Here is a 72,089-nt window from a genome sequence, read left to right on the forward strand (position 1 = left end):
AATTAATTTGCAAAGAAAGCTCTAGAGAAGGCACAGTGCCTTGAAAAGTGTGCTTCCTGTTGTGTTGTCAGCTAAAACTAATGTCCTGGAACTCCAGGACCTGTTTCCTAATCATACAGTTCATTGAGCATTAGTTGAAATAGGTCAAGTTTATTTTCTTGTTGTGGGATTGAGGTAGCATTGGGAATTCAGATTGCCAAAGAGCAATATCAGAGAAGCTGTTGATATTTTTCCTTTGTACGTGGGCCCTGCACTTAGGTTTCCTACCACAATGTCCAGGGTTATACAAAATCCCTTAATCTCAGCTTCTTTCATTGGGACCTGGTCTCTGCCTGGCCTTTAAGTCTTGGTAACTATTGGTTGGCATATTGAGACAGGGAAGAAACCAAGAAATTTCCCTGGTGTATTTCACCATGAATGGTAAGTTAACTATCTATGAGTAAAAAGCCTTTCCTTACCCTACTGTATGCTAATTCTCCTTCTGTACCCTTTCAGGAATGTTTGCTTGAATAATTGTTCTCTCAACCCATTCCATTTCCACTCAAATGCATAAGATTTACTCAAAACACTGTGATGGGGAAGCGGACTTGCCCAATAGATAGGGCACCTGCCTACCACATGGGAGGTCTGTGGTTCAAACCCAGGGCCTCCTTGACCTGTGTAGAGCTGGCCCATGCACAGTGCTGATGCGCGCAAGGAGTGCCATGCCACTCAGGGGTGTCCCTTGTGTAGGGGAGCCCCACACGCAAGGAGTGTGCCCTGTTAAGGAGTCACCCAGCGTGAAAGAAAGTGCAGCCTGCCCAGGAATGGCACCGCACACATAGAGAGCTGTCACAACAAGATGACGCAACAAAAAGACACAGCCTCCCGGTGCTGCTGTTAAGGATAGAAGCAGTGACAGAGGAAAACACAGCGAATGGACACAGAGAGCAGACAACTGGTGGGGAGAGGAAGAGGAGAGATAAATTTTTTTTTTTAATCTTAAAAAAAAAAACTACTGTGATGTACTAATATATTCCTAAAGCTCCATAATCACTGAACAATGGAAAAAACTTAGTGAACTTCTGAATATTTGCATAATGAGCATGGCCAGCTGCCCAGTCTGAAAATCCTCATTGTCTTAAAGCATAAAATATTGCTAGAGGCATAGTTTTGGTCATATCACTTACAATGCTTTGACTTTTTTCTTTATTACAGAAGTCGTGAGTTTACAGAACTATCATGCATAAAATACAGGATCCCATGTACTACCTCACCACCAACACCTTGCGTTGGTGTGGGTCATATGTTACATTTGATGATACTACATTTTTATAATTGCACTATTAATTAAAATCCGTGGTTTGTCTTAGGGTTCACTATTTTTGTAGTCCCGTGGATTTTCCAAAAATTTGTATTCAGTTCCTATATGTACACTCTAACATTTCCCCTCTTAGTCACATTGAGATATATATTTCAGTGCTGTTAATTTCATGGACAATGTTGTGTTACCATCGCCACCATTACCAAAACATTTTCATCATTCCAAATAGGAACCCTGTATATTTTAAGCATGAACTTTGCACTCCCTATCTCCACCACATCCCCTGGAAACCCAGAGTCTAGATTTGAATCAATGGGTTTGTTTTTCTAATTATTTGTAATCAGTGAGATCATACATTATTTCTTTTGTGTCCAGCTAATTTCACTCAATTGAAATCAATTGACATCACTCAGCTACAATTTTTGCAAGTGACTAAAACCTAATTCTGTCAGTCAGGGGAAAGAAAAGATTTTGCTGGCGCAGAGAAGCCTGTACGAGTTTCAACAAGCAAAACACAGGCTTCTGTGTCGAACAGCATCAGGTCAGATCGCTACCTCAGGTGTGAGTAACAAACCAAGGTGCAGGCAACAAGGGCATTTATTTCAGGTCTTAGAAATTTTCCCTATTTTTTAAATGTTACATTAAAATATATAAGAGGTCCCCATATACCCCTCACCCCCCTCACCCCACTCCTCCCACATCAACAACCTCTTTCATCATCATGGGACATTCAGTGCATTTGGTGAACACATTTTGGAGCACTGCTGCACTGCATGGATAATAGTTTACGTTGTAGTTTACACTGTCCCCTAGTGCACCTTTGAATTTTGATTCAGGGGGCAGAGTTTCAGGTTGCAACCCAAAGCATGTCCCATCTTGCTATTTCCAGGCAAATATTTTTAAAATAAAAGAAAATTAGACAAGTTGTGTGTGACTGTTAGATATTTGGGGTACTTTAATTGTCTTTCACCTTAAATAGTTAACTGAGTTCTTTATCTTGTGGTCTCTTTTATGGTGTCCAGATATCCTTGGGGTTTTGAGGAACATTTCTGCTTGAAGTTTTGGGTTCTTTGGCAGTTTGTGATATATTGTTGATATTTACTTAAGAGCAAACTCCATGATGAGCCTTTGTCTCCACTGTAAATCTCTTAACCAGAGAAACTCTATTTTATTTCCTATACACAGTCCCCTGCACTTCTCTGCTTGTTATTTCATGTATCTCTGTTTAAAATGTTTTCCATACAAAGGGAGGAATAGAGGCAGTGATGGATTTCATTAACTGCTTATTATTGCTTTCAACAAAGAGAAACTAACTTCACATCTTTGTTTTCCTAAGGAAAAGCACTAGGAAGAAATCTAAGAGGTCTGGCTTTGGTGATTTGAACATGAATGAGTAAAATGCCTGCAGTCAGTAAAGGTGCCCATCTAAAATTGCATCAATAAACAGCTTTAGAGGTAAGGTGAACACAGGCATTTAATGACATTGTAAAATAAAGGATGCACTATTAAAGTTTATCCTGGAATAGTAAGTGTAAAGAGTGAACTATGCTGACTGTGCTGGGTGATGGTCTAAGACTTTAGGACAAAATGGGGCATTCCAGTTCTTACCTTTAACCTTTATTCCACAATAGAAACAAACAATAAACCCTCATTCCTTGGTTATTAAGGAAATCCTCTTTTACTATCAATTTCTTCTAGTTAAATTGAATTCAGTAAGATTGCTTTTGTCTTTGAATGCTAATGAATGGAATTCTAGTGCCTAATTTTAAAAACTCAAATCTACTAAATTAACAAATGGAGTAAACTCTCTACGTTAACCCTTACTATTCCTCCATCTGTGTTGGTCATTTTGTTTTTAACCCCTCCCCATACTGTCTATGTCCTTCTCTGCCATGATTTATTTCCTGGAAAATGAGCTCTTTGGATTGCATAGTTTGAGGTCCCTTTACTCTGACTTCTTGTTTGGTTTGGATTAGCAGCTACTGGCTGAGTAAATTAGGTGAGAAGGGAGGGAAGTTAGAGCTTTAATCCCCCTTGTTCCATTCTTGCTTGGGTGAGCTATGCCATTTCTATGCAAACTCTTAACTAGCAGGCAGACAAAATGACCAAACCAGTGGATGTTATTCAACTTCCCTGCACAGAAGCACTAGTATTTTTTCAATGAGCTCACTGAATTGCAGCATGGGACAGTGATAAAAGCCATGCATGTAATTAACAATAGCTTATCTCCCTAATACCAACTGAATACTTAATTTGGTGGGACAATTAACCTCTATAATCTTTTGAAAATGAACAGGAAGTCATGATACACATTACTTTGGAAAAAGGAACTAATTTTATGGTAACGAGAACATGGCAATCATCTCACATCCACAGAATTCGCAAGTATTGTCATTATCTGTGTCCTCCATAGTTTTTATTTTTTACAATCTTCGAATTTGTAATATTTTATTCTTTCTCACTGTCACTGATTTTGAGTGTATGTGTGCTGTATGTAGTAAGTGAAATACTTAAAAGACAGTCTGAGATGTAGCCTTTTATTTGGGAGGATACAATTTTGCTTTTTTTTAAAAAGGCAGATAAAGTATTCTGAATAACCTAATTGGATTGAGAACACTCAAAACTGTGCCTAGGTCTTGGAAGGAGAGTTACATTTCTGTTTTATGCTTAAACCTAGAGTATAGGTCTATCATCTCAATTTAGCTAAAATGTGATGTGGGGGCAACTTTTGGAACTTGGATTTGTCCTAAATGATATTGCAGGGACAGATGCTGGACATTATATATCCTGCCATAACCCACTGAATGGACTGGGGGAGAGTATAAACTACAGTGTAAACTATAATCCATGTGGTGTAGTACTGCTCCAAAATGTATTCACCAAATGTAATGAATGTGCCACAATGACAAAAGAGGTTGTTTATGTGGGAGGAGTGCAGGGTGTGGGGAGTGGGATATATGAAAACCTCTTATATTTTTTAATGTAATTTTTTTGTGATCTATGTATCTTTTTTTTAAAAAAGGCAATTAAATAAAAAAAATTTAGCATTATGTATTTTAATGCCATCTTTGGTCCATATGCTTTTCATGTCAGGTCAAATACCATAGTGGTTTCTTATCAACTCCATTTCTTCTTCCAGATAGGTGGATTCTTCAAGGGCAAAGATCCCAATTCCACAGTCAATGTCCTGGGTTTCCTTATGAACACAGATTTGATCAAATCTCTTTCCAATATTATTTTTCTTCTCTGAAGACATCTAAAGCATGTTTCTGATATGTTGCCAAAATTTTGTCTTCGTTGGGGACATTTGACTGAATCATCTAAATCACCATTATTGGAGAACATATTTCCCCACCATCATATTTTATTTCTACTACCTTGGCTACTCCCTCTCAGAATCATTTTGATGAGTCCTCCTTCTCTTTCCCAGCTCTAAATATGGGAGTGCCCTATGCTTCAATGTCTTTTGACATTGGTCTTCATCTAGTTTCTTTTCCAATGGCTGTTTCAATAAATTGGATTAGAGGATTATATCTAATATGCTTACCATACTATCTCTCCTTATGTATAATTCATTCAATTATTGAAACCCTTCAAATTATTTCTCGACAACTTAGAAAATAATCTGAAAACCTAAGTCTATATGAGTGTGTTTGATTCAACTACCCTGCTTATTCCCAACCTGACCTATTTCTAATTTCCACTTTTTCATCTCACTTGTTAATTTCTTATTCAGGGACTTTGTGCATGATGATCTTTCTGCTTAAAAGAGTCTCCCTTACATATTTATATCCTAATTTTCTCTAGATCTCCACTAAACTATGTTAAATTCAAAAATACTTGGCTTGACAGTTTTATCAAAATTGTATTTTTGCTATTATTTATTTAAATCTGCCTTCTTTCATTTCATAGCATATATCACTATACTAACATAAGTATGATAAATTTATACATTTATGAGTTATTTCCCTTTAGAATGTAAGAATCATTAGAGGTTTTTTGGTAAATTATCATTTATTTCTTTCCATTTTCTATAGCTATAGCTGGAGCAAACTAGATACTTAAAAATACTGTTATAAAAGGCACTCATATTTTGCAGTTCATTGGGCTCACCCAGGACAACTAACAAGGAGATGAGGATAAACAAAGCCCATCCCAAGAAGCAGAGTGTTTGCAACTGTGAACAAGGTAAGTCCATCCATCTGCTCCATGGGACCTAAGCTCCCTCTCAATTAGAAACAGGGTGGTGGTCATCACCATCTGAAAATTCTCAAGATTGGGGAATGAAAACTGGAATAAAGTTGACTTATTATTATTCTATTATAAACTTATTATTCTTCTAGCAATGACAGAACTGTAATCTTTTATATATAGGCAATGGCCACCAGAGGTTCTAAAGGAAGGAAGAGGGGAAAATCAGAGTGATATGGGGTCATTTCAGGATGTTGGAATTCTGCTGCATGACTGTACAGTGATGGATACGGGCCATTACATATTTTGTCATAACCTAAAAATTGTGTAGGACAGAGTGTAAACAATGATGTGTGCTACAGTCCACAGGTAAAAGCAATACCTCAAAATGTGTTCATCAATTTTAACAAATGTACCACACTAATGAAACATGTTGTTCATGGGAAAGTGTGTAGGGGTGGGGCATAAGGGAATGCCCTATATTTTTTATGTAACTTTTATGTAATCTAAAGCTTTTTTAAAAACACAAAAGTGAAGGATAAAAAAGAAAACACATTTAGTGTCTTTATTTATAAATTGGAAAACAGTTCTTCCAAACAGCCATTCAATTTGTGTAAACAGTTAAACAATTGTTAATAGAAGCACAGCCTTAATCTCATTTCTAACAAATTATACAAGATCTGTGAAGGCCACTGTAGTCTTTGGGATACATAATATTGCAGACATATTAGTATGAAGACAAAAATGTTTATTGAGATCTATCTAATCATCTTAATTTTGGCATTAAGGTGGCGGACTTGGCCCAGTCATTAGGGCATCCATCTATCACATGGGAGGTCAGTGGTTCAAACCCCGAGCCTCCTTGACCCATGTGGAGCTGGCCCATGCGCAATGCTAATGCGCGCAAGGAGTGCTGTGCCACACAGGGGTGTCCCCTGCATAGAGAGCCCCATGCACAAGGAGTGCGCCCCATAAGGAGAGCCGCCCAGTGTGAAAGAAAGTGCAGCCTGCCCAGGAATGGTGCCGCACAAACAGAGATGGCACAACAAGATGGTGCAACAAAAAGAAACACAGATTCCCATGGTGCTGATAACAACAGAAGCGGACAAAGAAGATGCAGCAAATAGACACAGAGAACAGACAACTGGGGTTGGGGGACGGGGAGGGGAGAGAAATAAATAAATAAATCTTTGAAAAATATTTTTTGGCATTAATTTCTCAATGAACTTGAGTTTCAATACCATATATATTTGATAACAAAAGAATTATCCACACTTAGTCATGTATACTATCTTATTTCAGAGAAAACATACTGCTACTTAAGGAGAGAAAATCACAAAACAAGGCAGAGTGTGGTCTAGAATTTGACAGGAAAATCCATGAATGCCATCATTGGAAGTGTAGAACTGTGCTGTAGTGCTATTCCAAGAAGGGAAATGTGTGAAAAAGACAGGCTGAAAATCATTTTACAAGTGTGGCTTTTCTTTGTCTAAATAGTCATAATTTTTATGCACATAGGCACATTTTGTTAAAATTTACTTTTATATTATCAAAATGAAGAATGAATATTATCTCTTCTAATCAAGTGAAATGAAAGCAGGCAACTGTGCATTAAAAAGTTAACTTCACCTTGTTAGCTAACTAAATTTAAGTGAAGAAATTTGTAGTTATTAAAAATATGTTGCCACAAGTTCATTATCTTTAGAACTAGGGGAGCCACACACACAAGGAGTGAGCCCCGCAAGGAGAGCCACCCCGCATGAATAAAACCCAGCCTGTCCAGGAGTAGCACCACACACACAGAGAGCTGACACAGCAAGATGATGCAACAAAAAGACACACAGATTCCCAGTACTGCTGACAATGCAAGCAGACACAGAAGAATACACAGCAAATGGACACAAGAGAGCAGAAAATGGGGGGGAGGGAGGGGGGAGTGGGGGAAGGGGAGAGAAATAAATAAAAACCAATAAATAATTCTTTGAAAAAATATACTAGAAGCACATAACAGCAGATTTGACTAGGCAAAGAAAAGAATTAGTGACATCGAAAATAGGACATCTGGAATTGTATAGATAGAAAAGACCGACTAAAAAATGGAAAAAATTCAGCAGAGACTCAAGGAATTGAATGACAAAATGAAACCACAAACGTGCATTATGGGCAGTCCAGACGGTGAAGAGAAGGCAAAGTGGGGCAGTAGGACTGTTTGAGGAAACAGAAAGCACAATGTACTCCAAGCCCAATAAATCCTGGAAGACCTACTCTGAGACACATACATATCAGCTTGTCAAAAGTTCAAGACAAACAGAATCATAAAAGCACATGAGAAAAGAGATCCACCACGTATAAGGGTATCTCCATAAGATTAAGAGTTGATTTCTCACCCGAAACCAGGACTCAGATGACTTCACATCTGGAAGAAGGGAGGCAAGATGGTAGTGGTATGACAACTGATTTTGTAAGACTGTCAAGTCCATTCAACTGGGAAAAAAACAGATTCATCAACAGAGAGAAACAGGAGAATTGGCAATCCTTGTGAAAAGAATGAAAGAGGGCCCCAATCTCATACCATATAAAAAAGTAATATATAAATAACTCAGTGTAAAAACCAGGACTATAAAACTCCTAGAAGAAAATAGAGCAGAGCATCTTTGGGACCTTGATTTGAACAATGGTTTCTTGGGCTTTGAAGCCACAGCTCATGCAAGAAACGAAAAAAGAAAAAAAATGGGGCCTCCTGAAAATTAAAACTTTTGTGCATCAAAAGACCTTGTCATGAAATTGAAGAAAAAACAAACTCAATAGAGAGAATATTTGGAAACCACTTATCCATTAAGGTTTTAATATCAAGAATATATAAGGACATCCTATAACTCAACACTAAAAAGACAAAAAAAATAATTAAAAATGGGCAAAGTCTGGAATAGACATTTCTCTGAAGAGGATATATATTTCACTAGAAAGCACATGAAAAAATGCTCAACCTCACTAGCTATTAGGGAAATGAAATTAAAAGCCCTAGTGAGATATTATCTCACATCTCCTAGAATGGCTATTACTAAAATATAAAGGGAAACTACAAGTTTTAGAGAACTTGTGGAGAAATAGGAACACTCATTCGTTGTTGCTGGCAATGTAAAATGGTGTGGCTGCTGTCAAACAGGGTTGATAATTCCTCAGCATGGGAAATAGAGAATTACCATAGACCTGATAATCCCAATTCTAGGAATACACTCACAAGAATTGAAATTGGGAATTAAAACAGATATTTGCACACTAATGTTCATAGAGGCATTTTTCACAATTGCAGAATTTCCAAAGGATGGAAGCAAACTCAGTGTCCATCAACAGATGAATGGATAAACAAAGAATGGTGTTAAGTACATATAATGGATTATTTTTCAGCCAAATTAAGGAACGAAGTCCTAATGCATGCTAAACTTGCATGAATCTTGAGGACATTACACTAACTGAAACAAGCCAGAAAGAAAAGGGCAACTATTGTATTATCTCTCTTGTGATGAATGAATTATAATCAGCAAACTCATAGAGTTAGAATGCAGTATATAGGTTATAAGGGGATAGACTGTGGTTAGACAAAGGGGGGTTGATGCTTAATCTTTAAAAAAAATTTGTATTTATGTTTATTATAAGTGTTTGGAAATGGATGGTGGTATCGGTAGCCCATTATCTTGAGTGTAATTAACAGCACCAAATTATATAGGTGAATATTGTTAAAAGGGAAAACTTTAGATATATGTTACTAGAATATTACTTTAAAGATAAACCATAAGACTGTAACACCGTGAATCCTTTTGTAGAAATGGATTATAGTTAATAGCACAAGACTTGTTCATTCATGAATTATAGCAAAGATATTATGCTAATACAATATGTTAATAATAGATGGAATATGAAAAATTAATTGAATACAAATTATGGACCATAGCTAATAGTGCTATTTTAATAAGGTTTCATCCATTGTAACAGAGGTAACCACTGTTGAAAAGAGCATAATTACTAAAGAGTACTATCATCAATTCTAACAAATGTTCCACACCAGTATATAGTGGTGGTGGTGGGCTCGTGTGTGGGAATCCTGTATTGTATGTTCGATTGGTCTGTAAAATCACAACTTCTCTATTAAAAACCTGTGTGAAATTCTTCCCAAATAAAATATTTATATATTGCCACTAATTTATTACTTTTGCAACTTCCAATTCGAGATGTTTCTCCCAAAGCAGTAATGGAGTTAACAAACTGAATTCATAATTATGAAATCAGTTGTGTAGTCTCTGCTAAAAATCTTTTGGAAACTAACTTGATTCTGACTAAAATTTGCAACATAATCAGGTAAACATCAGATTAAAACATTCTAACTTTTAGTTTTACAACTGTTTACTTGGAATTCTCAAATAAATTTGGGCCTGGCTGTTTGACAATACACGGATTTATTAATAGTAATTTAAACAATTCTGCAAACAAATATATTACTACAGGCAAGAATGGAAATATCCATGGAAATGTAATTAGGGGGAGACAAAGTGGAGGGAAGTTAATTTCCCTAAGGATTAATTGTGAAAAACGTCCTGCTCATGCAATGACAGGATAGTCTTCCCAAATAAATGTAATGAGATCATCACCTTCTCACACTTACTAAGGACAAAATTTTTAGAGGTTTAAACATTAGACTTGGACTTTAAACACAGTTTGAATCTTTCAGTTGACTTAACTGGTTAAATACACTAAATAAGACAACAGGCCCACTATGTTGTTGCTCTTCAACTTAAAAAGAGGGCAGACTTGTGTGCTCTGTTTGTGACTTTGTGCATGTGTTTCTATGTATTGCTGTTGTTTGTGGGCAATTATGTTTGGAAGAGATATTAACTTAATCATGAACTCTTTATCGTGGGCTCTAATCAGGTATAAATTTAATACACTGATGAAAACCTGGAATCAAAATGAATATTTGTACCCTTCAATATTGCAGACCAAATTATGAAGGAAGATTCTGAGTGTCAGGAAGTAATGAAAATTCCTCACAACTCAATAATTCTTATATTAGTTCTTTTCTTTCTGAATGTATTCTAAATTCCTTTTTGTTTAATTTGAAAATATCTTTGCTACACTATTTCCTTCTACCTTTTTCTGGCAAATCTCTTCTCTTGAATGTTATCTCCTATTCAATGTTTCTCTTTTTAAATCTTAGTGACTATAAATAAAATATTATATAAATGTACTAGTATGTCTGTCCCTAAAGTGGGGTATATCTAAAATGCATAAGCACCATTTTGGCAAAAACTTTCAACTATGCCCTGTTAAAATTTCTGCACTATCATCAAAACATAAGAAAAAATACGCTATTTATATTTGAATTGATATATAGTTACCTTTTAATTCTTTATATAAGTGTTGTAAGGTTCACAGTGCTTAATATTATCTAATGGGTATCAATGAAAAAATAAATTAAGCAAAAAAGGATTTTGTATATCATACCATCTTTTAGTAAACATTAAGTCGTACTCAAAGAAAAGGCTGAGTTTTACCCTTGGCTACTGCAAGGCATTATCTAGGCCCTTGGAATGTCATAGCAAATAGAAGTATCCTTGCTGACCTGTGGACTTTGGTAAGAAAGGTGATAAAAATGTGATTTAGGTTAGTGGCTTGGCTTATACAGTATTAGCCTCCGGAGGGGTCGGTGAATATAAATTGAGATCAGTTATGCTTACGTGATGGAACCCCACAAACTATGACCCCAAGGCTCACATGAGCTTCCATTTGTTTGCAATATGTGTTCTCACACATTCATGCATGGAAATAACACTCTCTTGACTCCTTGGGGAGAGGATAACAGGAAGCTCTGTATCTGGTTCTTTTTCTCCACTCTGCCCTATGTGTGTCTTCCCTTGACTGACTTTAATCTGTGTCCTATTCCAGTTAATAGACTATAACTGTGAATATAACAGCTCTCAGTGAGTTCTCAGAGTCCTTCTAGCAAGTCATGAAACCTTGACGGTGGTCCTGGGGACTCTCGAATTTGCAGTTTATTTTTTAAAAATGAGGTATCATATGGACTGTTTACACTATGCAGTTGACTCACTTTCTCACAGTCCATCCCACTTCATATGTAAGTTATGCCAATAGAAGATACACGGCAATTTAGAATTAGATTTCTGACTTCTAGGAAAATATATTTTACTCTGTCAACTTCTTTGTTGAATCAATATTGTGAAAGTTACACTATTGAATCTTGAGCTGCAATTGGACTCAAATACCTATTGAGTGATGAAAATTCAGTAACTCAAAATAAGAGAAATTAAATAAAATGTTTACCTTACATTCCAGATGTTATGTTTCATACTAATCTGTTAATTAAAATCTTGCAAGAAAAGGGATGAGAAGGGATACTGATGCTTAATATATGTTGAACTTTTAACTAACTTGACTGTAAAAGTGTGGCAGTGGATAAAGTTGATGGTAACACATTATAGTGAGTAGGACTAATGCAGCTAGTTCATAAATGAGATTGTGGCTGAAAAGGGTAGTCTAGGGATGTAAATGTCAATTGAAAGAAAGCTAGAGAATAATCTAGGAAGTCAATAACATAGTGAACCCAGAGGTGGATGAGAATTGAGGTTAATAGTGCAAATACAAGAATGTCCTTCTATGAGCTAGAACAAATGTACATCCCAATTGCAAGGTGGTAAGAACGTGAGGAAGCATGGGAAGGTAACCTATGGCCCATAGTTAACAGCAATACTGTAATATGCTTGCATCAATGCCAAAGATGTACTGTGATAATAATAGGGGTGTGTGGAGAAATATACAGAATGCACGCTATAGAGCATAGTTAGTGGTAATAGTATGATGGTGCTATCTTATAATCTGTAACAAGTGCTTTGCAAAAATGTAGTGTTGGTGGAGGGGGGTTGTATGGGAATTCCACACATGTGCATGATAGTTCTGTAAATTCACATCTCTAACAAAAATATATTTTTTAAAAATTTGTGTAAACCTCCCCAACTCCCACAACTGTAAAGAAGGGATGGAGACTAAATTAGAGAAGTATATTTTCTGGTGAATAAGTAAACAATCCAAACTATTAAAATAGTCTTTGGATATATTGTCAGACTTCCTTGCCAAAACCTAGACAATGCCAATTCAGAGCCTGTATTATCCACCCACTCACTTCAATAGATCTCTACTAAGGATGAACTGACAGCATAATTATGCCATGAATGATTCTATTAAGAAACTATTTGTTATCAGACCTCCAGAATTAGAAAGCATTTTTATGCCCTGGCTCTGCCATATTTTAGCTGGGAAACTTTGTTTATTGTTTTCTGTGATTCTGGAAAGGGTGTATCTAGTATCCAACCAGGTAGAACCTGTTTTTGTGCACATTCTGTAAGGAAAAAATGACATTCAGCACATTTGGTTGACTCAGGTGGTGAAACTAGCTTCCACTGAAAGGATAATGGGAGAGACTTCCTGAAAAATTGTACACTGAAACTATTTGGGGACCGATTAAGTTCCTTTTATATGCCTCCTTCTCCTGCTCATAAGCTGTTTCTTTTCATAAGTGCTGCCAAACTGACCAAGTGTAAATTAATGTCTTTGATTTCAAGCTAATTTTCTTTTTAAAAAGCCATTTCCCAGCATCCTGTCCTGTAAGAGAGTGGTGAGAAGTAATGGAAAAGCTGGGATTAAGGAAAGAGAGTAAGGATCTTGTTTGGGCTGTGTTTTGCTGACCTCCACCCACCCATCCCACTTCTGTGTTTTGGGAGGTCTTCTCAGATGCTGTCAACAATTTCCTGCTAAAATGGCAGGGGAGAGATCAAATAGTTCATGCTTAATCCTCTCACTCTTATAACTGGACTTCTCTTTTGGAAATTACTGTCATAGTAGTAAAATTCTTCATGCCACTTGCATTCAGTTTATGAAAATGCTAGAATATGTTCTCATTAAAATGATAACTTCATGAATTTTTGCAAATCCAGAACACTTGTGTAACTGACACTCAGATTAAGAAATGTTCTAGAACCCCAGAGGTCCCCTCATGCCCACTCTAGTCAATACCATATCAAATGATAACCATTTTCCTGACGTCCATCAGAACATATTATTTTCACATTTTTGTAATTCATATAAATGAAATTGTCTGTATTAGTTCTTTTTGTCTCTCCTATTACAGAATATTGGTGCTATTTATCTCTTTTGTTTATCATAACTACATTTAGTTTAAGCTACTTCCTGTATTTTGTTTCACTGTGTGAACATTCTAAAATGCATTTGTCAATGTTAGGTTTGGTGATGCTCTGGTAGTTTCTTTTTTGTTTGTTTGCTTGTTTGTTTTAAATTGTGCACATATAAATGAATATGGATCTTTTGGTAATGCATATCTAAATTTGCAGAATATAAATTGTTGGTGTGGGGGGATTGCTGGGTTATAAACTGAAAATAAATTCAGCCTTTGTTGGAACTGCCCCCAAACTTCCAAGGAGCTTGCAAAAATGTCTCCAAACACTTTGCTTTGCAAGGTATTCTTTGGTTATGGTTTTACATCTTAACCAATAATTGATGGTATAGGTCATGTAAACATTAGCCAGTTTCGTAAGTGCTAATGTCTCATAATGGACTTGTTCACATTTCTCTGATGCTTGGATATGTAGAGCATCCTTTTGTATGTTTATTAGCCTCATGTACATGCTCTTTTGTGAATTATTTGTTCAAGCTTTTGAATAATTTTTATTTTGGTCACCTATCCTGTTCTCATTTTTTTGGTAGGAGACTTTTTACATTCTTCCACATTGTGGATTATGACTTTCCAATTTAGCTTTTTCTTTTTCTTCTGAAGAAAAAGAACTCTTAATTTTGATATAGTTTCATTTATTAATTTTTTTAACTGCAAATTCTGTTTAATTTTTAAAAGAATGAACTATACGAAAGAGAAAAATGGGATCCCTGGGTGTAAAGCCAATTATTACATATTCTCCCCACACCCCAATGCTTCAATGCTGAAGACCAAACAAAGCAATACAAAGCAACTCTTCAAGAACTCAGAGGGCTGGGCTCTAAGGGTTGAAAAGAAGGACAAGGAGTCTTCCTTAGCTCATGCCTACGTGTCCTTGTGATTTGGGAATTTATTTTGTAGTCAAAATAAGCCCTGAGACCTGCGTATCAAGCTCATACAATGACCAGGCCTAGTAGATGAATTGAGTGGAAACACCTGGGGGGGATAGTTTTTAAAAGAAGACCTCCAAATCCTGCCTGACCATCCTTAAACTTGCCCTGTCAAGGCAAATCCTGCTTGACAAATTAGGTTGTCAGGCTTCTGGGCAGGCTTCAATGGCTAATTGAGATGCACAACTGTACCTGATGGGCAGTTGTTTCCTACACCAAAAGCTCAAATCCTGGGTTTGGAACGTACATGCCAGGCACTCTTGTTTTAACCAACTTGACTTTCAGGCGGTGAGCATGCTAAAAAGCATTGCACAGCAAATGGAGCACAATGAAGCACACTGGCCAAGGCGGGTAGGCAAACATCAAGAAATGAAACAACTTGCTTAAAAATAATTTCTGACAATTGCCTTAAGAATAACACTGCAGGAAAAATACATAGTTTTGAGAATTCCAAATCCTTTCACATTTCTCCCTTTTCCATTTACTTTGTTACTCAGAACAACATCTTTAATGGAAAGTGTATATATACACAAGAACACAAGCTGTAAATGAACTAAAATGGTGAGATTAACCAGTAAATTAATTTGCAGTGGGTAATTATATAAGGAAATTGAAATGGTACTTAATGCAGTTTTGATATTTACCATGTTTAAGCCTTTTTAAAAACCAGTTAATATTGATGCTATAGGAATATTTGAAGACAAACATACTTAATTTAAGGACTAAAGCACCTGAGTAGTTTAAGTATAGTTTTGTGAAGTAACACAGTCCAAAAATGAAGTAGCTATTTAATTTTTAGGGAAACTAATCATTGAAATTTTGTGTGCTTGCTTTACATTATATCAACAAAACTCCTCAGTCTACTTTTGCTTAAATGCTTTCTTTCCTTAATATTATTGGTATTGGATTTTAGATGGATTTCCTCCAAACGGATAGTTTTTGTGATAAAAAGTACCTTCAAATTCTTACTAATGTCAGGAATAGTGCATAGAGATCTCTCTAAAGCAGGTTATTTTTTTCATCAAAATATTTTAGAATTTATGAATTCTGTTACCTTAATCCATAATTGTAAACGTTTTCCGATTTAGTTTTTTAGTAAAAGATCATGCTCACAGAAAAGAGAGTGAAAATTACACTACCCCATGCCAGTTTGATTTCAAAGTCTTTTGCAAACTCAAGTGATTAAACTGGAATAAAACGAGTGACGTATTTCTCAGGTTTAGAATTGCAATTTTTTCTTAGCAAGTTGGAAAATAGCTAATCTTTCAGTTAGGAAACTTTGTACCCGGCCCTTTCTCTTGAGAATGCCATTCTCGGCCTGAAGATTTGTCTCTGCCCTGTTGACACGGAGATTTAAGGGAAAATGCCTAGTTGTAAATGCCATCTACAGTTTTACTTCCCACTCGACTTCAACACACCAGAGCGTTAGGGTCTGAGGGGACGAAGGCAAATGGGCTTTGGAGGTCTCTTTGCCAGCTGCGTTACCCGGGGAAACCGCGGCCCCGGAGCCATAAATCCCCTGCGGTGAAGCTTCTCCAAAGTGGAAGACGTTTCCAGACTCGCCTGATCTCAATCCCCGCAGGAGAGACGGCCTCCACTCACCCCAACGAGAGGGGGCGTCCGCGCCCCTTCCCGGGAAGGTTTCCAGCGAGCGAGGAGCGGGCTGGGCCGCAGGTGCCGAAAGCGGGGCGGAGGGGAGCGCGGGGCTCCGGGGGTGCCCAGTGCCGGGGGTGCGCGGGCGCCCCGGGGACTGCGAACCCAGCCGTCGCTGGGGTCTTCCTGCCTCTCCCCAGCGTCCCGCTCGGCCTCCCCCTCTCTGTCCCCTCCCTCCCTCCCTCCCTCCCACTCTCTCTCTCTTTCCTTAGCTCCGACTCAGGGTGCCGAGCGACGCTAAGTCACAGAGACGCCCCGTAACTCCACTGCCCGTCGCGGGGGTCGTGGAACCGAGCGGGGCTGAGCTGCGCGGGGGCGAGCAGGGGGCAGCGCGGGGGGCGCCCGGGGACCACGAGGAGGGGGTCGGGAGGGAGGCCAAGGCCGGAGGGCGAAGAGTCGGAACCCGAGAAAGAGCCTGAGAGAGCAAAGGAGGAGCGGGAGCTGGGCAGGTCGCTGAGGCAGGAGCCGTCCCGCTGGAGGCGCAGGCCCGCCCCCTGGGGGAAGGAGGGCGAGAGGGAGGAGGGGTGGAGAAGACAAAAGCCTTACCTAAAACTTTTATACCTTCAATCTATTTGGAATTGATGTTGGTTTATTTTATGAGATCGGAATCCTGATTTTTTTTTCATCATGGGTAACGTCTTCACCAATTACCATTTATTAAAAAGGCCATCATTTGACCCACTGCACCACACTGTCTGCTTTTTTTATCAGGCAGATGGTTGCATAATTTGGGTATGCTTTCAAGCTCCTTAACCTGTTATGCTAATTATTTCATTTACCCTTGAGCTACTAACATACTCTCTAAAAAATAGATCCCATAAGAGTTCTTCATACTTGGTGACTTAAGTCCTCCCACTTGGTTCTTCTAATTGAACTTGACTTTCACCCTCCTTGGGTCATTGCTTATGAGCTTAGAATTTGTTTGTGAACTACTCACATTAATAAACCCTACAATCTTAAGAGGAATTATATTTCATTTAATACTTGGAAAAATTTGGAGTTAATGGAATTTTAACAATTATATGATATGTGCCACCATTTGTTAAGGTGTCTTTCACTTCTTTCAGTAATGCTTTGTAGTTGTCAATGTAAGGTTTTTAAACACATTTTATGGCTGTTATTTGATAGTTTCATTGTGTTATAAATTGTACCTTCTTCAAATTTTATCTTTTGTGTACAGAATATGGAGATACAAACTATTTGTTATTGACCTTCCAGCCAATTTGTAATGAGTTATTAAATCTAATAGATTAAAAATTACTTTGAAATTTCTAGATATAGGTTACGATATTTGGAAATAATGACAATTTTATGTCTTCCTTTTTATATGCCATTTATTACTTGTGTTAAGTTCTTGTGCAATTGAATCTCAACTGACCAAATTAAATAGCAATAATGGTAGCGGTCATTCCTATATAGAATATCAGGTGGAAAGTTTTCAAAATCCCAACATTGCTTATAATGTTGTTAACAAGTTCTATTATAGGCATTGAAGCAGGCTAGTAAGATAGGGAACTAATAAATTAATAGACTGACCCGGAACCTGGCAGAGAGTCCATGTGGACAATAATAACCCCCAAGATGGCTGCTGGAAGGCCCCCACCCCAGGATTCTGCTGTCCAGAACAAAGACTTCTCCTGGGTGCACAGAAAAGCCCAGGATGTTCCCTAGGGACTTTATCATTGGGTGCTCACTAAGGGATTGATGGGTGGGGTAATCAAGCAACACAGCCAACAGCTGGAACCCCTCCCCCAATTAGCAAAGGGGTGGAATAATTAATAGTTTATAAAGCAAACCACAGGCCTGAGCTCACTCTCCTGCTCTCTGTGCAATGCTCTCGCCATTTTTCCTCTGCCATGTGGCCACACAAGTAAACGTGGGGATTTATCATCTATAAAGGGGAATTACAGCTTGTAAATCAGCCCTGTTTATCCCTTTTCACCCCCTTCCTCTCTACTTGGGACCCCTGCTCTGTTATTTTCTCCCATTTCTCTTCCCTCCCTACCTGCATATATTACTGACCTAACTCATCTGTAGTGCTCTTGAAATTCGTTTCTGCAACATGGCCAATAACCTAGATAAAATCCATTAACAGTTTCTTTGTGAGAAACCTAGTCTATTTCTAGGTTTTTAAAATGTTTTTTTATTGATTGGGCTGGATTTCGTCAAGTGCTTTTCCACATCTATTGAGGTAATAGGTTTTTCTCCTTCATTCCTGTTAATGTAGTGAACTACATTGAATGCTTTTACAAAAGTAAAACATCATGTACATGACTGATTCTACTTTTTAGGAAGCATTATCCATTTAATATTTCTCTAAGTTCCAGTCACATTTTGTTGTGGATTTTGCTTCCATGTCCATTTCAAAGAAGGTTCCCTTAGTTTCCATTCAGGGAGTTAGTTTCCTCTTTTACAGAATTCTATAGGGAATTCTGTCCAAATTGATAGTGGATACTCATGAAGCTGGAGTTCTGTAACTATCACATGTTATAGACATCTAGCTTCCTCTCATTGTAGTTTATAGATACATTGGATTTTTGAATATTTTGAAATTTGTAGGTGCTTTCTTTAACCTCCAGCAAAAGTATTGTTGGAGAAAAACAGCATTCTTGGGAAACCTTTAACAAGTACACTTTTCATAAATCTTCCACGTCATTTTGAAAAAGTGACAAGTATAACATTATTAGGTGCAGTGTTATATTTAAGCCAAGTAGATAAAATGCATTATGCATACCTTTCACACCTTCCATATACTCAGTTTTTGTTTGTGTGTTCCACACGCTATGAATGAAAGTAGGTTTAAGGTTTCTTGTTAGTGTTGTGTATTTCTTGTCTTTTAGTTTTGACTTAATTTATGCTTTGTATATTTGGAGGCTATGATGCTGGTTATGAATGTATGTGCCTATATAAAATACATCCTGAAAGGGCCTAAAAGGACTGGCATTCCAACTGCAACAATATTCTTAAAAGCTAAATCTTGGTTTCTAAGGAACTTTACCCACAAAAAGGATCCGGGATTCTTTGGAGAATCAGCTGATTCAGGCCTGAAGTAGGGAAAATAGAAGATAAACTTGGAAATAAGCTAGCATTGACACTTTATTCCATGAACTGTACCTTTTCAAACGCATTAAGGTAGATTTTTTTAAAAATCTATAAATTTTGTTTAAAAAAAGATGCAATTTCATTTTTATATACAACAGAGAAAATATAGTGGTGGACAGGTCATTACAATTAAGGAAATACTGTTTACATTTTGAAAACATAAACTTTTGAAAGTTGAGGTTTTCACAAACTGGAATAAATTATAAATTTGTTTGAAAAATCAACAAATCTGGATCCGCATTTGTTCCCGGCGGCGGCGGAGGGGGGAGCCCGCACCCGCAGCCTCCGCCTCTTCAAGCCGCCTGGGGCTGCAGCGCCTCCGGGTTTAGTCCCAGCCCCGCAGCGCGACCGGCCGGAGGTGGGGGGCCCCTGGCTAGGCCCGGAGGCGCGGGGAGGGCGCCCGCACGCCTTCTCCTGCGCCGCGGGCGCCTCGCGGGAGGCGGGGACCCGGGAACAGCGCGCGGTGGGGAGGACGCGCGGCTGCGGCGAGTGCGGGTCTTGCCCCCGCGGAGCTCCTGCTCCTCCCGCGGCGGCCGCTCCGCCCGGCCCGGGCTGGGGGTGGGAGGCGGGAGAGCAGCGGGTGCGGCGCAGGCGAGGGCGCAGGGCCGGGCGCCCCCGCAGACTGGGCTCCCAGGAGTGAGGGGCTGGGCTGGAACCGGCCTCTGTCCCGATCCCGCCGCGCCCGCAGCTGAGGCCGGATCGCGGCTCTGGGTTTGGGGCTCTCCCCGCCCCCACCTCCTGCCCGGCCCGCGCCTCTCCAGCCCCCAGGGCGGGGCTGCCCTCCGCCCCCCAAAGGGGCTGCTCACTTTGCGGGGCTCTGTTGGAACTAGTACCCTTGACTCTCCGTTTCTGTTATTTCCTGGGGTTTTATTCTGCCAGGAGAGCGGGGAGGGAGCTTGGGTGCCCCCCTGGCAGGAAGCGGGGCGGGGTGCACCCGCGTGGCGTTGCAGGCGGTCCGGATGCCCCGGTTTCTGGCCCCGCGGGAGCGGCCTGCGCCCCTGCCCCCGCGCCCTGGCCCTTAGCCCCCTGCGGGCCTGCAGCTGCCCAGTGCAGGCACTTGAGGCCTCACCCTCCGGCTGGGCCTGGGGTGGGGGCTGCAGGGACTAAACCAGGGTGGCCTCACCCCGGCAGCCAGGTCTGTGCGCTGGCTGTGCCCCTGGGGGGCAGCCCTGGACAGGACAAAGAGCCTTCAGAACAGGAGACCAGGAGCTGATTAGCGCCAAGGGGCTTGAAAAAATAAATCAACAAATCTGGTTGACCATAGCTCCGAGATACTTTTTTAAAAACTGCAAAGGTACATCTTTACAGAAATATAATGCCGCATATACTGAACTTGATATGAATGTGTGTCATAAACAGACTTAAACGCTCTCAGCCAGATATCATAGACACACACATTAATGAATTCCATACTTATAAATTGGGTTATTTGTGAAATATGCACAGGAAAATAGAAAAGACTGGGGAATTTTAATTTTGAGGATTGGGTTTATATTTTCCTGATGACCACAATGATATTGTCCATATATACTCACAGTGTTGATTTGAAATAACACTATAACCAATATTAATAAGCACATTAAAATATATAATTAAATTAGTGAAATCTAGGTTTTCCTTGCATTTAAGCTGTGCTGGGCATAAAAGAAATATTTAAAAAGGGCAAAATATAAAATTCAGGAATAAGATACATAAAAGATAATACAAAATAAAATAATTTCACAATTCTCTTATTATCAAATATTTTTAATTCAAAATTTTATAGCAGTACATAACATTTAAATTTGATAAAAATCTCTTAAAATGATCATAATCACTGCAGATATTATCAGTAATTTGTCCTAATTTTTTTTTCTGACTTTCTGTAGTTATACTGACCAACACATTTTGAAAAGCAAGATTTTATTAAGCAATTCTCTGTTGAGGAATATATCATAATGATTGCTTCACATTTCTTCAGCACATAACTAATTTGGAATACATGAGCACCAGAATTTATCTACATGACAAAAAAAAAATTCAAATGAATAAGGAGGCATTATTTTGCAGTCATTAAAAGACAACTCTGACTATCAGCATATCTGCGTTCAAGTGTCACAATCACTCCACACTTGGTGATCCCAGAGAAGAGTTGTGAGAAAGTGAAAGGAGATAATAAATATGAAATCCTTATTTCTGTCCCAGGTTGTATAAATTTATTAGTAATACTCAGCTAATAACAATATGTAATATCTGTAAAATGTTATTGATGATATTGCTTTTGTTAATGTTCTGTGGTTCATAAAATAATACATTATGTGGAAAGATACTAAAGAAATGCCCCAGAAAAAAATGAGTCGATACTTCAGAAACAGTGTTGTTTAGGATATAATGCTTATGAAAAAGGAGTGTGTTGGAGTCACAGACCCAAAGGGTATCGGGAATGAAAGACAAAGAGAGATTGGGATCAGGGGATCTGAGAGTATTGAAGCCTCAAGCTCATCAGACAAGTTTATTAATATCAGGGGCTTCTTTATATACCCCAAGCAGTCGTGAGAACTAGCAACTATCCTAGCTAACTATTCTCATAATTTCATTAATAAAAACACAGGGCACAGTGGATAAGATAGTAACTGAAGCCCAAAATGTTCTATTATGTTATGAAAACAAGTGTACTCATAAATGTTGTTGCCCAGGTTACTTGAGATATCAAGTCTGGGTTCTGCTGGAATGTTATTTTTCCCAGAGAGATTAGCCATCTGCACGTACATCTCTAGGGACAGCATGACCCAGTGGTCAGAAAGGAACTTGCTACCATGGAAACAGCATGCCTTTGTTTCCCACATTTCCCCCTTTTTGTTTTAGTCAGGGTAGCTGTGCCTGTCTTAGGTTGCTCTCCTCTGAGAGTTTTACCCATCATTGACTACCAGCCAAGTGCTGTGACCATGGGGAACTATATCAGATTTTTTGCAAGTACCAAATTATTAGCTTGTCCCATCACATCAACATGGTGCAGTCTTTGACAAACTTCTCTCATCTCAGGCAAGCAACAACAATGAGCATCAAGATTAATACACAAAATCCTATTTCTAATGCTGATAAAAAATGTTGAGACTTCCACCAATCTACTGGATTAAACTTATTAAAATGAGAAATTAAATCATTAAAGATATCTTTATCATCAGCTACATCAATTTGATTATGAGACATTTCTAATATTCTTTTTTGTAATTCTTCTATTTCTAATGACATATTACCTTTATGACCTATCAAATGATTTTTAATCTTTTCCCAAACTTAGAATTTTTATAAGCAAGTGGAGTAATACAAAAGTTACTTTCATTCCAATCACATTTCAATCCCCTAAGTAGATTTAAGTTATATACTTGATCTCTAAGATGTAAAACTGCTGAGTCTAAATCATTATCTCTACTGTTTAATTCTCCATCAATATATTCTTGACTATGCCACAAGCCACTAGCATTCTTATGCCAATCATGCATGTATTGTTGAGTCTGCACCATCTCATGCAAGGCCACTGTAGCTGTAGTAGCAGCTGCAATGACACCAATCCGTCCTAGTATGCCAGCTATTATCAGTCCCACGAATCATTTTGAGTGCTTCAGGATTTTTTGAGCCATATGGAAGAGCAGTTAACTTTCAGGTGACGATTGCCAAATTCAGTTCAGTTGCACTGGAATCCACACTCCCCGCTGCCTTTGAGCCATTGTAATGAGATCTCCATTCTGCAAAATGTTCTCAGACAAACAGGTATGCAAAGGCCCACTTTTATAAAATAGAGCATTCTCGGTTATAGTTAACTTTCCAACCACAAACACATAAGGATCTCTTACACACACCTGAAGATGATGAATTTGATTTAAATGCAAATACTGACCATACTTACTATTATTCCCAATCCATTCTATAGTAGGAGCTATTCCTAGAAAAATTTTCCACAAGTTCCTTTGAATATGTATAGATGTAACATTATACCATGGAGTAGATATCCATTTTCCTATATATTTCCAATCGCTATTATATTTAGTAAAGATTATTTTTTCATCATGATTTAAGGATTCATGAAATGGATATTGCATATTACTAATTTGCTGTCCTTTACTATTTAAACCATACCAAATAAATCAGCCATTATATGGAGAGGGACTCCCCATGGGGGCACTCTCCCACACTATTCCATAGGAATCAGTAAAAACGACAGATCCTCTTCCCATACGGCACTCTTGTTATCCTTCTTTATCCCTACTGTCCTTTTGCGGACAATCATAAGTAGAATTTTTAGTCATGATTAAATTGTAAGAGGGAAATAAAGTCACAATAAACTGAGTATTATTATTTTTGAAGATAATTATGGTCCAATTTTTAACATACATACAGGAAGGGTGATTACCAATGCATAAGGGTCGATAATCAAATGGTAATATGAGATTATAGATTCTTTGTCCTTCCTCATAGGGTTTAATTGGCAATCGACCATCAATTGGTCTGGGGAATATATGGGTCTTATTTAGATATATAGGCAAGAATGGATCTTTCCAGGTTAACACTCTAAGTAATGGGGAGTTAGGTATATAGACCCAATAAGTATAATTACCGGCAGCTTCTCATTACTTACGATCACCATCATCAGAAGTTGTAGGAGGGAAACGGACTTTGGCCCAGTGGTTAGGGCATCCATCTACCATATGGGAGGTCCGCGGTTCAAACCCCGGGCCTCCTTGACCCGTGTGGAGCTGGCCATGCGCAGCGCTGATGCGCGCAAGGAGTGCCATGCCACGCAAGGGTGTCCCCCGCGTGGGGGAGCCCCCACGTGCAAGGAGTGCGCCCGTGAGGAAAGCTGCCCAGCGTGAAAAGAAAGAGCAGCCTGCCCAGGAATGGCGCCGCCCACACTTCCTGTGCCGCTGACGACAACAGAAGCGGACAAAGAAACAAAAGCAGACAAAGAAACAAGACGCAACAAATAGACACCAAGAACAGACAACCAGGGGAGGGGGGAAAATTAAATAAATAAATAAATCTTTAAAAAAAAAAAAAAGAAGTTGTAGGAGACTCCATCTCTTCATTCCAAGGTTTAATCCTCTTCTCAGGTAACTAAATTTGTTCTCCATTTTCTGAAATGATAAGAGCATAGCCTCGCCCCCACACTTTGATCCTGCCTTTTTCCCATTCATTACTTAAAATATCTTTCCAGAATATTGGTTGGTCTTTATTTCTAATGTCCACTGTAGATGTTTGACATTTTCTAAAGTGACATTCCGCAAGTGTCAATGAATTATAAACATTAAGAAAATTTAAAGTAAATAAAGCTTTTGCTAATTGATCTTTTGGTGTTATAATACCATCATCTCCCCCTTTTTGTTTTAAAAGCATAGTTTTTAGGGTATGATGGCTGCGTTCAACTATGACTTGACCTGAAGGATTATAAGGAATACCAGTAACATGCTCTATAGCATACATAGAACAAAAAGAAGCAAAAGACTTACTTATGTAAGAAGGACCATTATTAGTTTTAATTTTCAAGGAGCATTCCATCACAGCAAAAACAGACTGTAAGTGGGAGTGAACATGATGAAAACATTCACCACTTTGTGCAGTAGCCCACAAAAAATGAGAGTAAGTATCAATGCAAACATGGACATATCATAATGTACCAAATGATGGTATGTGAGTAACATCCATCTGCCACAGTTGATTAGGAGCCAGGCTTCTGAGATTAGTCCCATCCTGAAAAGGCACTGTAGTTAAGGGTCCACAGGTGGGACAGGTATGAATAATTTCTTGAGCTTGACGTTTTGTTAATTGTTAATTGCAATATCAGAAACAGTCTCCTAGAAAGTTGTCAGGGGAGGCTGGCTGCTGCCAAGTTTTCCTGTTATAAAATTACCTTTTATTATTATTTTTTAAAGATTTATTTTATTTATTTCTCTCCCCTTTCCCCCCCCCCACCCCAGTTGTCTGTTCTCTGTGTCTATTTGCTGCGTTGTCTTTGTCCGCTTCTGTTGTTATCAGCGGCATGGGAATCTTTTTCTTTTTGTTGCATCATCTTGCTGTGTCAGCTCTCCATGTGTGAGGCACCATTCCTGGGCAGGCTGCACTTTCTTTCATGCTGGGCAGCTCTCCCTATGGGGTGCACTCCTTGTGCATGGGGCACCCCTACATGGGGGCCACCCTTGCATGGCACTGCACTCCTTGTGTGCATCTGCACTGCACATGGGCCACCTCCACACGGGTCAAGGAGGCCCGGGGTTTGAACCGTGGACCTCCCATGTGGTAGACAGATGCCCTAACCACTGCACAAAGTCTGCCACCCTATTATTATTATTATTAATTCAGGTTTGTTTATTAAAGACCTTTTGGAATTAGCCATTTAGACACTTTAATTTAAAAAATGCTTTATAAAATTTCTTATAATTATTTATAACCATATAGACAATAATTATATTATTTTAAGACAAATTTTACCTTTACAGAACACATTTCCTTACTTAAAGTTACCACAATAATTTCTATAACTTGCCACATGCATTTAAGTTCCAAGAGTTTATGAAAATTAGCCATCCTACTTTAAGACAAAACACACTTTTTAGAAAAACCTTATTAAATTTCAATCAGCATTTCCACAAACTTTTAACCTTCTTTAATATTCATTTAAGTTTTACATCTTTCATTTTATCCTGTGAAGAAAAATAAACTATTCATTTCAATCTAGGCAAGAACATCTTTTTATAAAAAGACTGTCGTAATTTTGTTAATCAAGACTTACAATTTTTATCATTGTAGAGATCTTATTAACATTTAAACTTATGTATTAATATAAGCATTTATTTAATTTTTGGCCATTTGAATAGAGCTCTTTTTAAAAATTTTTTTATTAATTTATATTACCATCCAAAGGTATCAAAATATACACTCACACTGAACGAACAGACACAAAACAATTACAACACATTAACAGAAACATACAGTTTACAATTAACCCATAATTCTTACTTTTTAAGATTTCTTCTGGAATCCATGTTGCCTGTAACATGCAAACTTGTGCTTAGAAACATTTTTATTAGTTATCAGCAATCAGTTAAGATAATTTGAGCAGCATAAATGTAGTTAACCTCGTATTTAGCAGTTTAGACAGACCGTTAACACACATTTTTGGAATATTATTCTGTAAGACTATACTGAGACTTGAAGTTCAGGATTAAACTATTGATTTAAAACTGAAAATTCCTTTTTAAACCTTGATAAAAATTTTGTACTAATTTTATTATCTTGGTTAAATAAGCCCAATGAGAATAAGCATGGAAACAAAACAGAACACCAATGTTGCCATGTTTTTCTCTTTTTTTCAGTGGCTTAACTCTATTATCCCCCACTAGCCCACTGCTACATTGTCATGTAGGCAGCAGGGGGTTTGCAGAGTTGCTGCCAGAACAGTTTCCTTATCTTAGTTAACACTTCAACAGAGAGCTGTCTTACAAGCCTGATTTCACTAACAAGGACTTTATTTAGTATCTTTGCCCATTTTAAATCTTTCAATAGTTTAAAAGGTATTGGCTCAGGATGAAACTCGACATCCCCTTGCAGATTCTTTGTATCTGGTGGTATGGCATGTAATGTTATGGGGAAAGCAGATAATAATTGTTTAACATAAGGCAAAGCATCAGCAACATCTGAAAACATTTCTAAGTTAGGCTTAGTAACAAAAGGCAATTCAGTAGGTGCAGAGGGTTGTACTGGATACACAGAAGATATTTCATTAGGACACTTCACTGAGCTTTTATTGATGAAAGGATTAATATCATCATTAATATCAAGGATGAGGGAAGAAACCTGATGGTTCCCCATTTGCCTCAAGTTCCTCTTCTTGTTCCAATTTACTTTCTTTCATTTCAAATTTACTTATGGGCTTAGAAAATATAGTAATTTCATCTTTCTCTCCTTCTTTAGACTGTAAAGGGTCTAAGGCTTCTGCAATTTGTTGTCCTAAAGCCCACACCAACAGTGGTATAGTTTTTCTTTTTTGGTATGCTCTAAGTGGCACCTTCATTACTTGTTTTTGCCATTTAAGATTTAAAAGATTTTTTTCCTTGTGGCTGAAACCAATAACAGTGTTTTTGTACTAGAGCAAAAAGTTGAAATAAATTAGCAGTTTTTACTGAGACTCTGAGAGTATTTAAAAGAGTTTTCAGTACCTGTGAATATTCTTCCAGCTGTCCTGGTTGATTACCCATACCCTGATGCTAGCAGAAAACAGGATTAATTAAAATTCTTACCACTGTATGGTCAGACTCGAGTCACCCTTTGATGGATGCCTCAACCTTTCAGGAAGGTTTTCAGTTCCACATTTCCGATACTGTCATAGAAGAATCTCTGCTGCAGTCACTACTTTGGGCCCCACGTTGGGTGCCAGATGTCAGAGTCATGGACCCGAAGGGTATAGGGAATGAAAGACAAAGAGAGATTGGGATCGGGAGGTCTGAGAGCATTGAAGCCTCAAGCTCATCAGACAAGTTTATTATATCAGGGGCTTCTTTATATATCCCAAGCAACCATGAGAACCAGCATCTATCCTAGCTGTTTCCATAACTTCGTTAATGAAAAGACAGTGCACAGTGGATAAGAGAGTAACTAAAGCCTAAGATGTTCTACTATGTTATTGAAACAAGTATACTCATAAATCTTGTTGCCCAGGTTACTTGAGATATCAAGTCTGGGTTCTGCTGGAATGTTATGTTTCCCAGAGAGATTAGCCACCTGCATGTACATCTCTAGGGACAGCATGACCCAGTGGTCAGAAAGTAACTTGCTACCATGGAAACAGCATGCCTTTGTTTCCCACAGGAGTGTGTGAGACAACAGATAGTAGTGCTGGTTGATGCATTCAAAATAAGGAAGAGGGCAAATTCTCTCCCTGTCATTATGATGTATTTTTGCTTCATGGTACCACTGAGCAAGCACTGGATGTCACCATCATACACAATATAGTGAATCAGATTCTGAAGGATCACTGAGAGTGATACCTGGAGATAATGTCTTTTATTGAGCATTTACAAGTGACATACATATTGCTTTGAGGAAGTGGAAGTAGGTTAAATACTTTCATAGAGTTTCAAAATGATACTAAGAGTCAGGATGTCTGTTATTGTAGGATATTGAATATATTATTGTTAAAAGTAGGAAAAGAAAAAGGTAATTCTTTTAAAATTACTGTTAAAGGAAAAAAAGATCATACAATTTAGGATATTGCTGAAACTTGATCAAAACATTCCTATCACTACCAATGATTTCTTGTCAGATGGTTGAGTAAGTTTAGTCAGTTGTTTTGTTCCATTTTTCCTGTTCATGTTTCACATTTGTTTCCTTTCTTGGTTGCAGTGAGCATCATTGGCTGGCAGTTAAATTACAATTAATACACTTAGAGTGGGTTTCACAGCTGAGTAGTTTATGGGTATGATCCAAGTCAGAGTGGACATTATTTTTAGTTTTTACTTTTAGTCTTGATCCACTAGAGAGAGTTCCACTTCCATCTCGTTTTCATTTTTATTGATTATCTTAAGAGAAGATATCTGTCTTGAGGATGACAAGGAAATTGAACAAAATTATGAAACAGTTTATACAACAAGAAATAAACTTATATAGATCAATAATCACAAGTAAAAGCATAATCTGAATCAAACTAGTTTTCTTCATATTCCATGAAAACAAAAACCTAGTTCAGGAAGGTCTGGCCACTGAAATGTTTAAGCCTGACTGATATCATAAAACACCTTAACTTGATTCTTCAAAATATTTAGGTTATTTACATATGTTGTCAGAAATATTAACACAAATGCAACATTGTCCATGGACAGCCAGGGTAACTGGAGCCTGTCTGTGTAGCAAGGCCACTGGTGCTAGGCTGCTAACCTCAGCCTGAGGAGCCCAAAGTGCATTGACAATGGTGTTAAAGCTGTTTCATAACTGTAGCTGTATTTGTAACAGTTCACTCCAGGTCATATGTTCTAGGGGAAGGTATGAGGGTGCACATGAAAGAGTGGGACTCTGTAGTAAGGTAGTTCAAAGGTTTGGGGCTGTTATCCCTCTTTTTATCCTGATCAGCGGCTCCCAGAATCTGTGTTTCTTTTTGTTGCATCATCTCGTGTCAGCTCTCCATGTGTGCAGCACCATTCCTAGGGAGGCTGCACTTTCTTTCATGCTGGGCGGCTCTTCTTACAGGTCACACTCCTCACGCCTGGGGATCCCCTACATGGGGGACACCCCTGTGTGGCACGGCACTCCTTGTGCGCATCAGCACTGGGCATGGGCCAGCTCCACAAGGGTCAAGGAGGCCTGGGGTTTGAACTGCAGACCTTCCATATGGTAACAGGGCACCCTATCTATTGGGCCAAGTCTGCTTCCCTCAATTGGATTTTTGAAAAGCCTCTTGAGGCTAGGAAGCCAAGACAAAAATTCAACACCAGAGTTCACCTACAATTTGCCAATACATTTGGGTGAATTCATCTTGCTTAAAGTCAGAGATAATAGGCTAATATTTGCCAGAAAGCAACCTTCTTTACTGACCTATAAGGTTGGGAACCTAAGAGCAAGGTACCAGACCAGATTTCCCAAGAGAGTTTTCTAAGCATTGGCTCCAAAAAGTCTTCCTTTGTTCCTTAAAAGGCTCTGGTCATGTGTGAGTAATTGAGCATCATTCTCAAACATGACATTCCAGTCCAAGCCTTGGTAATATAACCAACGTCTTCAATTATGTCCTGTTAATAAGGACTACAGATTCTGATTAAACCTATGCAGATAATTATCGTGCTGTAAAAATAAAATTATTTAACAAGAGTTTCCAAATTCTAGAGAAGTCAGACCATGAGAAAAGAAATGTTTTATCAATTGGATATGTTAAGGTACGAGAGTAAGGGATTCCTTGAATCTAGAAAATAGAACATTAACATATAAGCAATAATTTAAACAAAACTATAATCATTCTTTATCATTTTATTCAGTCCTAATAATCCTTCTACTGAATTTTGTGTTTGCAATCTCATGAACACATCAATTCCTTCACTAGAGTTCTGGAATCTTGACCCAGTCCAATGTTTCGGTCTCAAAGTTATTTATCAATATTAGTAGTCTGATCCCAAAAGTACTTGGCAAAGTCTTTTCTTTGGGTCACTATAAGAGTGTTTTTGTTGAATATGAACGCCTTTAGCCTGTAGCTGATGGCAAATGTGTTCAGAGAAACATCAGAATAAAAACTAATTGCAGGTGACAAAACATTAAAATGGTTAAATTGTTGCTCTTTTGGAAAAGTAAATTTTATGCTGCATGTTCACTAAACAACATTTTAAGAATAAATGCACGTGGGGCTCCCCTATGTGGGGGACACCCCTGCATGGCAGGGCACTCCTTAAATGCATGAGCATTGCACATGGGCCAGCTCCAAACGGGTCAAGGAGGCCCAAGGTTTGAACAGCGGACCTCCCATGTGGTAGATGGATGCCCTAACCACTCAGCCAAGTCCACTGCCTCTCCTGATCATGTTTTTAAACTGGTCTGTTTCTATGGGAATGATAACCTTTGACTGACTTAAATTCGAAGGCTTTACATTTACTTGGTTAAATCAAGATTAGAAGTTTGATTCAAACACATCATTAGGGAATGCAGGATTGAGTCCTGGCCCCTAGTGGGCAGATAGAACAGACTCTCACACAGAAGTGGATACACAGGAGAAGACACACAGAGGAAGAGAGACACCTCCATAGACACTGCAGTGACCCTGGGAAGACAGACGAACCATTCACCTGAGAGGTTCAGATAAAAAGGATAGAGGAATCATGAGTAAGGAAATTATAAATGGTTCTAACTTTGTTATATTGTGGAAATAGATGATCCTATATCCCAAAATAGGGCCTGCCAAGGGTTGTTGACTTCATGAGGCTATATGCCTTACTATAGTGCCTGGACTCACCACTACTCCCACAATGTGAGACATGACTCCCAGGGATGAGCCTCCCTGGCACCAAGGGATTACCAGGACCCAACAGGATTATATTTGGAAAAAGACCTTGACCAAAAGTGGAAAACATTAACTACAAAAGAGTTTTATTGTTAAGAGATTTCAAAGTGCATTTCAAAGGTCACTGCAGAGGTCATGCTCATGCAGGTCTCAGGCAGATCTCACTAACTTCCACAGTAAACAAAGTTCAAAGACTTAGTTCTTTTAAAAATGAGAAGGTATATTTTCTAAAACAGTTAAGTTTTGTAATATAAAGAACAGAGCATTATCTGTTTAGATTCACAATATTTGCCTTCTAGGTAGATTACTCAGAAGGTTAAGGTAACCATTTTAAACCTCTTAGCAGTCTAACAAACCAAGAAAACTCTTCTTTTAACAAAGATAAAAACAAATTCTTGTTTTGTATTAGCATGCTTTCTGATAAGAACTCTCAAAAATCTCATAAACCTATCAAATCTTAATCAGCATTGATCATGACAAATAAAATTCCTTTTCCACAGACATTCTACAAGTTTCTATACTATGTTAACTTTGTCCTACACATTGCGGTTTCTTACTCTGCAACAACCAATCGTTTTATTTCAGGACAAAACTTCTCTTTCCCCTTAACAAAACACATCCTTCATAACTTACATATTTAAATTACCAAAAATATATTGGAAATTTCTTCAGACCAATAGCTTATGAAACACAATTACTCAAATAAAAGTTTGTTGGAATAATAACTGAGTTTGTATAAATACAGATTTACATTTTTCATCATATTAAAAAGCTCATACATAAAATGTTAGCTTATTTGTTCAGTAAACCTACATAAAATTGAGAAGAACATACCTCCCCAAATATTTATGCTTATATTGTACATACCATTACAGAAGACATAGCTAATCTTTTTTCACTGAGCTCATTAATCCCATTTGTGAAATGTTTATCTGAATTCTGTTGATTTTATTTTGTTCTTAAATTTTGGTATAATTTTGTACATACCCTTTTTTTCTTTGGAAATATTAGAAGTTTGGTTTACTGAATTTCTAAGACTATAAGATTAATTTATATATAAGCATTTATTTGTCTTCTAGCAAATTAACATTTTAGGGTGTTTTATAAGTCAATTTGGTATTACCATCCAGAGAAAGGAAAATCTCATCTCTCAAACATACAGACAAATGCAAATAGAGTTTAGAGCTTCAGTTTTAAATTTTCCAGCCATGAGTCGGAAAGAAAAACATAGAAACATAGAAAACAGAAATCTCATGAGCTTTTATTTATCCTTTACCTTTTTTTAGGAATCCTTTTATTTTAGTATGCCAAGGCCGCCTATACAAAATACCAAATTTTTTTTGGCATTTAAAATGAGGATTTACTGGGGTAAAAGCTTACAGTTCCAAAGCTGCTAAAATGTACAAATCAAGGTATCATTGATGTGGGCTATGGGTGGGATGCTGTTCGTCTCTTTGTAGATAACCTGAGCTGTCTGTATCCTGACCTGTGGGTATAGGACATTAAGAGGCTGCAGTCCTCCCCTTGGTGAACATGGCAAAGACTCCAGTTCTGGGAGGAAATTTAGCAATGTAAATTCTATATAATACCAGTCAGTCCAGACAGACTCTGATAATAGTGATGCTGAAGCATAAGGGGACTTAAACTTGGCCTCGAATGTGGAAATATAATATAGCTTGTGCATGAATTCAAAATTATTTAATTCTGTGTCCAAGTGTGCCTAGAAATTCAATTAAGTAATATAGACTCTTCAGACTTTGAATGTTCAGAAAGGATGTGTATTCAAGGTTGCATCCAGATGGAATGTGGGCACTATGTTGATTCAAAACATATTTGGTACTCACACAAACACTTAACCAACAAAGAATGTCATTTTCTTCAATAAAAACACCATTTGACTCCCAACCCTGTATAAAAGGAACTTGAAAATCTTGTTCTGGGCTCGTGTTGTGAACAGAAGTCTCCCGAGTCTAGCCAGCAGTAAATGAAGCTTTTTCCTTCCCCAAATTATTGCTGAGTCCTGGCCTTTCTAATATGCAAATAATTGAACCTCTCTTGACTTCTACAATATTGTCACAGATGCTTTCTCATCAAGGGTCATCTGCTGGTCAATCCTGGGTTCCTGCCACATGGGAAAGCAATATTGTAGCTTTCCCTCAGTTTAGGCCTGCTCCACTGAGTCCAGCCTCTGGCATTTCTCTCAGTCCCCAGGGGTTTCTCTTGGCCTCTCTGTCAGCTGTAGCTGGTCCTGGAGTCCTCTTTCACATGACAGTTCAAAAATGGCATCCAAAATTTTCTGTGTTCTGTTTCCAGTTCTCTATTTATGTAAGACCCCAGCAAGAGGGTGCAGACCCAACCTGGGTCACACCTCACTGAGTAGAGGAAGCAAAGGCCCTAAAGTGATCTAATCCAGTGACCTAATCAAAGGTTCCCATAATGCACTCAAATTCCCCCTGAGCTATTAGCACCATGGAGAAAGTGCCCTCTCAGGTTTTGCTCCCCATCTCCAGGCTGTAACATGGTAGGCCCCTGGAAGGAATAAAGAAATGAGGGAATGATGAATGAGTTATTTAGCCATAACTTCACTTACTGATATAAATCCTGCTCAAGCAACCAATAGACAGAGGGTCAGGAGCACTGGGTTCTAGTCTGATCCCTGCCACTAACTTGCATCTCAGTTTCCCTAAACATGAGCCAGGGCTACTACTGCCACCAATTCTCCTCAGTTGTACTCAGCAAGAGATGACTGAGCTCCTGCTCCATGCAGGCTCCTCTGCACCAATGCAGGATGGCCATGAAGGCCTGGTCCTGCCCCAGCATGTGGCAGAGACCTCATTCAGAACCCTTGCTGTAATCTTCCATCTGCATCTCTCCCCAAATGGCTTCTAAGTTCTTCAAAACAGGATCCAGTCCCATTTCAGGTCTGAATCCAAGAGCCCAGCTGGTGCCTGGTGCACGAAAGGGCTAGGAGGGGCTTAAATGGATAAAACTTGGGTACCCTTGGAAATCCACAGGAAGGATGGACAATAGGAAAACAACTATCTGTGACTCAAGTTCATGAGTGTTGAAAATGGGCCTGACAAGTTCTATGTGAACTTGGGGAACACCGGGGTAGACTTCCTAGAAGAGGTGACATGAGAGCTGTGCTCAGAAGGATGTTCTGAACAACATTCCTTACCCCCCATGGATGAAGGACAAGGCAAAATTCCAGTGCTGGCAATCAGTGATTCTGGGTGTGTGAGGATCATATTAGGGACAGAGGGCAAGTCGATCCTTCCAGCACTAGCATTCAGTGATTCTAGTTGTTTGAGGATCATATTAGGGTAGACACTCACCAAGGAGGAAGCTCATCTCATTGTCAACAGCCTCACTGTTTTCCAGGATCCAGAGAAGTGCAGACATGTAGTGGATAAGGACAAGCATGACGACATGTCAAACAACTGCCTAAATCCCAGGAACTGGAGAGCCAGGAGTACCTGTTCTTCTGTGCCCCAAGTTCATGCCTCTTGCATCCAGGTTCAGACATGGCACTAGGGCTGTTGTGCAGGCCCTGGGTTCCTCCAGGATGCAGGCCTCCCTTGGATCACTACTCCTGAACCTCAGAAGCCACTGTAGCCTTATTGTCAGCAATGGCTTTCAGGACACTCAGAGATAAGATCACCTGGAATGTCCATGCACCTATGAGCATAGGCTCTAACAGTCCCTGGGTCTCTGCTCTTGGGCAATTCTGTGTTTTTCCATAACTGGGTTGCAAGAAGCAGTGACTCAGGCAGACTAGTTCTCAGACAGTGGGACGAGGGGACTGGTGCCTGGCAGCTCTCTCTTTCACCTTCTCCCATGGTCCCCAGCTCACCTCTTCTCTCCTCACTCCCAGTCCCAACCTTTTCCTCCCTATCTGTCGCTGACCCCACCCCATACACCACTGAATCCATCTCCAACACACATACAGCTGCTTTTTCTTCCACCTGCTCATGGAAAGCTCCTCTCCTTTGTTACCTCTCCTCCCTTTCCTGGATACAGGGCCCTTCTCCTGGGGCCATTAAAAAAAACCACCCATCAACCCCAGGAGGCCTTGGTGGCTCCTAGACAAGGAGCAGGAAAAGGCCGGTCTGCTTTGGCCAGCAGAGGGGGCTCAAGGGCCATGTGGTCAGGCTTTTCCTGGACAGCCAAGGGGTTGTGATGAGGCCATCTGGAGTTCTGGAAGGCTGGAGGGGAGGAAGAGGCAGAGAAGGAACTCCCTGGTGAGGGGCCTCTAAGCCCCAGGGCAGGCAAAGGCTTGAGTGAGGGGGAGCTGGGAGGGGAAAGTTGGGAGTGAGTGTGAGATTTAGGATTGTTAGGGTCTGAGAGTGTCATTTTTCCATTGTTTTCCTGCATTCTGAGAGGCTTTTCTCTGCAGTCCCACAGCTATAAGATTAGTTTTGAGGTAGTCGGGATGGGGGAGTGAGTGGGAGGGCACCTGAGAAGTGAGGCTGGCAGTTTGGTCAAGAGAAAGAAAACCAGTCTTGGTTGGGGTTCTGAGGTATCTGCCATGAGACATGGACCCTTTAGGTGCCAGATCATGGGGAGGTCCTGGGGCCCAAAGAAAGGGCCAGGGAGTCTAGGGTAGAGCCCTAGGGACTAAAGGCCATGGCAGGTTATCAGCAGCACAGCAGTGCTTGAGCAGTGTAGCACCAGCACATGCTGTTTTACAAGTTCCCACAGAGACTTTTTCTTACCTGTGGCAGACTCAGGACATCAAACAGGTTGCATAGAAGCTCAGGGTAATGAGAAGACACTCTCTGAGCTCCCCCAAAAATACATGAAGGGAGATGCCAATCCCAGGGGCCAAGGCAGGGTGGGGTGGGGGATAGGGACAGATTTGGACAAAGGGAAAGGCCAGAGCCAGGGACACAGCAACCCACCTGACCACCCCCAAATTCCTCTAATCTCTGAAAACCACTGAGCCTTCTAAGGCCATCAGTGAATGTGCAGGTGTTTGTCTATTTCACAAGCTGTCCCAGCCCCACTAAAGGCAAACAATACTATGGACTTCCAGCATCAACAACTTATTTTTGATTGAGCTATAATTAACATGGCATAACTTCAGCCTGTGAAAGTGCCATATTCAGTGCTTTTTAGTATATTCACAAGGCTGTAAAACAATAACCACTATCTAATCCCAGAATATTTTCATTAATTCCAAATGAAATCCTGGACCCAGTAGCAGTCACATTCCCCCAAAGACCCTCAACACATCACTTAACAACCACTAATCTATCTTCTGTCTGGATTTGCCGAGTGTGGACCCTTTGTATGAATGGAGTTCTGTAAGTGGCCTCTAGTGTCCAGCTTCTTTCACGCAGCATCATGTTCTTCAGGTCCCTCACCTTCTAGCATATATCTGTACTTCATCATATCTTATGGCTGCTAACATCTCATTTTCTTTTTCCCTTCATCATTTGATGGGCATTTGTGTTGAGTTGTACTTTTTGGCTATTATGATAATAAACTTGCCCCAGATGTGGCCAGAAGGCCTTCCAGTTGGCTCCTGTCATGTGTTGACTCCACCCTGTGGACTTTGGTGCCTTCCATGCTCTCCACTAGGCCATGATCATTAGGTTCCTCTCATACATTTCCTGGCCAAGACCTGGACTCACACATACCTCCTAGGTGCCCTATTTGCTTTTCATGGAAAATAGGATTTTGGGACCACAATCTGGGCATCAGCTACCAGATTTTCCTTACTTATAGGTCTGCTCAATAAAGAGAGCTAGAAACTCTGTTATTTACAGAGAACATGGATTAGTTCAGACATATATTTGCTAATTAAAATATAAGATTATAGTGTTTTCATTCCCTGATAAACCTTCTGAAGTGGCTCCAATGCCCACAGCTGGGGCAGGCAGGAGGCTGGGGCAGGGTCCTGGGGCTTTGTGTTGTCAGGGTTAGACCTTTAGCTCCTGAACATTGGGGAAACCAGGGGAGGGCTCAGGACAGGGCCTGTCCCACCCGGAGAGGAAGCCATTCAGTACTTTACTTTGTGAGGAGGTGTGCCTCTGTAGGACAGTGGTTCTCAATCCTGGTGGCCTTCCCTTCCCCCTCAGGCCCTCTCAACCCCTCCCCCTAGGAATTGTCCACACTCCAATGACCAAAGCAAAGCACACATTTTGGAAAATGGATGCAGCCATCCCAGGGGACGTGAGCAGTGTCAGCACCTGCACCTGCTGTTTTACAAGTTCTAAGGGCTCCGAGCCGACTCCTCTTGAGGACCATCAGTAGCAACACAACAGAGTGTTAACTGGAGATCCCCAAGATGGTGGACCTCCAACCACACCATCCAAGCCCTCACCTGGACCCACAGAAAAGACTGTGGAGTTTTTTCTAGCTTACAATGGGTAAGTATTCTTCTCTTGGCATTCAGAGCCCACGGCTGATGCCTCAGGCCTCAGCCAGGCAGCAGAGGCCAGCAGGTACCGATCACAGAGGCCAGGGTCTGGTAGGGATTTTCTGGGTTAAGAAATTGCACAATGAATGGCAAGGCAGTAGGAAGCACTAGTTCTTAGGAAGCAGTAGTGCTTATGAAAAAAGGCCCAGCTGGGGGCTGAAAAGCTGCATTTCAATCCCCTCAGTCCCCTCAAAAGGAGAGAATTCTTGTATATCATGAATAGGGATCCCAAAGCATGAAATCTAATGTACAGATTTGACCATTGGGCATAGAAGGAAACTGAGGATGCAAAGTTCTGCCTGCCCTTGGACCATGTGCTAATAATCTTCCTTTGTCCTTTTCTTTTCCACATTGTTAGAATTGTTCTATTTTTTTCTGTATCTAGTGCTCACATAAATCTAGAATTTGCTCTTGAAAATGACAAGTTCTTATCTGGTGCTCAAACAAAGCCTCAGTCAAAAAGGAGAAAATGTTCTTCCTCCAAAGTGGTAGAAAGGCAGCCACTTCCCTACCCAGGGTCAGGAAATGGTCCTGGCAAATGGAAGTACCTTCAACTTCTAAATCCAGTAGTCCCCATGGGTGGGCTCTGCTCCTTCTAGGTGTATTGATACTGAAGTGCACTTTGCTCTGTGAAAGGGGATTTCTGTGTTTGCTTCAATAAGCCGGGGAAGGGTGGCTGGCTCTTTTTGCTTTTCCCTTCTAAAATAAACTGATGACTGCATGATTTCTTATTTGAATGAACAATGTGAGAGGCTGCATCTCGTTTCAATTAACACTGTAAATGAAAGAACCAGTCGCCAACTCCAAGGCTGTAGTTGAAACAAGATTTTAATAATAAAATATTCACATCTAACATTTACTATTTACAATAATAAATAGCCCAGACTGTCTGGTGGGGAGGGAGGTGCCTGCCTGGCCAGGACCACTGTAGTTGGGGGTCAGCAGAACTGCTTGGCCAGGCAGACCTGGGCAGGGGGACCCTGAGGCTGGCAGGTAGCAGGACCCAATTTGATTTTCCCCTTTCAGAATTTGGGTCCCTTCAGCTTCTTCCCCAGAAAGGCTGAGATAGCTCTCTTCTTGAGCTTGGTGTCCATGGGTGAGGTCTGCTTCATAAGCATTAATTGATACTTGGGCAAGGGAGGCATCACGTAATACACTTTGGTGCTATCTGGGATCTGCAGCACTGGAGAGTGGGGCAGAGGGGTGGTCAGCTGTGCTCTGAGGGACCACAGGACACCCCAATCCTTTGTTCCCCATGAGAGCAGGCCTCTGCCAGGGATCTGAATCCCCCAACCCAACTCAAGGACCAAAAAGGAGCCTCTGAATGATGCCTGCCTGTGGAAAGACTCTGCAGAGGCACAGCTGAAAATGAGGAACTCTTGTTTTTAAAGTGACTCTGACTCATCCCTGCAACCTCAGAATGGAGCTGATAAGATTTCATCTATTTCCCCCTTCATTGCACCCCCTGATGCCTTCACTACTCAGGACCTCAGAGCTGAAATTGGATTTCTGGAGCACAGTGCAGGACTCCCAAATCCAGCACTACCCAGGACAAGACACTAGGGCCCAGGGAAGGGCAGCCCTGGCTCAGGCCTCCCGAGCAGGGTCCCTGAAGGCCTCCAGGACCACGCAGTGCCTGCCACCCAGCAAGGATTTACACTGATCCCATCTTCTCCTGTCTTCCTGGATAGAGCCAGCTTGACAGAAACTCTGGGCTGAACTCCTGCTCCAGCCTCAGTGGTGTGGCTGCTCATCTCCTTTCTTAACCTCTCCAGGCCTTGGTCTTCCTGTTCTGTAGGACAAGTCGTTCTGCCTATTTCACACCCCACAGCTCCCATTTCCCATTCAAAAGACAAGGGAGGATTTAGAACCAACTTCTAGGAGTGGTGGGAGTCATTTTTTTTTTTTTTTTTAAGATTTATTTATTTTATTTAATTTCCCCCCTCCCCTGGTTGTCTGTTCTTGGTGTCTGTTTGCTGCGTCTTGTTTCTTTGTCCGCTTCTGTTGTCGTCAGCGGCACGGGAAGTGTGGGCGGCGCCTTTCCTGGGCAGGCTGCACTTTCTTTTCATGCTGGGCGGCTCCTCACGGGCGCACTCCTTGCGTGTGGGGCTCCCCCACGCGGGGGACACCCTTGCGTGGCAAGGCACTCCTTGCGCGCATCAGCGCTGCGCATGGCCAGCTCCACACCGGTCAAGGAGGCCCGGGGTTTGAACCGCGGACCTCCCATATGGTAGACGGACGCCCTAACCACTGGGCCAAAGTCCGTTTCCCGGTGGGAGTCATTTTAATATGGCTAGGTTAGTGGCTGGGAGAGGGGATCAGCTTACTGACAAGAATCCAGTTAACTTTATTGTGCACAGACATACCATGTGTGCAGACATTGGTTGATTTTTTCTCCCCTTCAGGAATGAGAAGCCAGCCCAGGGGCTTAGGAAACCTATCTAAGGGTTCAGTGTCCAGGACACCTGGCTCTGGGTTTATGTTGTGAAGATCTTTCAGTTTTCCACTTTCTAGAATAATGAGTCAGTTCCCAAGAACCTCCAAAGGGGATCAAGGAGATTTGGTCCAGTTTGCCCTATCATAAAGGCATGGCCTGTAGCATGTTTGGTGCTTGTGTCCACCAGTCATGGTGCAGTCACCCCCTGCTGTCCAGAAGGCTTCCTTCAAGTTGAGCCCCTCTCCTTGGCCATCTTTCTCTTGATTCAAGGTGAAAAGCATTTTCTCTTGTTACCTCAATGTTGTTAGCTTTGAACTGGGTTTCCCAATTCCTGGGTCATGTTGAGGAAAAGGGACACAAGGGAGAAGGAGCAGGTAGGGAGAAGAGGCTGTGGGCCCTGAGGGCTGCTCTGGGAAGTCTGGTTTGTGGGCAGGGTGCTACCCGCACTGCTGTCAGGTACACTGGGGTGAGAGGGCCTTGGAACTTCAGGCTTGGGACATAGTGCTTCTTCCAACCACTGCCCCCTCCTTCTTGCTCCCTGACTTACTTTGATCCTCTGAAATGATTTGCACCAGCATGTAATCCTCTGGCTTTTCCCCATCCACATTGAGTTCTTCCATGGCCTTGTGGATCACAGCTGGAGCTATTTCCTGGTTGGACACCTGTGGCAGATCACAGGACAGGCCCTCAGGGCATGGGTCCTGGAGACAGCTCCCCCACAGTGCAGCTGCCAGAGACCCTATGGAGCCACCTCTGGTCAGGACTGGGTCTAAGGGGCCTCACCATCTTCTCTTGCTCTTCTGGGGAGACCTCCATGGAATGAAGGGGTTCTTTCCATTCATTTCTAACCCCAACTCCTACAAGAACCTTCACCTTTGTCTTGTGGCTGTTTCTCAGGGTGTCCAAATCCCTGCCCTGTAGGCTGAACCCTGTCCCCTGGGTCCTCAGTCTGCACAACTGCTATGGACTTCCAGGGCCCTGGGTACAAAGTATGACTGTGCAGCAGAGGGTGGGAAATGAGAAGTAAAATCTGGGCCTCACTCTATTTCCTCATGCCTCCTAATCACAGGAGGTGGCTTGCCCTCAGGGAGTGCCACTGCTCCAGCCCTGGCCCTCCAGGACACTCCCAGGGCAGAGCGTACAACATCTAGTCCAAGCTCTGATATCAGAGAGGAGGAGGGGCTGGATGACAACCTACAGCACACGAGAACTGCCCCAGGCTCCAGGATGCAGCTGTGATCAGCAAGTCCAGGCACAGTTACCTTGACCATGAGGGCCCAGCAACAGGCAGGTTTAGGACAAGGATCAATCAAATGACAGCTTAGTAAAACCACACCTGCTCCTTGCCAAAAGAGAAGTGCAGCCTGGGGCAGGTGTGCAACATGGTAATTCAGCCAGCCTCTGTGCATTGCGGGCTGGGATGGCTCCAACTGCATGTGCCATCCAGGATCTGACTCCTGCTCACATCTTTTTGGCCACCATCCTGGGACAGACTCCATAATCCCTCCAGGGTCATAGCATCAGACCCTCATTGGCCTGTGTCTCCACACATAGGTCCAACCTCCATTCTGAAGCCAAATGCCACCTGCTGTCCCTGTTCTGCTCTAATCCTCCAGTGTCTCCCATCTCCCCCATGAGAAAGTCAAGCTCCATTCAGTAGCTCACAGGGCCTGATGTGACCCAGCTCCACAAACTCTCTGACCTCAACTCTTCCCCTTGACCCCTGCTCCTTCACCCTGGCCCCAGGCTGTTCCTCAGACTGGCCAAGCACATGTCCCCCCATGGGTCTGGCAGGCTGTACCCTCCATCCTCCTCTTTGGGGCTGCCTTAGAGGGCTTTTGCTATGGCTTCCTCAGCATGTCAGACTCAGCCACTATGTCCACTATCTGAGGCCTGACTGCCATCAAACTCACACTCTTCCTGTCTCTGGAGGTAGCTGTCTATCCACTAACACCAACTGGGAAGTCTACTCCAGCATGGCAAAGAGGGAACATGCCATTTCTTATGTGTCTACTGCCTGAACCAGTGATGGGCTCCAGGGGAGAGTTACACATCTGGCTCACCATGATGCTTTTGTAATGCTGGCCATTGTCCTCCTCCAGGCTGACACGGACAATGCAGTAGTCAATCACATGCCACTTATAGCATGGTTGTGGGTTGCAGCACCTGGGGATGAACCATCTGACCCAGCGTTTGATGGAGGAGGAGGAAGAGAATGTTTCTCTGGATGCCGATGTGACAACAGAGTTCTGTGTTGATTCAGAGGTTGACTGCCCCAACTGTGGGTGACAGCAAGATTAGCAGAAGGCCTGGAGCCTTGGAACTCCCTAGGACTGCTCTAGAATCTCTAGGAGGGTCTAGAAATTCTGTAGGAGTCAACAATTCTTGGCCTCTTTCTGGACCCAGACAAGGCCAAGCAGGCAAAGGAGAAGAGTGAGGACAAGGGCTGACATGGGAAGAGGTGGTCATTCACCTTCATTTCATGGTCATCTTGGGGCTCTAGGTCATGGTCGAGGTGGATATTCACCTTCGCACTAGAGGAGCCGGCCTCGTGTGTGGTGGGTGAATCAGCTGCATCCCCACTGCTGAAGACAGGGCCACACTGGAGCTGGAAACTCGAGTAGGGGTTGCTGCTGCCACTGGATTCAGTGTCTGGGGCCTGGCAGCTAGAAGGATAGGTCGGCTTACCTTGGGGTCCTCCCCTGGAATGCAACCAAGCTTGTCCCCTGCTACCACTGCACCTTGCTAAGGGGTCATTCCATTAATAGTAGACAGGGTCTCTGATTCACTTGGAGATCATGCAGCATCACCCCATTTCACAGAAGAGGAAACTGGCCCAGGAATGGGGCAACTCACCCAACTCACAGGCTTGGTTGGGAGTGGAGCTGGGATCCCCAGGCTAAACTGTCAGGCTCCCCAAACCCACACTTAGCCTGAAGCTTCCATGAGTCCTGAGCCAGCCCATACTTGCCCACCCTTGATGGGGAACTCACTCTTCACTCCAAGGCTTGATGCCTTCCAGGTGGTGTTTGTCCTTAAAGTTCTTACTAGCCAACTGGGATGGGGGCTCCAGCTCACAAGACAGGTGGTAGCTGCAGGGCAGAATGGTGGCTGTAAGGTCCCAGGAGCCACACCTCAGGTCTCCCTCCCAGGGTCTGGACAGCAGTTGGCATTTGAGTACCCAGCTGTCCTCAGGCAACAGGTCCTATGCTGACCCAGGATCCTCCGTGGTGATCTCACAGCTATAGTGGCCTGATGCTGTCTTGGCCTCACCTCTCTTTCTTGCTGAGTTGCTTCATGTCTCCAAACCAGGCCCCAAATTTCTCACTGGGCATAAGGGAATCATAGCAGCAACCTGCCTGGAGCTGCTGGAGCTCAGCAATCATCTAGTATTCCTATGGCCAGAGGGAAGGAATAGTCACTGCTGAGGCCTGGGTGGTCTTCCTGGGTGGGATAGGGACCAGTGGCTGTTTTGCTCCTGTGGCTTCCCCAATCCCTCCACTCCCTTCCAGTCTCTAACTGCCCTCAGAGCTGAGTTCACACAAGTGATCCTCCATGAAGTTGTCCTTCATCCAACTATATCCTTCACCCTTGAGAAGGAGGCCTTGGTCCTCTCTTTTCTCCTCTATATCTCCCCATCACACTAAGAGGAAGCTGCATGCAGTTTGGGGGTGTCTTGCCCAGGAGGGTCTCTGTGTTCCATCCCATACCCCACCCCAGCCCACCCCAGCAGTGATGGCCACAGCTACTCACCTTCCTCCTTTTTTCAAAATTGACCATCCTTCCCTGGAAGACAGAGTTGTATCCACCATGAAGGGGCCCACATTCATTGCCATGCTCATCACCACACCTGAGCCCCTGTCTCTCTGCATTACTGCAGGGTTCAACATGAACAGGGCAGTCCAGACAAGGGATGGAACCAGGAAGACTCTGGGCACCAGGAGTGGAGACAGAGAGAACTTCTAGTCCCAGGCTCTGATGACAGTGGAGAGATGGGCTCTTGGACCAGCCTCCTTTTACTTGTCTGCAAGAAGGCCATGGCACTCCAGCCCCAGGGAGGCTGTGAGGGTTCAGGAAACCCTGTATGCCCACTGGTGAGAACTCAGGGCTCAGGGAATGGCCTCTCCTTCCAAACCTCAGTGTCCCTTTCCCACCCTGCCCCTGTCCCCAGGCTCACTTACTTCTAAATACTCCTGTATTACATTGTCCACCATCAAAAATTGGGTGAAATGTCCCCAGGCATGGGACAATGCCCTCGATGACACCCTGTGGCATTGGGTAGGGTGGGGATGAACACAGGCTCTGAGGTGTGCCCCAGACCATGCCCCAAATGCTACTTAGTCTCAGACTTCTAGGACCACACAACCTTCCCTGGACAGTGTCGGACACTTAACTCACACCCCCTAATTTCACTTCCAGACTCCAAGGACCCCAAACTCCCTTGTAATCCCTTCCCAGCACAGGCTTTTCTTAAGTCACCAAGTTTAATCCCCACCACCACCCAATCAACTCTGTGTCAGGTCTTACAGGTCCTTATCCTGACTGGCTGCAACTAGTCCCCCAGGATTCCCACTGCTCACACTCCTAAAGGTTCCAGGGACATTGAAGGGAGGCTTTCCAGGTGTAGGGGTCCAGAGGGAAGGACTCGAGGAGAGAACCCATGCTGACTTTGAGGCCACCCCTCCCTGACCGTCCCAGACTCATGCACACTCACCATCTCTCCCTGCTGCTCCTTCTTCTGGGTTCTTTTGGGTTTCATCTCCAGGGTTGAAAACTTGGAGATCTCCTCCTGCCGGGGTTGAGGATTAGGTCAGTGAGGCCCGCCATCCCTCAACTATTGTCCCTGGGGTCTTGGACACCCGAATCAAGTGGGAAGGTGGACATCTGCTGCTATCATATGCCTGATATCCCCTGCATGACCTTGTGTAAGAGGACTGGCCTCCCTGGGCCTCTATCTCTGTTGTAAAGACAGAGACCTGAACGCCCTCAGCAGGAGTCCAGAGGGCTTAGAGTTGCATGCTAGCAGCAATGATGCTCTGGTCGTCATGCTTTACCCCTCAGAGTCATGAGAATGCTCAACCATGTTCCTTTTCTCCCTTGAGCTTCACCACCTCACTGTGAGGGTGGCAACACTAAATGGTCATGCCTCATTTCCACATGAGGACACAGAGCCCCATGCGGTTGTCAACTTGGAATGATTCACTCAGGGCATCAGAGGACACCATCTGTTCCCGAGATGGAGGCCACGTCTGAACTGACCTCTCCCCACCACCAACCACCACTAACTGGTGTCTGGTTCTCCCAGCCTCTGAGTTTGGGTTTTAGTATCATAACATCCCAGCCTTGGAGCTTGAGGATGGAATGTCTCCAGAGGCTGAGTTGAGCAGCACCTACCTGCTCCAGACAAGAGAAGTGGAGACCCCAAAGTCTACCTGAAGCCATACCAAAGGCATCCCCTCTCCAGAGGTCCACTCAGGACATTCTGTGTGCAGACAAGTCTAGCATCCACTCAGGAATGGGTCTCCATGGTTCCAGGTCTGATTACCCAGGTAGGGTGAATGCTGCCAGAAGTACTTAGCATTGAAATTTTGCTTCCTCTTTAATGTGGAAGCTTCTAGTTATGCTCAGGAAGGACGGCCATGGTTTCCAGTCTCCTAAATATTTCTCTTAGCTCTCTGGCACACATGTCATTCATCACAAGGCAGTTATGAAACCCTCCCACTGAGATGGAGTCTTCTCATCCTGCCAGTTCATCATCTCCTCCTGGAATGTCCGAGCCACCTCCACTGAATGACAGCCTACTGCACTACAATGGCCCCTCACCAGCCCACAAAGCAGGCATATGCCTCTACATCTTCAGAATAGGCCAGACTGGATTTGTTCAAAGAAACTTTTAGTGAAAAACTAACAGCCCCACCACCTGAGCCCTGACCCTCCAGCCTCCTCTTTACCTTGGTGATGAACTCACAGCTCTGTGGGAGGTTGTTCTCATTGGAGACAGTCTCAGATAGCATCTGAAAGAGGTGGAAGCTGTCCCTGGGGGAGGGAAAGAAGGAAGGAGAAAGGTAGGAGTGGGTAGGAGGCTGTAAAGGCTAATCCATTTTAGTTTAGCCAGCTGGGACTCAGACTGCTTGGGTGGGTGGTGCTGAACCTGGGCAGCTCTGAGTGTTACAGGACATCATGGGATTTGGGAGCTAGGCTCTGAGGTGGGCACAATGGGGCCCCCCATCCCATTTCTTTTTTTTTTTTTTTTTTTTTTGAGGTTTGAGTCAACCAGTGAACTTGTTTATTTCATTTTAGCATTTGAAAATTAATAGTTACAGCATTCTGTTTTTCCATTTCAGGAGAGTATCTTTCTATTATGCAGAAAGATTCTTTCATAGAACCTGACACAGAATATAGATACATGGGGTCCCAGTTCAATCAATGTGAAGAATCTTTAAAATGAATTTCACAAACATACAGTTTATAAGGCCCAGGGGAGGAATTTAAAACACGACTGCTCACAAATAAGCAATCTTGATTTACACCTTCCATCTCTAAAATTTCCTATGGAGTTGAAATCTTTTTGAAATAAAGGGATTTGAGTTTTCAAACTGCTCCTCTTGAAAGGACCACACCTGTTTGAAATAGGATGGATTTGATGAATGCTGGGGGTAAATACCCAAGGTGATAATGTCGACTTCTGACTGCAGAAGGTTTGATGGCTGAATTACCACCTGGATTTGCTTATCACAAGTTGATACAGTATTGCACATACTGCAGGCTATGACTTTGTGCTTCCAAGCCATGCCACATGGGAAATACAGGTAATGGAGGCCATGCATACCTGGTAAGGTGAAGAGTTGCTGCCTGGTAGGCCTTACTGCTTAGGGATCAGCTACAAAAACTGGGGACAAATACTACATGACCTCAATGATATGAAATAAACAAGCTGCCCTAGATAGCAAGAGACTGAATGATAGGCTTACAGGAAATCGGAGGGTGGAGGAAGGATATGAGCCGATGTCTGCAGGGGTGGAATTTAAGACGAGATGGTGTAAGCTCCATAAAACCAAGCTGTCTGCATTGTTCGTCATTACAAGCCCAGAGCCTGACAAGAGCCTTGCATATTGTAGGAGCATAATTCCTGTGGCCCGACCTTTTCAAGCATTTTTGTTGACTGCAGCGCCACCTACTGCTACGTCGGAGGAAAAGCCATCTTTTCACTTGCTGATGCAGGAGGTACCAGGAACCAAACCCAGGACCTTGTATGAGAGAAACAGATGCTCGACCACTTGAGCTACATCCACTCACCTATAAGTTATCTTTTGACAAGTATGAATTATCCCTCAAAATTAAACCAACCTAAGAGTCCAGAGTGAAGATGAAGATCAAGGAAGAAGAAAAGGTTGCAAGATTCCACTGAAAACAAACTTCCTGACTTTATGATTTTTTTCCATGGTTTGCTCCCACCTTCTTATTAGTAAATTAAATTAATAAGTTGTCTTTAGATCTCCCATCCCATTTCATGATCATCTGGTTCTGATATGTGTAAATGTCAATGGATAGAGGGTGGTGCTGACAAGCAAGCATTTAACATGCTTCCATTTGGTTCAACTCTGTAACCGGCAGAGGAAGCAACCAGTGATGAGGTAGAACAGTTGATCTCATCAACCTAGAGCCTCAGCCCACCTGGCCAATGCCCAGGAGCCACTGCCTCCCCAGCCCCCTGAAGGGCAGTGTGCAGCCCCCAAAATGTCCCTGGCCCAACCTGGTGTCCCACAAGTGGCCTGCCCACCTGGAAACTTCCTCCCATGTCTTCTTAAGATGGTGAATTGATTGGCTTTCAAGAGCAGAGAGGATAGCATAGAGTGAGGAGAAGGTCTTGAGGGTTTGGCACTCCTGGGAAGGGAGAAAGAATGAGCAGTGAGATGGGGTAAGGGCACCCCCTGGCTCTAGTTTCAGACCCTCAGCTGACATCTCCCCTCTAGAATGAGACAGACACACAGAGTGACCCTGAGGGCATGCTGTGGACCCAGACAGGCACACCCACACTCAACCTGAGGGAGTGGCATGGGTGGGATGTGAGGATATCGTAGGGCTCTGCTACAGGCCAGGGAGGGCCTCAAAGACTGAGAGTCGATAAGAGCATAGAGGGGGCTCCAGAACTACAGAGAGGGTCCCCTGAGCAAACCCTGGCCACCTCGATCCAGTGCTCCACCACCCTGGCCCTGTCCTGAGCCTTCATGCTCTGGTCCCCAAGGCAGGTTGTGATGACGCAGTTGGTCACATGGTTGAACTGGGTGATGATAGCACAGACGGTGGGGGCTACATGCTCCTGGCCCTTTTCATTGTGCTGGGACCAGGTGGTGCCCAGACAATGATAGGGCACTACTTTCTTGAACAGCTCCTGGGGAGAGATGTCAGCCAGCCCCACACCCATCCACCTTAAATCCTGAAGGTCCTCAGGACCCAGGCCAGGATCCAGTGGTCTCAGCTGGATTTCATCAGGATAAGGACAGAGTGTGTTCTCTGTCCCTGAGGGGACCTAGCACTCAAGTGACCCAGGGCCCAAGCCTAGAGGGGAAAAGAGAGCTGCACTTTCAAGTCCCTCTCAAAAATTCCAGCATGGGAGGTGCCTCAAGCCTCCTCAGGCCCAGGTGGCACCATGTCTCCTCCCGGTAATGCCTCCTGGGCCAGCTAGCAGTCATGAGCATGGTCCCTATGAGGGCCATAGGCTTTGGGTGCCTGCCAAAGAATCCAGTGCACATCTGGGTCTTTTTTTTTTTTTTTTTAAGATTTATTTATTTATTTATTTCCCCCACCTCCCCTGGTTGTCTGTTCTTGGTGTCTATTTGCTGAGTCTTGTTTCTTTGTCCGCTTCTGTTGTCGTCAGCGGCACAGGAAGTGTGGGTGGCGCCATTCCTGGGCAGGCTGCACTTTCTTTTCATGCTGGGCGGCTTTCCTTGCGCGTGGGGCTCCCCCACGCGGGGGACACCCTTGCGTGGCAAGGCACTCCTTGCGCGCATCAGCGCTGCACATGCGCCAGCTCCACATGGGTCAGGGAGGCCTGGGGTTTGAACTGCGGACCTCCCATGTGGTAGACGGACGCCCTAACCACTGGGCCAAAGTCCGTTTCCCGCACATCTGGGTCTTAGTATCAATGCTGTGGAGACCCCCCACACAGAGAGGCCACCCATGGAGCTGGTTACACCTCTATGAGCTCCCTTCAATGCCCAATGGCCAAGCCCCCCTCCCCCAGGCTTTCTATTTCTTTGCTCTCATGTAATCTTCACAGTCCATGTGTATGGCAGGTATGTTTAGTGTCCTATATCTACTCTCTAGAGAGGAGAAGTGCGGGTTTGGGATTAATAAATTTGCTCAGGTTACAATGTTGGGAGTGGAACCAGGCTTTGGAACAAGATCATAAGATTCTGGGTCAGGGTATCCTAAGGCTGGGGCAGCAGATCCTGGGAGGAAGATCCACCCAGATCCACCCTGCCATTCCCAGGTGCTCACCGCATCCATCATTGTCAATTGCTGTGCCACCAGTTCAGGAGGGAAAGCCAGGAGATTAGCCTTCTCACTCAGCAGGTTCTCTGAGGTCTCAGGCCAGGGGCTGCAAGGTTCTGATGGTGTAACCTAACTTGTTGCTGACTTTAGCTCTGGCACTGGTTCTGGTGATTCTGCCAGACATGCCTTCCCCTTGAGAGCTGGTACTGGTGAAGGTGAAGAAATAGGCTGTGCCTCCAGAATGGACACTGGTGCAGGCTGTGTAGGTGGCACTGATGGCAGTGGTGAGATTGCCTCCAGCTCAGGAAGTTGTGCTGCAGATGGTGATGTGACTTCCTCCAGTCTGGCAGCAGGGGCTCCATCTGGGGATGGAGCTGGCTCTGCCTGCAGAGTGGTTATATGTGCTACTTCCATAGGTAGTGGTGGATGCAGTCACCCCTCGGGCTGAAGTGTGGCCCGGCGGGGGAGTGGCCGCGGCAGGCCAAGCTGCTGCCCCCATAATAGGGTGGCTGGTCGGACTCACCGCCACCCCTGAAGGAAGCTCGGCATGGGCGCAGAGTGCCCTCGGGTCTCCCCTTCTCGGCAGCCATGCTTCCACGGCCGCCCCTCCTCCCGGGTGGCGCCACACAATGCCTGTGGGGCAGTACCCTTCTTCTTCTTTCTCCCTGCACAGGCGCAGGGCGGAAAAATCCAGTCTGCCCTTTTCCCTCCCCCGACAGCAGCAACAGCCAGGCGTGGGCGGGAAAATCAAGTCTGCCCTCCACCCCAGCAACAGCAGCCACCAATCCCTAAGCCCTGCCCCTTCCCCCAGCAACAGCGACAGCCAATCCCTAATCACCACCCCTCCCCCGTCCAGTACCGCCCACTGACCTTTCACCGGCAACCAATCAGAACAGGGCATGGCTTCGACCAATCAGCCTTCCCCAGCCCCTATAAAACTGTTGCCTCTCCCTCAATAAAGTGGACCTGCGTGTTTACCTCGTCTCCGCGGTAGTTCTTCTGCCGTGCGCCCTCCAGTCCTGAGAGCCCCTGACAAGGGCCTGGCCTCCCTTGTCCCCAGTTCGTCGCCTGCTTCTCCGGGCGACCCCTTCGTCGCCGGCTTCTCCGGGCGACCCCTTCGTCGCCGGCTTCTCCGGGCGACCCCTTCGTCGCCGGCTTCGCCGGGCGACCCCGTCAGCCGAACCGTGCAACCCCTTGTGAGACCGATCCCTCATCTGCTGCCGGACTGACCCCTCGTCCCAAGCGGGGCCGACCCCTCGTCCCAAGCAGGACCGACCCCTCGTTCAGAGCTGGACCGACCCCTCATCTGCAGCCAGACCCCACCTCTACCGACCGAGCAAGCCGCCGCAGCTGGCGCCCAACGTGGGGCAAGGCAACTCCACCACAGCCTCACTCCATAACCTAGCAGCCCCCCCCTCTCTTCTCACCGTGGGGCTTCTCTCGTGCAACATTGCTGCTACCTGAGCCTTGGCTACCTCATATGATCCACGGCAGTCTGGGAGAATCGCTGGATGGCTTTCTCCTTCCATGTCGGGGGCTTATACCGACCCGCTATGATTAAGAGGAGCCTTGGATTTCTCGGGAGCACGTGCTTGCACGTCTGAAGTAATCCTACCACAGCCCTACGCCCTCCTCTCTTCTCACCTTGGGACTTCTCTCATGCAACATTGCTGCTACCTGAGCCTTGGCTACTTCATACGATCCACGGCGGTCTGGGAGAATCGCTGGATGGCTTTCTCCTTCCATGTCGGGGGCTTATACCGACCCGCTATGATTAAGAGGAGCCTTGGATTTCTCGGGAGCGCGCGCTTGCACGTCTGAAGTAATCCTACCACAGCCCTACGCCCTCCTCTCTTCTCACCTTGGGACTTCTCTCATGCAACATTGCTGCTACCTGAGCCTTGGCTACCTCATACGATCCACGGCGGTCTGGGAGAATTGCTGGATGGCTTTCTCCTTCCATGTCGGGGGCTTATACCGACCTGCTATGATTAAAAGGAGCCTTGGATTTCTCGGGAGCACGCGCTTGCACGTCTGAAGTAACCCTACCATAGCCCTACGCTCTCCTCTCTTCTCACCCCTATCTTTTCACTCTGCATTGCTGCTCCTGAACCTTGGTGACCTCATACGATCCACGGCGGTCTGGGAGAATCGCTGGATGGCTTTCTCCTTCCACGTCGGGGGCTTATACCGACCCGCTATGATTAAGAGGCACCAATAAAACTCTCAGGAGTGCGTGCCTGAGCACCTCCACCCCTGCCTTCACCTCTGCCTCCTCCCCTCCGTGCTTGCTCCCCTTTGCCTTGCTCCACTGCTCATCGTCCCGCCCTCCCCTCGTCGGGGCCTTCTCTTGGCCCACGACCACCGTCGGAGCCCCACCAGCTCTGACCCCTCGTCTCACCACGCACCTCGGCTCCCATCACCGCACTCTCAAGGTAAGGGCCCCTTTTCTTATCGGCTCCAAAAGGCCATTAGCAATGGGTAACATCCTATCTGCTAAGCAAGCCCCACAAGTTCGGGCCCTCGCCGGTCTCCTAGACACTCAACCGGTGTAAGATCTCTTTCAAACAGCTTCAAGTATATTGGGACCTTCTTCTCCCCTTTAATCCGTGGCTTACCACGTGTCAGCTTTGGGACCCGGACACCTATACTCGCCTTATAGATAGGGTCACTTCTGCTGTGGAGCAGGAAGGTAAAAGATTCCCTCCTGGCTTATTACAGGCAACATGAAGTCCAGAAGAAATCTTGAAGGGTATAATCTATGATATGCTATATAAAAAAGGATTTAAAAGCAGCTATACCAAGAAAGTAAGAGTTATGAGTCAACTGTAAATAAATTATATATTTCTGTTAATGTGTTGTAATTGTTCTGTGTTTGTCTGTCTGTTCGTTCAATGTCAACGTATATTGTGATACCTCCAGATGGTAAATATAAATTACTAGAAATCTTTAAAAGAGCTCTATTCAAATGGCCAAAAATTAAATAAGCGCTTATATTAATACTTAAGTTTATTATATTAATACATAAGTTTAAATGTTAATAAGATATCTACAATTTAAAAAATTGTAAGTCTTAATTAACAAAATTAACTGTACGTCTTCATAAAAAGTTGTTCTTGCCTAGATTAAAATGAATAACTTATTTTTCTTCACAGGGTAATATAAAGAATGTAAAACTTATATGAATATTAAAAAGGTTAAAAGTTTGTAAAAATGCTAACGGAAATGTAATAAGTTTTGCAAAAAGACGTATTTTGTCCTAAAGTAGGATGGCTAATTTTTCATAAACTCTTGAAACTTAATTTGCATGCGGCAAGTGTAAAAGGTATTGTGATAACTTTACGTAAGGGGAATGTGTTCTGTAGAGATAAAATTTATCTTCAATAGTTTACATTAAGGTATTAAATGGCTAATTCCAAAAGGTCATTCTTAAATATATATATATATAACTGAATTGATGATAATAATAATAAAAGGTAATTTTATAACAGGAAAGATTAACAGCAACCAAGCTCCCCTACCAACTTGCTTTTAGGAAACGGTTTCTAATATTGCATGCTACTAAGTATTTAAAGAAAAGTTATTCTTAAGGAAACAGAAGATGATTTTGTCTTTGCAGCCATTGTCTATTTAGCAACACCCCTCGCTATCGGCCTAGCCACTGTTGCGCCGGACGATTGGAACCTTAAACAAAGACTCCTCCTCACTGTCATCTTCCTATCTATCGTTACTATATTTACTTCCCTCATTCTCCTTCGTTTATAAAGCAGTCTCCTACAAACCACAAAGCTTCTGTCTTAAACATACCATTCTCAACCCTATCCTCTAAATGATCTTCTCACTTCCCCCACGGTCTTTAATACTTTATTTCTTCCTCATAACCTTTGCTTTCTTGATAATATTTTCCGCCATCTGTCTAGCCGCTACCGCCCCAGAAGATTGGAACCTCGGCCAACGAATTCTACTCTCCATCGCCTTTCTGTTTATTATCCTCTTTTATGCTTTACTCCTTATCTTCCTCCCATAATGACTTCACCAAGCCTCGTCTTGTCCAAAACCATCACCCTTCTTTTCCTCACATCCCCATTGCACTCACCAACCCCAGCCATCAGCCTTTTAATTGGACAGTAAGCCTCTGGCAGGAAAAAGTAATCCTCTCCTACAATGTCTTCGCTGCCAAGGAGAGATCAACTACCTGCAACGCGCTGTCATCCTGGACTTTTAACAACAGATGGATCTTATAGCCGCCAAGATCAACAAGAATTGGACATTGGCCACCCTTGCTTGCAACGGCAAGATACCCCCCCCTAAATTGTACATTTATATCCCCATCATACTCACCTCCCTCTTCAGCCCCGCTTCCCTCATTGCTTACTGCCTCTTGGGCCTCAGCTACTTGTTGCTGCTGCCATCCTGGTCCTTATTTGAAAAGAATGGGGAAATGCGGTCACCCCTCGGGCTGAAGTGTGGCCCGGCGGGGGAGCGGCCGCGGCAGGCCAAGCCGCTGCCCCCATAATAGGGTGGCTGGTCAGACTCACCGCCACCCCTGAAGGAAGCTCGGCATGGGCGCAGAGTGCCCTCGGGTCTCCCCTTCTCGGCAGCCATGCTTCCGCAGCCGCCCCTCCTCCCGGGTGGCGCCACACGATGCCTGTGGGGCAGTACCCTTCTTCTTCTTTCTCCCTGCGCAGGCGCAGGGCGGAAAATTCCAGTCTGCCCTTTTCCCCTCCCCCGACAGCAGCAACAGCCAGGCGTGGGTGGAAAAATCCAGTCTGCCCTTTTCCCTCCCCGGACAGCAGCAACAGCCAGGCGTGGGCGGGAAAATCAAGTCTGCCCTCCACCCCAGCAACAGCAGCCACCAATCCCTAAACCCTGCCCCTTCCCCCAGCAACAGCGACAGCCAATCCCTAACCACCACCCCTCCCCCATCCAGTACCGCCCACTGACCTTTCGCTGGCAACCAATCAGAACAGGGCATGGCTTCGACCAATCAGCCTTCCCCAGCCCCTATAAAACTGTTGCCTCTCCCTCAATAAAGTGGACCTGCGTGTTTACCTCGTCTCCGCGGTAGTTCTTCTGCCATGCGCCCTCCAGTCCTGAGAGCCCCTGACAAGGGCCTGGCCTCCCTTGTCCCCAGTTCGTCGCCTGCTTCTCCAGGCGACCCCTTCGTCGCCTGCTTCTCCGGGCGGCCCTTCGTCGCTGGCTTCGCCGGGCGACCCCATCAGCCGAACCGCGCAACCCCTTGTGAGACCGATCCCTCGTCTGCTGCCGGACCAACCCCTCGTCCCAAGCAGGACCGACTCCTCATCCCAAGCGGGACCGACCCCTCGTCCAGAGCTGGACCGACCCCTCGTCCGCAGCCAGACCCCACCTCTACCGACCGAGCAAGCCGCCGCAGGTGGAGGTGGTGATGGAGCGAAATCAGCCTTTGGAATTTCCCATGTGTCTGCTGCAGATGGTGGATGTGGTGCCACAGTTTGCTCTGGGGGCATCTGGAGTTCCGGAGCTGACAAATGAGCAGAAGAAGAGGTAGGTTCTGCCCTATGAATGGCTCCAAGTGTCTTTAAAATACAGAGATGATACCACAACCTCTAGGGGAATATCCAGCCCAAGAAACTGTGCCTAGACTGCAGTCCCCCAGGTGACTACTCTGAGGCTCTTCCTTGCTCCTGGCCCAAGAGTAATCTCTGTGAGGTCCTGCCTATTGATCAAGCCCTGGCCCCCAGCCCACAAGATCACACGCTACCACCCTGAGCCTCCTCACCATTTGGGTCTGCCTCAGTGGGTTCATGATGACTCATTTGTGACAGCAGAACCTCAGCGTGATGTTCCAGGGCAGAGCCAGGTAAATGCACCTGGGTATAGCCCACCAGCAGCTTGAGGCAGGGAGAGGCTGCCAGTTGTACGAAATCTTCAGGGTACTTATCCAACCACGTACCCAGCAGGGAGGAGAGGGTGCTGAGGGCAGGTGGGTGGGCAGTAGAGTCAGAAAGTGGCCTGTCTGCCACACTGCCCCTGCGGGACTCTTCCACTGGGTCATAAAGCCCATAAGGACAGGAAGGGTTTGGACTGGTTTGTTATTAGTCTGGCACTGACATACAGTAGGAGCTTCATCAATATGTGAGTGAGGAGGGGACAGGGTCTGTCCTGTGCTGGGCCCTCCTGGCCCCCACCCAGTAACTTTTGGCCTAAGGAGCTGCCTCATCTTCTGCCATGTGTCACGTGTCTACTCTTCCCACTGACACTGCCCTTCCAAATGACAGGGGCACAGCTGGCCCTGCCATCCATGCAGGAGGCAGACAGGACTGAGGTCCATGGCAGATTTAGAGCAGGTTGCTCACCACCTCCTGTCATGGGTCTGCATGAAATGGTGTTTTAGGGTCTTGGGGCTGTGGTGGGGAAGGGCCCTCTCAGGGACCAACAATGATCCCACAGGGTCCTCTGCAACCAGTGCCCCAGAATCCCACCCACAGCTTCCTCTGATTCCTTTCCAACTGGGAGGAAATCCCTCTGGACTCAGCCCTTCAGGGGGGCCATAGAATAAGTAGGGTCCAGTGTTCTGCCCAGCCCTTCCCTGCCACCAACCACCCAACTCCCCACACTGGTCTCAGGTGAGGAGAATCCCTGCCCCTTTACCAAAGTGCACTCACTTTTTTATGTCAAGACAAATGTCATGCTCACCACTGCCATGGCATTTACATCCATATCTAGGAGAGACCGTGAACATGTCACAACTACCTTACTGAGTGTACTCCCTGCTTAAGATGACTCGTGTTACTGCCTGCAGACCCAACTCAAATGGAACCCAGAAGAGCAAGGAAATTTGTCTGCTTTATTCACTGCATGAAGCTACATGCTTCAGAAAGTGTCTGCACCTAGTAGACACTTGATGTATGCTTGGTAAAGGACTTAGTCCTAAGCAGCACCTTCTCAGATCTAGGGTGATTCTGGACCCCTCTGGTGGCCTACAATGATCCCTGCTCTGACAACACCAAGGAAGGAGGCACTGAAACCTCCTTTAGAAATGAGAAAACTGGGGTGGGTAAGGGGGAGTGGCTGTGAGCTTCTTCACTGGGAAGAGGAAAGTCCTGCCTAAGAACAACACTGCCCCTCCAGCCACCCTGTCCACTGAGCCAGGCTCGGGGAAGCACTTTCCATGGGTTCTCCCCAGTAGTTCTTACCATCAACCTTGAAGGCTTTTCCTTTAACTGCTCCCATTCCCAAGGAGGAAACTGAGGCCAGTGGGTGAAACGACATTTCTGAGACACAAGCATGTTGGGGGCAGAGCAGTCAAGTGGCCAGGGATGGGGCTGGCTCTCACCTGTGGAACACCCAGTCCAGGACCTGCTTGGTGGTGGTGAAGACCCGGTATGTTCCGAGGAAGATGTTGATGTACATGAGGTCGCCCTCCTGGAAGGCGGGCACCAGGTGCTCCACCAGCTTCTCCCAATTGCCTGCCTTGACTGTGCATACCACAGGGTTCTCCTCCCTTGTGAGGGTTGAGTTATTCTTCCTCTAGTGAGCGCCAGAGGAGGCACGTGGGGTCAGAGTGAGAACTGTGGACCCTTAGGTGGGGCTGGGGCTGTGGGCAGACCTGCTGTCCCCAAGCCCTGAGTGACTTGAGGCTGAGGGGGTCATGGGTGCTTCTAGCAGAGGAAGGTCCTTGGCCTTGCAATGGAAGTTGAAGTGAGGAAATAACTGAAAAATGAGATCCTAGACCCAGCAAAGGGCAGATGCCTGGAGTGTCCCTGGGGGAGAAAGACCCCTGAAGGCCCGCGGATCTGAACAGATGCCTCAGGGATCAGCAGACCAACCTTGTCAATAATTAACTTTCAGGACTCCAGTGCTCATAGGGTCAGAGTCACAAGGCTGTGCCATTTGCCACCTGACCCCAGATCTGGAAAATGAAGGAAAATGAAAAGACCCAGTTCCAGGCAGGGTGCAGGGACGCTCCTGCCTACACAGACAGCAGGTGGTAACTGAACTCCTCTACCCTTAGGGAAGTTTTCTGGCCCTTGTGCTTGAGAGTGATGTCTGTGTGTCCTCTGTTCAGCCATCCCTTTCCTGGGAGCCTCTGCCAGGGGCAGGAGGGATCAGTGGCTTGGGGCACGTGGGAGGTGTTCAGGGCAGCAGTGCTGATAGGGCCATAGGGAAGGACCATTCAAGGTCCAGCAGCACCAAGGCTAAATCACTGCTCGAAGCTGCCTCCCTTCTGGAATACTGGGCAGCCAAGTCAGGCCTCAGCACCTGACGTGGGAAGGTGAAGGAGACAGATACCCAACATGGCAAGAACCCTTCTAAGTGAGAGGAGCAGTCAGGCTTGATGCAGGTTTTAAGGGACAGTCATGATGCTGCTGCTGGGGACATGGGACCAGGGAGTGGAAACAGAAATACAGCAGCAAAAAGCACACATGTATGAGGTGAGCCCACCCCTCAGCCTACCCTGAAGGGAAACCCATGGGAAAGACTCCTCTCTGCTCTTCCTTTAACCATTTGAAGTGACCTGCCCTCTGGCCTATGGAATGGCAGTGTGGTGGGTGATTGGTGGGGGCCCAGATTCCTCAGGAAGTGGGGTATTGGGCCACTTAGGGGTTAAAGCCCTGGGAGAGAGAGCAAGGGAGTGGCCAGGGTGGGAGACAGGCCCTGCAGTGCTCCCCCACTGTTTTAGGACCCGAATTGGCACCTGTTCCTACCTGGAACCAGTGCTGGCACTTGCTTGGGCCATGAGAGGTCTGTATCTTCTGCAGAGAGATGATGTAGATGAGGTCATCCCCCAGCTCTTCGCTGCCCACCTGCATAGAACTCTGGGAAGACATTGCCCAGGAGCCGGACCAAGAAAGTGAGCTAGTGGCCTGCCCTACTCCACAAGGGAAGAGGGAAGCTGTACCCTGTTTGGGCTGGGACCAAGATCAGGTCCAGGTGGGCATCTGCCTTCCCCTCCAGCCCCACTGGAGAGCAGATGACAGCTGAGTGCTCGGCGTTAACACCGGGGCACACAGGTGCCACCTCCAAGATGAACCTTCCCACCCTTCCAGTCATGACCAGGCAGGTGACAGAGAAGGACCTACTAGGTTCCCATCCCTGACTTCCTGCTCCTTCCCAGGGTGACCCAATGCTCATGACTTCCACTCACTGGGATTTGGATGGGAAGTGGGGCTGCCCAGGCAGGAGCACAGTAGGGGCATGTGCTGAATTGGCTGGCGCTGGGCCACCTCACGTTACCTTTGGGGACCTCCTGGCCGATGACCAGAAGCCTTGTGGCTGAGACCTGAGCCAATGTCGAAAGCGATGGCTAAAGGACTCATTCCTGGTGTGATTGAGGCTGGAGCCTCATGAATTGGTAACACAGCAGGAGAACATAGTTCCCTCTTGGGTGTCTCCTGCCAAGTGAGCTGGGAAGGGGCTGCCTGTGGAATCTGGGTGCCTGGTTACCAGAGTTCCAAGTTCTGCTGTGACGTCTCACCCAGGAAGTGAGGTCACCTCCTTAGTTCCCCTTACCTGGGCCCCTCAAAAGATCTCCACAAAAGTCCCTCTGCATGTCTGTCTGTCTATCCTCCTTACCTAGATCACCTTGTGACTGGACACAGTTCTGCCAACATGTCCCTCCCCACAGCTACCTGGGAAGGCCTGTGTGCAGCTGGCGTCCCAGATATGAGGAGACCCAGCTGAGTTCAGACCTGGCTACTCCTTCCTTTCAGTTTTGTGACCCCAGACTAATCACTGAAGCCTCCCCAGTCTCCTCACTGATGCAGTGGGACTCATTCTAGCATCTGCTTCCTGGGGACATCATCAAGTTTGTGGGGAGAACACTGCAACACCCACAGTCTTGTTTCCCATGTATCTAATACACAGACAGACATGGAATAAACAGGAAGGGGATGGACATAACAAGAATACAACTCAAAACAGGGCTGGGGAGGGCCGTGTGATCTTAGGAAACTCACCTTCACTCCTGGATTGCTGCCTCAGCCTGTACCATGATATGGTTGTAGTGAGATGAAATTCAGCCATTGTTGCTGGGCCAGAATCCTTCCAGAGGCTTCCCTTTATATTTAGAGTCAGTTGCAAGTGCCTCCTCTCAACCTCTGTGGGGGCTGCCTGTGCCCTGGGTCCTGCCATCTCTGCTTCCAGGTATGAGCAGCCTCATATATTCCCCTTGCACTGAGTCCTGGCCAAGTGATTTGCTGCTAAACAAAATAAAATGGCTAAGTATCAGGATGTGCCTCCTATAACTTACACAAAAGGCTGTTCTGTCTTCACTGCTCTCCCTGTGAGTGAAGTCTCCCTCCCTTGGTCTCTCTCCCACTTAACATGAATCCTGCAGATCAGCACAGCAGGGCTGGGAAGCAGCTCCTCCCCCAGCTGAGCCTCAGTGGAGGCTCTGCCCCCAGCAGCTGCCTTCCCAGCCTCCTCTCTGGCCAAACTCCCTCTGCCTCCCACTCTCCCCTGCTGTACTTTCTCCCAGGCACACTCTTCCCACACCTGTGCAGGGCTGGCTCCCTCATGGCATTTTGGTCACAGTGTAAGTGTCACCTCAGTGTGTCCTTCCAGGCCTTCCCACCTGGTGGTCCCATAGCCCTCCTCGCAGCACCCTGCTTAGCCTTCTCTAGAGCACTTGCTCTTTTCATGAACTTGCGTTTGCTTTCACGCTTTTGTCCACCTCCTGCTGAGTGGGGACTTCAGGGGTTCTTTTCATCCACAGCCAGGACCAAGCACAGACCTTGTTGTAGCATGAGTGCTTGGTGCACAGGTGCTGAATGAATATGTGAGATGACCTCTGGAGCCATTTAACAGACTCTGCCAGCTCAGAATTTGAGGATGGAAGCTAATGACAGGAGGTGCATGTTGTGTCTGAGGCAGGTGGATGGCCAGAAAGTCCTCTGGATGACTCTCAGTCTCCAAGGTCTCAGCAGGCACAGTGGGCACAGCTGGTGATGAGGTTGCCTGACCCCTGCTGGCCAGCATTAGCACTGCAGCTCTTGGTGGGATATCCACAAAAGTGATCATACACTTTGACACTCCTCAAGGCAGCGGCTCTCCTGGGCCCCTGGAAGAGCAGTGGGTCATCACAGAAGGACCAGGCTGAATGGGCACTTCCCTGAGTCTGTGCTACCATTGTGGACCACACACTCTAAACACCCCAAAGTGCTGAGGAAGAGACTGAGGCCTCTCTCCTTGTGCGCTTCTACTCCAGGGAGATGCTCAGCCCATTTCCAGATGCCCAGAGCCCCTCTGACCCCAGGCTTGTCTTTTCAAGGTGGTGCTGGACTGTCCCCAGCCATGCATGGTCCTGGAACCTTGGGGATCCCCTTGTCATCAGCTTGGCATCTTCCCCTGTGTTCATATATGAGTCCGTGGGCAGGTGCTGAGAAGAGTGGGTGCTACTGCCAGCAGCAGAGCTGCCTCCAGCATCTTCCTCAGTTCCACCTGCTCACTCCCCAGGTGTCCTCTCCTCCTCTGACCCCAGCCCCACAGTCCACACCTGGGGTGTCATGTGTGCCCTCCCTGATCTTGCTGCACATTGATCGGTGAGCAGGCAGCAGCAGCATCAAGTCCTACGACTCTAAGGGAGCAGGCCCAGCCTGCGATGTGGGCTCAAGTTCACTGCTCTGCCCCATTCCTCTTCCCGAGCAGGGCCTTGTCCCCTGGCCTGCTCACTGGTGGAGGGGACCTCCCTAGTCAAAGCTCTTTAGGAGCTTTCAGCTCCCCTTCTTTATCCCCCAACACACGCTCCTGATTGGAATCACTGGCTTCTTTTTGCCTTCAAGAAAACGGGCTGGATCCTGACACAAGACTGTGATTTGCTGCAGCTGTGGGTTTCAACCTCAGGTACTCTGACCCCAAGGTCTGTGCCTTACAGAAGAGCCTGAGGAGGTGGGTGAGTTACAGGGAATAGCCCTACAGGTAGAGGGCCCTGAAGTGGGCATGGCCTTGGCCTATTTAAGGCATGCAGTGAGCCTGATGGTCTACAGCTCAGAGGTGGTGCTGGGTACACCTTCTAAATCTGTTTTCTTTCCACTGCCTCAAAGTTTTGCAGTCACTCAGCAAACTGAGTGCCTTCTGGGTGCCTGGCACCAGGGAACAGGGTATCAGGCACTGTCTATGCTGTTGGAGCTGACAGTGGGGGAGAGGAGGGGAGGTACAGTGGTAAATGCTGACACAGAGACATTAAAAGGTGTTATGGGAACATAGAAAGTCACCCGCTCCAGAAGGGACACATCAAGGCAGTCTTCCTGGAGGAAAGGACAGCACAGCAAGTCACTGGGAATTGTGCAGGTGGCCGGAGAGGGGTGGTGGGGAGAGCAGCCAGACTGGCGGACAGCATGAGCACGGGGCTGGGCCAGGCCCATAGGCTGTCTGTTTTGCTTTGCCAAAGGCCTGCCAATGCAAAGTACCAGAAATGGGCTGGCTTTTATTAGGGGATTTGTTTGGGTGAAAAGCCTACAAGACCATGAAAAGTCCATCTTGAGGCACCATATCAGGTGCTTTCTCACCAAAGTCAGCTGCCAAGAGGTGAAACATGAAGGCCCCTGATCTGTGCCAAGGTCTCTGCCTTTCTGCAGCTGCAGGCAAACCTGGTATAGGGCTTGTCTCTTCCTGGGCCTCCTCCCTCAGTCTCTCATGGCAGGATCAAATAATGCAAAATACTTGTCATATGTCTGCGTATCTATCTCTGTGTTTCCATTTATATCAGACTCAGGAAGTGGGCAGAGATGCAGTCTGAGTCAGGCCTCACTTAAATAGTCCAATCAAAAGCACTGAAGCAATCTTACCAAGTAATTTAATCTAAGGGCCCTTAGTAGAATTTAATGTAATCAAAAGGTATCACACCCACAGGAGTAGATTAGTTTAAAAACATAATCTTGCTCTTTTTAGGATTCATAAAATCATTTCAAATGGTCACACTGTGGGTGTTGTTGGACTGTAATGTGAGGGGAGGGACACCTTGACAATTAAGGTTGGTTGTGAAGATTAAGATGCTCTTGCCTATGGCAAGTGGGGTTGCAGGCATCTGTACATGTTCATTAAGGTGGTATCTCCCAAATGTTAAAACTTCACTGCCCACAAAATCCCCATCTTCTGATACCTGTATTTACAGAAACTTCAGATGTGATGCTCTTGGGGCAGGGCTGAGATGTCCCAGCTGGGATTCTGCCCCAAGAACACTGGTTGGCTTAAATTACAGAAATGTTTTGGCTCACAGGTTTGGAGGCTAGAAGTCTAAATTCAAGGTGTAGGCAGTGCTTGTCTTCTCCTAGAGTCTGTAATATTCTGTTTTGGTTTGTAGATGCATTTCTGTCTCCATCACATGACAATCCTTTTCTCTCTCTCTCTAGTTTCTCCTGGTTTCTGACTTTTGTCTCTATGTCCAAGTTCCTTTGTCTGTAAGGACCTCAGCCATATGGATTAAGGCCCACCCTAATTTAATTTGAACTCACCTAAATGGGATTTTTAAAGAGCCTACTCACAAATGAGTCCACACTTTAACTAATAATAGGACCTTCAAAAGGTCCTCTTATTTAATGGAGTCAACCATAGGTATGCTGATTCTTCTGTAGAGTACAAGATTCAATCTCTGACAGACCCTCACACCAGGAAAATGCAGTCATACCAAATGGCTTATATTGCCACCAGGTGACCATGAAGCTTGCCCAAGGCTTTCACAGGGAGTGGATTTCAAAAGTGCCTGTTCTGATTTCTCTGTCCCCATGCTAAAACCTCAGATTTCCAGGTTCTGCCCCACACAAGGCCTTGTGTCTTTCTGGCCCCATCATCTTCTCCATCCCAGCCAAAACAGATGACAGGAAAGAGAAGTTGATGTGTGATTATGGTGATGATGGGGGGGGGGGGGGATAATGACAAGGAGAGAGAGATGTTCAAACCATTGGACAGGAGTGAGAAAGAGACAGATATGGAGACATATATGTCTGGATTACGTGTAATAGATATCTGGGCACAAGGCTGGAGCCTTCCCAACCAGGTGAGGATCATGCCCAGAGCTAATGAAGAACTCAAGGCAAGCCAAGACCCGTTAGTATCAGCACAGTTGTCAGAATGGCCCTGGGAGGACCCTCTGTGAGTAGCTGGGATCCTAGCAACGGGTGCAGCTGAGTCTGGCCCTGGTTGTGAAACTTGATGCTTCTTAGCTGCCTCCCACCTGGGGGCATGGAGATATTCCTTGAAAGAAGGATGCCCTGGCTTAGTGCATTCGCAAACCCAATCCAGAGAAGCAAAAACTTAAGGGAGTTTGTTACTAGTGTACCTGTCTTACCAGAAATGTTAAAGGGATTCCTTCAAGCTTTCTGGAGGACCAGGCATGGTAAGAAATATATGTTTGGTTTGCGATATGTTATTAATTTAGGAAAGTACATATAAAGGATTATTGGATTGCAAGAAATACAACCACTCAAATATACACATTAAAAAAGAATATACTGTAAGAGGGTAACCAAATGTAAGATTTCTGAGGGCAGGAACCATACACTTCTTATTTAACAAAATACCTCTTGCACCTATCAAATCTCCTGACATAAAATAGTTTCCCTACACTTGGCTCTTCTGCCTCTTCTATTTGAATCTATTGTTAGTGCAAGAGTTGATAGGTGCATGTCCAAGAGACTTAAGTCTTTAGGCTGTCCATTTGTCAGTTGGGCCCTGAATCTCAACAGAGTTGAAACACCTTCTCTCCAGTTCATTGGACTCACCCAGGACAACTAACAAGGAGATGATGATGGACAACACACATTCTATGGAACAGAGAGAGTCTGAACCTGCAAGCAAGAGAATCCCATCATCTGCCCATGGGATCTAAGCCCTCTTTCAATTAGAGGCAAAGTGGGCATTACTATCCCAGAATCCTCAGCATTTGGGAATGAAAAGTGGACTACAGAAGACTTACCATTATTCTACTGTAGATTTATTGATAGAACTTCTATCACCGATGTGGAGGCAGTGGCCACTAGCCATTCTGAAGGGAGGGAGAGGTAAAAATAGGTGTAATATGGGGGCACTTTCACGACTCAGGGATTGCAATGACAGATGCAGACCATTATACATCTTGTCATAATTTACAAAATTGTGTAGGAGATAGTGTAAACTACAATGTAAACTATAATCCACACTTAGTGGCAATGCTCCAAAATGTGTTCATCAATTGAAACACATGTACAACACTAATGAAGGATGTTGTCAATGTGGGAAAATGTGGGAGGTATAGAGCAGGACATTTGGATATCCCCTATAATTTTTATGTAACATTTATGTAATCTAGGTATCTTTAAAAAAATTAAAAGTATGTATATAAAAAAGTAGGCTGTTAAACAATATTGGAAAAATTAATATTAAATCTCATGTAATACAATGGAAGGAACTAGAATTAAGACTTGCCAGTCCTGAAAAATCATCAGGCATCCAACCTCTATGTCGTGGTCTCTCTGAAATCTTACTATGCTTTACTTTTCTTTTCTTTTTTTTTTTTTTTAAAGATTTATTTATTTATTTAATTTCCCCCCCCTCCCCTGGTTGTCTGTTCTTGGTGTCTATTTGTTGCGTCTTGTTTCTTTGTCCGCTTCTGTTGTCGTCAGTGGCACGGGAAGTGTGGGCGGCGCCATTCCTGGGCAGGCTGCTCTTTCTTTTCACGCTGGGCGGCTTTCCTCATGGGCGCACTCCTTGTGCGTGGGGCTCCCCCACGCGGGGGACACCCTTGCGTGGCACAGCACTCCTTGTGCGCATCAGCGCTGCGCATGGCCAGCTCCACACGGGTCAAGGAGGCCCGGGGTTTGAACCGCGGACCTCCCATATGGTAGACGGATGCCCTAACCACTGGGCCAAAGTCCGTTTCCCTACTTTGCTTTTCTATTCCTTCTTCTTTTTTTAAAAAAAAGATTTATTTATTTCTCTCCCCTTCCCCACCCACCCCAGTTGTCTGTTCTCTGTGTCTATTTGCTGCATCTTCTTTGTCTGCTTCTGTTGTTAGCGGCACGGGAATCTGTGTTTCGTTCGGTTGCGTCATCTTGTTGTGTCTGCTCTCCGTGTGTGTGGCCCCATTCCTGGGCAGCCTGCACTTTCTTTTGTGCTGGGCAGCTCTCCTTCTGGGGTACACTCATTTGCGAGTGGTGCTCCCCTACGCGGGGGACACTCCTGAGTGGCAGGGCACTCCTTGCACAATTCCAATCTTAAAAATTTCATTTATTGCACCTTTCATTTCCATAAGGTCTCCTATTTTTCTATGTATGCTTTCAAATTTTTCTTTGTCCTCATCCAGTGTGTTCTTAAGATCCTTACTATCTTTAGCCATCTCATTGAATTTATTAAGGAGATTTGTTTGAACATCTATGATTAGTTGTCTCAACTCCTTTATGTCACCTGGAAGCTTATCTTTTCCTTTAACTGGGCCATATCTTCCTGTTTCTTGGTATGGGTTGTAATTTTATGTTGGTGTCTTGGCATCTGGCTTACTAGAGTATTTATTCTGGGTGCAATTTTTCTCTTTAGTTTAGTGCTTCCTGCCCTTTCTCCCTTGCAGGTTGTGCAGTAGGAGTCAATGATGTAATTAGTTCTATAAGCTGTGGGATCTCAAGTTACCTTTATTGTCCCAGGGACTGTTGAAGCTTCTCCCAACTTTCTCCTTTGCCAGGGGTAGGACAAAGTCATATCTCTGTGGAATAATCCAAGTCATGCAGGTCTATGGACTGTAGTTGCCCAGAGAGACTGATGAAGCTTCATGCCCCTTTCTCCCCTGCCTGGGATAGGGATGGAGCTGCAGATGTGAGCAGAACCTATGCAGTGCGATTCCACAATGAACACAGTTGCCCCAGTAGACTTCCGATTATTCAGTCTGCCAGATAAAGGTACCTGAAGTTACCTTGATATGGTGGTGCAGGGATTTCCAGCCTCCTCCCTGCCAGAGGTGGAGCTGAAGCCTAGTCTAGGGCTACAGGTCAATCTGGGTGAAAGAAACTGGTTCCTACCATAACTGTGATTCTCGGCCCTGGCTTTTTCTTAGGCTGGGGATGGAGTGAAAATGGCATCCACTGGCCTCTTTCTGACTTGGACAGATTCACACCCCAGCTCTTCCTAGGGTTATACCTTAGCCTGCCAAGTCTACCAATCAGTAGCCAAAATCTGTAGCCAACCATCTCCTCCTCCCCTGTTCTTGGGAAATGGAGCTTCCAATTCCAGCCACAGAACAGCTGCTGGGGCAACTTGTGCCACCAAATTAGGACAATCACCAATCTTTGCAGCTTGGCTGGTAATTTCCTGGAGAGGCTGGCACAGTTTCCCTCAGCTTCCTCCCTGTTGGAGGTGGTTCTTGGGCCTAGGCTAGATCTACAATCTGACCTGGATGGAAAGAAGCCAGTCCCCACTAACAGCATTGTGATTTCCAGTCTGCCCTGCTTCCCCTCATGCCAGGTTGAAGTTAAGATGGAAGCTACTAGCCACTGTGCTTCCCAGAGCAGAGACCAGATGTGCTTCCCAACTGGATGCTCAGCATTGCCCAACACAGGGCTGGAACCAGGAAACTAGGCTGAAAAACAAATGAAGTGGCCCCCCATCCTAAATCCCTTACCATCACCTCTGCCCTGGGCCGGGTAAGGGTGCCTTCTCCGGGCTGTGATCATCCTAGGTAATGACTGTGTCCAGGCCCAGATCTCCTCCTCCCCCAGTCCCAGCCCTTGTTCACCACCCTGTCCCTGGCACCCAGCACTGGAACCTCCAGTGTGCACTCATGGCTGGCTCCCATGTCTGTGGGTCACTTTTCCTTCTGCTCACACCAGCCTGGGCTCCCAGGGCCCCACAGGTCCTGGGGACTTTCTGACACTCGGCTCCATCAACTGGAGGTGCCTCCTCTGTGACGTCTTCCTGCAGACTCGGGGTGGGAGGCGTAAGGGAGGGGTTCAGAGCCTAATCCAAGCTCTGGAACCTGGCACCCGGGAGACCTCAGGAAACGATGCTGCGATCCCGCCAGGTCTTGGCCCCGCTGAGAGGGTCACGTGGTGACGGACCTTGGCCCAGTCGCTTTCCCTCCCAAGGACGAGTTTCCTGCCGGCCCGACATAGGAGAGAGAATGTACGCACCTCCCGGGGGCCGGCATGCCTCTAACTAACCTCCAGATCAAAGGCCACACGTGGCCCGCCTGGGGAGGCCACGAGATCCCGGCTTATTACAGGACAGGGGGGCAGAGGCGGCTTGGGGGCTGAGACTGTCCCCTCGGGGCCGCCGGATCCCGTCAGGCCAGCGGGCCCGCCAGCCCCCTAGGGGGCCTCCACTTCCCCCAAAGTCCCACCACTTCCAGCCGCTGCAGAGGACGCACTGAGGACAAAGGCGGCCCCGCCCCAAGGAAGACCGCTGGAATGGGCGCCCTGAGGCCCAGAGGCCAAGCCCCCGGGCGCGCTCCTCCAGGTGCACCCGCCAGCCCCCGCGCCGAGCGCTCCCTCGGTGCCCTGTGCGCGCTTGTAAAGATCGCTTGGGCAACTCTGAGCCAGTCCCCCGTTAGGAATATGAAGTATTTGTCACAGCCCTTGTCTCAAACATCGACTCAAAAATAAATGATATTCTAAGGGAAAACAGGAATAATATTTATTTTCCTTTAGAAGGCTTTTCCAATTTGATTCCAAAACTATGTATTTGTATTAACTACCCTTATTAAAAATAATTAAAAATTAAATGTAAAAAATTAATAAAGGATATATTTTCTTATTCTTAAGGCATTTTTCTACATGTTGGCCTTTCCAAAGGCTTCTGTCCCAAGTTCTTCAAATTCAAATATGAATGTAAACTTAGAACTTATACATTTGAATATATAAATGTTAGGACTTATTTGTTCTCCGTCTCCTTAAAACACACATGCACACACATCATGTAAGGGTAAGGCCACATTGGGAAAATAGGAATAGAACTACATTAGGAAATAGGAATTGCAAGTGCCTTCAGATAAATAAATAACTTAGGGCTGCTCCCAAGAAGAGTGCCAATAAATAACTTAGGGCTGCTCCCAAGAAAATTGCCAATAAATAACATGGGGCTGCTCACAAGAAAGGGCTTTTAAAAAGAAAAAATAGATACGCTATCTTCAGCTACCCGTGGTGTTCCGCTTCTGTGCCTGCTTGCTTGCTCGCTTACTAGTAAACCCCCCCCCTCCGCCCTCTGAAAAGCTATATAAACACCTCTTCCCTGAGACTTGGGGCTGCTTTCTCCTCTGCGTAGGATGAGGCAGTTGCCACGCAGCTAATAAAGCTCTCGACTGGAACTTTATTCAAAGTCTGAGTCTGGTCAATATCACTGATTTATAACATTTGGAGGCCCCAGCAAGACTGATCGACAACATCCCCCACTCCAGCAGGGTTGATCTCCTCAGACTCAGGGAGACGGGTACATTCTGGGGTGGAACGGCAGTCTAGGGGAAGGCCTCAGAGAAACATTCCTCCACCCCAGACACTGCCCGGCCCTGGAACTTGTCTTCACCTAAATTCTATCTGGAGAGCGTCAGGAGTTCCTGGGCACAGGATCAGTAAACCGGACATCCCTAGGTGAGTCTGTTTTCTGGAAAACCTCTGCAGAGTCTGTGGATTGTGGGGAAGTGGATCTGCTGGATGCAGCAAATAGATCCCACCCACCCATCAGAGCGAGACATCGCTCTTGACCCTGGATCAGGTTGTCTGGTTTGTCTCTTCGTCTGTCTTAATTGTTTGTCTTTTTGTATTTCTGTTCTGTGTAATTTGTGAAAAATTATGAGTCAATTGTAAACTGTATGTTTCTGCTAATGTGTTGTAGTTGTTTTATGTTTGTCTGTTTGTTCAATGTCAGTGTGTATTTTGATACCTCCGGATGGTGATATAAATTAATAAATAAAGATTTTTAAAAAGAGCTCTATTCAAATGGACAAATATTAAATAAGTGCTTATATTAATACATAAGTTTGAATGTTAATGGGATTTCTACAATGACAAAAAATTGTAAGTCAAAACAAAATTACTGTCTTTTCATTAAAGAATAGTTCTTACCTAAATTGAAATGAATAGTTTATTTTTCTTCACAGAATAAAATGAAAGATGTGAAACTTAAATGAATATTAAAGAAAGTTAAAAGTTTGTGGGAATGCTAACTGAAATTTAATGGGTTTTCCAAGAAGGTGTGTTTTGCCCTAAAATAGGATGGCTAATTTTCATAAACTCATGAAACTTAAATGCATGTGGTGAATTGTAGAAGATATTGTGGTAATTTTAAGGGATAAAATATGTTCTGTGAAAATAAAATTTGTCTTACAGTAGTATAATTATAGTCTATATGGTTATAAATAATTATAAGAAGTTTAATGAAGCATTGTTCAAATTAAAGTGTTTAAAGGGCTAATTCCAAAAAGCCATTATTAAACAAAACCTAAATGAATGATAATAATAATAAAAGGTAATTTTATAATAGGAAACTTGTCAGCGGTCAGCCTCCCCTGCCAACTTGCTCCTAGAAGACTGTTCTTGGTATTGCATGCTACTAAGTTTAGAGTGAAGAAAAGTTTAATGTTGATGGTAATTATACATTGTAAGAGGTTTGCCTGGTAATTTATATATGTGGAATGTATAGAATGTGTTTTTATTGTTAGGGAAACAAGAGACGATTTTGTCCTAAGATAAAATGATTGATTATTGGGAACAGTAGAGTGTAGGACAAAACCTGAATGAGTGCTGAAAGTGTGGAAGGTTTGTGGAAGAGAAATTTTTATGATTAAAATTGAGTAAGATTTGATGGGTCTGTCTATAAAGTTTTAAAAAGGTTTAGTATCAAGTAGTATACTGATGCAAAATTAAAAATGTTTTTCTTTCTCAAAGTCTCTCAAGTCATTAGTCTCTTTTAGTAAAAGTTTCCTGAATAATCAATATACAAAGAAAGTCTGTCTTATCAAAATAGCTTCTTGTGTTTTAACCTCATCATTTCCTCAGTGTTTGAAAAAGAAAAGGTCTTATCTCTTTTAAAAGAACAATGTTCTAGAAATCAAATCCTGAAGAGTAGCTTTTTATTTCAAACTAACTGCAAGAGATTTGTTCTTTTACCTTAAAAGAAATAAAAGTAATAGTTAAGTTCATTTAATATGTTATAAGTTGAATGAAAGGTGTTTAAAAGTGTTATAAAATTAACAGGTTTAAAAAAATTAATAAAAACTGTAACTAAGAGTTAAAATCATTTATAAATGCATTTATATTATAAAACAGTGGAAAGATAATAGCTGAAATTGAAACTGGGTGAATTTAGCCTGCAACTCTTACTGTAAGTGTAAATTCTAAACTAATGTTACCTTCGGTTATGGTTACTTCAAGCCTAGCCTCACCCCTTCCCTTGCCTTTGCCTAGTTATTTCATAATAGCTTCTGCCCCTACAGTCCAGAGAAGAACTGGGACATCCCTGTCTCCTATCCTGGTATTAGTAACCCTGCTTTCTCATGAATCCAAGTGTAAACTAAATTACTGCCTGGTGGAATTCTTAGCCCTTAAAATTAAACTACCACTGGAGTTTTATTATCTCCAAGACCTGGGGGGAGAGGAGAATAAAGGAAGTCTCCTGCTTTAAGTGTCAGTGTTCCTAAGAGTGGCAATTCATGAGAGAAACCAGTCTTGTGTCCCTGAGGCTTCAAATAGCCTAAGGAAATATACATAAAATTAATCTTGTTGCTTATCTGAAATTCTGCGAAATTCAAAGTAAAATATAAAGTTCTGAAACAAAAGAAAATGGTGCTAAAGCATTGGGAACATTTTGGTTACAAGCCATTAGTAAAAAAGAAAATTCTTGTGCAAAACTGCACAGTCATAGTGCAAATCAAAAAAAGTTTCAGGAGTCTGAAATGTTTTGTGGTCACACTTTTTTTGTGAAAAATAGAAGTTTTAAGTAACTAAAATTATGTTTTTGTGTCAAACTATTCATGTCTGCTTATTTGCTCAAATTGTTAAAAATTAAATATGCAGTTATATATGTGAATAAATACCCTTGAAGCCAAAATTAAACTAAGCAGGATGGAAAAATCATATAAAAATCTGATTATAGAAACTATTGGGAAAGGGCCTCCTCTTTGCAAGAGCTTTGAGGACAGAACTAGGTGTAGCAGATTAAACCTATCTACTAGGCTGGGAAATTAAGAATCAGTTGCCCTGTAATTTCCCAGTTTAAGCCTTTTAATAGTCATAAAATAAGGGTAATTACTGGCTCTGTTAACAAATTTCAGTAAGTAAAGAAAAGCCCATAGAAACTATGGAGAGATCTTTCCTGGATTATAATTAAACAAATTAAGTAATTGTGTAATGTGTTTTGA

At 44.2% G+C, this 72,089-nt stretch overlaps 1 protein-coding gene across 1 annotated transcript; it reads right to left on the bottom strand.

Moving 5' to 3' along the window:
• Positions 1-16,575: 16,575 nt before the first annotated feature.
• On the bottom strand, positions 16,576-58,608 carry LOC105747660 (ral guanine nucleotide dissociation stimulator-like). Its single transcript, XM_058290178.1, is given in 19 exon segments — positions 16,576-16,827; positions 19,712-20,123; positions 38,992-39,046; positions 40,848-40,962; positions 42,364-42,579; positions 42,774-42,959; positions 43,290-43,392; positions 43,574-43,695; positions 44,054-44,086; positions 44,482-44,527; positions 44,529-44,566; positions 45,015-45,089; positions 46,252-46,336; positions 48,081-48,184; positions 48,477-48,692; positions 49,802-49,911; positions 55,557-55,750; positions 57,114-57,307; positions 58,486-58,608. Coding segments are annotated over 19 exon segments (2,679 nt in total).
• Positions 58,609-72,089: the final 13,481 nt, after the last annotated feature.

The sequence above is a fragment of the Dasypus novemcinctus genome, chromosome 30 (assembly GCF_030445035.2).
Source record: "Dasypus novemcinctus isolate mDasNov1 chromosome 30, mDasNov1.1.hap2, whole genome shotgun sequence".
Lineage (NCBI taxonomy): Eukaryota > Metazoa > Chordata > Mammalia > Cingulata > Dasypodidae > Dasypus > Dasypus novemcinctus.